Source organism: Equus przewalskii, chromosome 9 (genome assembly GCF_037783145.1).
Source record: "Equus przewalskii isolate Varuska chromosome 9, EquPr2, whole genome shotgun sequence".
NCBI classification, from domain to species: domain Eukaryota; kingdom Metazoa; phylum Chordata; class Mammalia; order Perissodactyla; family Equidae; genus Equus; species Equus przewalskii.
Genome location: NC_091839.1, coordinates 40,388,252 through 40,460,340, shown reverse-complemented (window position 1 = coordinate 40,460,340; position 72,089 = coordinate 40,388,252). Strand labels below are relative to the sequence as shown.

Genomic DNA, 72,089 nt, shown 5'->3' with positions numbered 1-72,089 from the left:
AGTGTGAGAAAAAATATTTGTTGTTTTTAAGCCATCCAGTCTCTGGTATTGTGTTACAGCAGCCCACACAGACTAAGACAGTTTTCTATGAAGATTTTCTGAGGATTTTTAATTAGGCTATTTTAATTAACTCCTGTATCATGGTGGCTCAACACCTATTGAGTGCCAACCTGATAGTGTATATAGCTGATCCCTTTGCATAGATTTCTTCTGAGCTGCTTTGCCTCGTTAACATCTACTCATCCTTCAGTCTCAACTAAGACCTGGAATCTCAACTAAGATCAGGAGTCTCTCTGATCACCCTGAGCTAGGTTGCTCCCCTCCAAGGTGTTCCCATAGTATTTTGTGCTTCCACTTCCATAGCCAAGTGCAGAGACCAAAATCTACCAAACCGGCATTGAGATTACTTCAAAGTGAAGACATTTGAGCTACAGAAGATGCATAAAGAATTCTTACCTGAACTTGCCTTTCTGACTAGAACAGAGCTGTATGAAAGTCAGATGCCACCAATCCCCTCCAGTCAGGGAGGCACTGACCGTGGGCACCAGGACGTTCCAAAAAAGATTTGTCAACAAGCCTCATCAGAACCTTCCATCCTTTGAAGCCATTATACTCCCCCCGACCCCAGACTTTATTAAACTGGTATATAAACTTTCACCCCTAGCTGTTCTGGGAGCTTCTATCTATATAGGGTACTCCTCCATGCTTAATAAATTTTTCTCCTGTAAATCTTTCTATTGTCAGTTAATCTGTAGGTCTCTGATCAGTCTGACTTAAGCTGGTAGAGAAGATTTCCCTCCCAACACATGGCACTGTTTATTACAAATTGATTTTAACATAACTACAAGCCCACTGAAAACAGAGACTGAGTCTGTCTTGTACTCATTGATTCCCCCAGAAGGAGATTCTAAGCCTACGCTTATCCTAGGACTATTTTTTTTTTTTTACTTCATTCACACATAAACAACAATGTAATTGGATATAGAGTCCATGTACTACAGTCTTTTTTTCCCCCCAAAGCTAATTGGTATTTCTCAATTTAACTAGTTATTTGATCCTTGCAGGATATACTAATTAGCCTCCTTATCCATATCCCCATCCCACCTTCCAGATCCACTCCATGTTTCTCTACCCTTCTCTGTCCACTAAGATTGACAGCTGTTTTCTGCTTTTGTTGGCACTCTGGCTCGCTCCTGGCTGAGTTCAGCCAATGGGAGGTACCAGCAGGAGATCAGAGGGCAGGGCAGAGAGAGGTCACAGTTACCTTTGCCCTATTCCCTCCTGCTTCGTGCAGCATCTCTGGTAGTAGCTGTGTCCCTTTGCAATTTTAGAACCCACACAGGGCCACTCCCACAGGATTCCAGCTCGCTGAACTCTGCTGCCTCCACTTTCTCCCTTCTCTCCTTCAGCCCAAGGGGTAAGGACCACTTCTCATTGTTGCTAATCTCTGGGTGCCTCAGTTTTCTTGTTTGTCCCTTGAACCCTCTCTGTAATTAGTGCATTTATTAAAGTCTCTTCACTAAACCATCAGAAGTGGTTCCCATTTCCTTCAGGGGTCACAACTGACAGCAGTAAATAACTTGATGTGCTGTTGCTTTTATTTTGTGTGTGTCTGGGAGGGGAGGTGCTGAAAATGTCTAGGATTTTCATATCCTTAATAACTGAAAACGGCTAAGTATTGTTGAGCATTGTTTTGTTATGGCATTTGCCTGGGAATACTGTTCACACTTTTGATATTTTAAATGTTCAGACTGAGTTTCTTTGGATCGGCCAGTTTTCTTCCATTAACTCTTTGATCTTTGTTTTGGTCCATCTATTCAGTTCTCTCCTTTAGAAATTCTATATTCTTTGGTTGGATCTCTGTGATCTTTTCCCATGTGTTTTAGTTATCTCCCTCATCACTTCAATCTTTTATCCATTGCTTCTGTGTTCTGGGAGAGTTTTGCAAATTCTTTCTACTTTAATTGATTTTCTGTAATATACCCTGTCTATTGGCTGCTTCCATCTCTTTTAAATTTGGCAGTCATGTTTTTCAAATTCAAGCAATCCTTCATAATTGTTTATTCAAATTATACAAATGCAATTCTCTCTTGAATCTTAATGAGAAGACAAGCCAGATATTTTTCAAAACAGTTTACTGAAAAATGGCAGTTCTCTGAGTTGGATTACCCCTCCCTTTTCTTTTGTTTAAAAATATATTTGTAGGCAATATGATATTTCTCTGTTTACCCATCATTCAGAGGGTGCTATATACTTCCCAGTTTTTGCTTACGATTAAGGAAAACTTGAGTTAGGTTCTGTCAGAGTTTGATGTGAGTTTCTGTTCAACTCCTTTCTTTCAGAGGGGCATCAGTGTCTGGATTAAAGGGAAGAAGAGAAAAAGCCTTCAGAAGATATCAGCAGAATCCAGCAGGGAGGGAATCAGAAACAACCTGGAGCCTTAGTTGCTGCCATAAACCATATTTTATTCCTCTTTGCATTTCCAGCCCAATATCTGGTAGGAAAAAAGAAAAAGCTTTGATGGATGGATGGACAAATGAAAGAGTTCAAAGTTCAAGAGTTTTTAAAGCAGTTACTGAAAGAAATTTCCATCTTAAAAAAATCAAACTTTTAAATATTCATCATTTTAACACATTGTCAACTCAACAAAATTGTGGGTTTAAAGAAAAGATTAATTTAATGTTTTTAAGTCCCAAAGTGTCATTTTTATTAAAATGCCATTGTTTTCTAAGTCCTGAATCAATATTCTTTCTCTCTATACTTGGAGAGAACAAATATGCAGATGAGTCGTCAGACTTGCAAATAGGCCATGGGAGGCACAATGGTATCAAGAAAAGAGCAAACCAATTTGTGAGAGTAGACCAATTTCCCACTTTCACCATTCTAACCATATGACTTGGGTGTGTCATTTAAACAAAGCCTCAGTTTGCTTATCTGAAAAATCTGCCTTACCTACCTCAAAGGAAGGGGACAAAGCTCATTTTAACAATAAAGTGCTATGTAAATCTAAAGTAGTGATTATTATCATAATTTCATGTACTTTATTGATTTTAAACAAAATGTTCCTTGAGTTAGAAAGTAAAGAATACAAAAGAGTTCAAGAATGGGAGAAGAAACCCCAAATGATCTCTGGCTGCACTGAAGGTGGAACAAAAGGAAGTGAGTTTAAACAAGAAGCGGAAGTTGAGAAAGTACCAAAGTCCTTGACTTTCAGAATGACTAGAGACCTGCACAGTCTACCTGAGAAGATCGGGAAGCTCTCTTTTCCAAAAGGGCATCAAGAAGAGAATAAATAGATCATTCTGTGTTGACCAAGGGGTGGCAAACTGACACCTGCAGTCCAAATCTGCTCTGTGGATGAGCTTTATTTGACAGAAAAACATGTTATTGCTGTTGCTGTTACTTTTAATTTGACTGCCTTTAGGCACAAAATCTATCTGTCGTGGTAGTCCCCACAGCTTTCTGTTGCCTCATACTCAACCCCATACTCAATCAAGCTACCTGCAGAGCCTTAAAGGCTTTTGAAGCTTTGACGTCTGCTGAAGTCTAAGACCCTGGTTGATGCCCTTTTAGCATCCTTCTAAGCTTTCCCCAAAGCATTCTAACTGGTCTCTATGTTTCAGACTGTCTGCTCTCCACTCTGTCCTCCATGTGATGAATCTGATAGGTCCTTAAGTCCAAACTTCTTAACCCAACGTACCCTTTAAGAAAAATTCCCATAGCCCGTTAAGAAAAGTTCCTAAACTTCTCTTTTCAGCGTCATCTCCTGCCTCGTTCTCATACTCTTCTCTTTAGGTACTCCAAACCTTTCATTTGCTAGATACGTCATCCTTATTCATACTTCTGAGCCTTACATATGGTCTTTTCTATGATGAAATGTCTGTTGAACTTTTATTCTTCAAGGCCAAAGTCAAATCTCATTCCTATGAGACTTTTCTTAATCTTCTCCCATTACTCAACCCTCACTCCAGGAAAAATTAATTATCTTTTCTTCTGTGTTTCCATGGCACTCTATACCCAATTCAAGGATTTCTCTTGCATGTAAGTTTCTGTATCCAGGTCTATCCTCCCTGCCATACTGTCAAATCTTCAAGGCCAGGGACTCCATCTTATTTAATCTTGCATCTACTTCAGTTCCTAAGGTGACAGTTATTTCAAGATTGTAATTGAGGAAAAGTTTAGATAATATGTAATTTTCAGTGGACATCCCCCAGAGTGGATAAATAAATGAAGAAACACAGGAAAAGTGCCTATTTTCCTTTTTTGGGGTATCAATTAATCTCTTTATATGGACCTTTTTGATTGGGTAAGTGATATTCTGTGGGATATGTTACCTACCACAGAGATAGAGAACCAGCCTTTGAAACATGTACCTTTGGCAAAGCAGAGCAGGCTGGGAACATCGTCACGTCATCCAGTCTACGGCTACTTGCACTTTCCTTCCAGACACAAAACTGCAAAAAGTACCAGTTATGGCAGAGGCTGAAGGAAAATTGCCTGACACACTCTAGGGCACTCTTGAACACAAGTGACAAAGCTGATGGACCAAACTCCCAAAATACTTATCAGTGTCATCTTATCAGTGTCAACATGCAGAAAGATATTTTATTTTTCGCATTGCTTTAGAAGAGAAACAGGAGTAACAGATTTGATTTTTAATAGAAAGCCTGAAAAACAAAACCAGTATCAATCATGAAATGCCATAGGAGGGATTTCATCATTCCTAGATTATACTCATCTAGAAAATTGTGCATAACTCTGTGAGATCTGAGACTTCATGACCATTAGAGTAGAGTAGTAGATTAGGGTTAAACAGGTTGTACAAAAAGGTTTCTGACCTTTGAAACTTGATCATAGTTGCATGGTGAAATGAGAACAACATTGGTCACATCTCTGTATAATCTCAAAAGAAGGAAGAGATGATAGAATCTAGTAATTCATTAATTCAATAAATGTTATTGAGAATCTCTCAGGCACTGTTCTAGGTGCTGGGACTAAAAAGGTGAACAAAACGTATAGAACCCTGCAGTCGTGGAACTTGCATTCTGATGGATGGAGCTGACATTTTAGTGATGATTGCAGATTTCTTAATTCTTTTCTTAAATTTTAGAGTTTCGTGGTAATATTATAGGTAATCAACATTTTGGAGAAAGAATTTTCACATTATTTCAAAAGAAAGTCAGTAAATAGTAGTAAATAATCTTAGGAGAATAAGACAGAGACTGAAAAATACTTAAAGTACAACTGAATAATATTTTGAATATGTAATTTAGCAAATAGTTAAGTTCATTCTGAAAATATGGGAGTGTGGGCTATGGTGCACATTGTATTGTCAACCACATATATCTGACTCTTGCACAATCCTTCCATACTTATATTACAAAAAGTACCAGTTACATAGCATAGGTTGAAGGAAAATTACCTTTCTCTCTTTCAATCTCTCTCTTTCTATATATATACATATATATGTATATTTGTATACATGTATATATGTATGTACACATATATATGTATTTCCTTCATATATACATACGTGTGTGGGTGTATATATACATACATACATATGTATATATAAGGATATTAACTTTAAGATTTGAAGACTGAGTCTTAGATATCTGCAAGGTGGGAAAGCAGAACTCAAGATTTTCGAACTAGACCAAGACCCTAGAGGAGGATTAAAATAGATCAGTAGCATCCCCTGGCTTCCAGTAAAAACAAAAACTAAAGCAAATCCTCTCTGAAGGGAAGCATCTTCAATTTAGGTCCTCAAGATTCCCTTAGATTCAGTCCTACAGAATATGAGCTCCCAATTGAAAAGCACTGAACCACAGGGCACAAAGTACTATGAATGAAAGTGAACAAAATAACACGTGAAAGATGATTGGCCATCAAAGACTTCAGATATTAGAATTATTAGGAAACAGATGTAAAATAAATATTAGTATGTTTAAGTAATAGAAGTGGAATAAAAAATGAGCAAAGTACAAAAGACTGTCCAAGAGACCAGGTATACTTGAAGAACTAAATACAACACATAGAAATGAAAGTTACAATGAAAAACACAATTGTGAATGAGCTACACTTCCTATTAGACACAGCTAAAGAGAAAATGACTTAACGTAAATATAAATCTGTGGGGAACACCCAGAATGCAGTACAGAGAAACAAGGAGATGGAAAATATAAATGGGAAGTTAAGAGACCTATGGGATAGAATAAGAAATCTAATTTGCATCTAATTAGAATCCCAGAGAGAGAGAACAGAGATCATAGAAGACAGGCGATATTTGCAGTGATAATGTTGAAGAAACTTTCATATTTGATGAAAGACATGAATCTACAAAAAAAGAAGGCATAATTTAAACAGAATAAAGAAAGAAAGAAAGAAAGAAAGAAAGAAAGAAAGAAAGAAAGAAAGAAAGAAAGAAAGAAAGAAATCCTTACCTAGAAGCATTGCAGTGAAAGTGTAGAATATTATGATGATTAATTTTATGTGTCAACTTGACTGGGCTAAGGGATGACCAAATAACTAGTAAAAATTATTTCTGAGTGTGTCTGCAAGAATGTTTTTGCAAGAGATTAACGTCTGAATTCATGGAATTGAGTAAAGCAGATGGTCCTTCCCAATGTTGGGGGGTATTATCCAATCCACTGAGGCCCTGAATAGATCAAAAAGGTGGAGGAAGGGTAAATCACTCTCTCTGTTTGAGCTGGGACATCCAACTTCTCCTGCGCTCAGACATCAGTCCTCCTGATTCTTGAGCTTTCAAATTTGGACCAGGACTTGTACCATCACCACTTGTAGCCCCAGAGACCTTAGAACTCAGACTGAATTATAACACTGGCTTTTTCTGGTTCTCCAGCTTGCAGATGGCAGACTGTGGGACTTGTTGGCCTGCATAATCATATGAATCAATTCCTATAATCCTATGGTTCTGTTTCTCTGGAGAAGCCTGACTAATACACATATCAAAAAAATTAGAAAGTCTTATGTTAACCTGAGAGAAGAGATAAATCATTTAAAAGAGAATGACATCTAGACAAAACACACTTATCAACAGCAATAATGGAAGTCAGTGACAGTATAATTTACCTTTAAAGTGAATTATGTACTCAACAAAATTATCTTTCAAGAAAATTGTCTTTCAAAAATGAAAGTAAAACAAATATATTTCCAGACAAACAAAAACTGAGAAAGTTATCTCCAGTAGACTTTCAGTAACTTTTAAGCTTCTAAACTATACCTAACACTTATATAGCACTTACTTTGCCAAGTTCCTTGCATTTATTAGCCAATTGATATTCAAAATAATCCTATGTGGTAGGCACTATCCTTATCCACATTTTATAGACAGGTTAAAGCCCAAGGTCACATAGCTAGTGAATACCAGTTCCAGGGCTTGAAATTAGGCTGAATATAAGTCTAAATGAAGATGTATTTCAGGACAAAAGAAAATATTACCAGAAAGATCTGACATGCAAGAGCAAATAATGGACAAAGAAATCAGTAAATATATTAGAAGCCCTTTTTTCTAATCTGCTTGTCCACAGGGACAGCCTTATGCTAAATAGCACAAGGCATTTTGTAGGCAGCTCTTCTACTAAAAAGAGATATACAGAATAGATACCTTTTGGAACAGAAGTAGGGCAAAAGAAATTTTGAAAAGGCAATAAAAATTAAAGCAGAGGGATCATGGAAAGAGACAAAGAAATAACACAAAGTAAGATGTTATAAACAAGTCTAAATATACCAATTAGTGCAATTATTGTAAATGGACAAAACTTACCTATTAAAAGACACAAATTTTCAGACTGAATGTAAAAAACATTATATGCTATTTATAAGAAACAGAAGATCATACAAGGGTAGAAAAAGATATCCCAGCAAAATGCTAACCATATTATATAACCTATACCATATCAGAAAAAAGAAAAGGTATTAAACAATAAGTATTACTAAAAATAAGGTTACTACATAATGTTAATAGAATCAGTTTAACTCATTAAGGAGATATGGCAGTTTGAAACATGAGTGAACTTAGGAAAAAAAGCTGTGATTTTTAAAAGATTTTTTATTTTATTTTATTTTTTATTTTTTGAAGATTAGCCCTGAGCTAACATCTGCTGCCAATCCTCATCTTTTTGCAGAGGAAGATTGCCCCTGAGCTAACATCTGTGCCCATCTTCCCCTGTTTTATATGTGGGACACCTGCCACAGCATGGCTTGACAAGCAGTGCATTGGTCCACACCTGGGATCTGAACCGGGGAACCCTGGGCTGCCAAAGCAGAATGTGCAAACTTAACTGCTTTACCACTGGGCTGGTCCCAAAGCTGTGATTTTTATAAATCAAAAATTGAGAGTAAGCAGGAAGTGACATCAGCAAGATGGCAGACTAGGAAGCCCTGAATTCTCGTTCCCCATGGATACACCAATTCAATAGTAATACACAAACTAATTCCCTTTATGAGAAATCCAGAAACTAACTGAGATGCTCCTGCACCCTGGGCAAGTGTAAAACCAGCCACATTGAAACAGATAGGAAAATTGGAGACATCCTCTCATTATAATCCCCATGCTTGGCACAGCACCATATGATCAGGAGGAAACCTCCAGCTCCTCATTTCTCCTAGAGGAGGGAAAGAGTTGGACCAAGTAGCCATATTCCTACTTATCTAGATGCTACACAAGGGACTGTCTTCTATCTTGCCTGTCCCACAGCCTTGACAGAACCTGGCATATTCTAGATGCCTGGGGGCTGCTAAGAACAAAGGCAGTGTTTTGGACTAGCACAAAGGTTTGAGAAGCCCAAAGAAGCTCTGGCTGTGTTGATTAGTGAAGACCTTTTCCTATATGTGGCCAATCCATGAAGACTGGGAAATGTAGCAGTTTTTTCTAACATGTAAATACCAATACAAAATGTCAAAGAAAATGAAGAAAAAAGAAAACATGATCCAAATAGAGGAACAAGATAACACTCCAGAAACTGACCCTAATGAAATGGAGATATATGAATTACCTGACAGAGAATTAAAAATAACCATCATAAAAACATTCATCAATTTCAGGAATATCATGCATAACAAAGTGCAAATTTCAACAAAGAGAGAAAATTTTTAAAAGAACCAGACAGAAATCTTGGATCTGAAGAATATAACGGAACTGAAAAAATTCAATAGAGGGGTTCAAAAACAGACTAGAACAGGCAAAAGCAAGAATCAGTGAACTTGCAGACAGGTCATTATCAAGTTGAAATTATCAAGTTGGAGGAGCAAAAAGAAAAAAGAATGAAGAAAGCTTTAAGGAACTTATGAGAAAACATCAAGCAGACCTATTTGTGCATTATGGGAGTCCCAGAAGGAGAACTGAGAGGGAAAGAGGCAGAAAGTTTATTCAAAGAAATAATGGCCCAACACTTCCCAAATCTAGGGAAAGGAATGGACATCCAGACACAAGAAGTCTAATAAATTTTGGTATGAATCCAAAGAATCCAAACCAAGACACTTTATAACCACATTGTCAAAAGTCAAAGACAAAAAGGGAATTTTGAAAACAGCAATAAAAAAGCAATGTGTCACATACAAAGGAATTCTCATAAGACCATTGTGAGAAAAGAAAACTATAGGCCAATATCCCGGGTGAATATAGATGCAAAAATCCTGAACAAAATACTAGCAGACCGGACTCAACAACATGTTAAAAGGATCATAAACCAAGACCGAGTGGGATTTATCCCTGGAATGCAAGGATGGTTCAACATTATGAAAATCAATTAATGTGATACACCACATTAACAGATGAAGGATAAAAATCACATGACAATCTCAATAGATGCAGAAAAGGTGCTTGATAAAATTCAACACTTTTTCATGATACAAACTCTCAACAAACTATGAATAAAAGGAAATTACCTCAACACAATAAAGTCCATATATAAAAAGCCCACAGCCAGCAGCATATTCAATGGTGAAAAACTGAAAGCTTTTCCTCTAATATCAGGAACAAAAGATTTCTACTCTCACTGTTCCTATTCAACATAGTAATAGAAGTCCTAGCTCTAGCAATTAGGCAAGAAAAAGAAATAAAAGGCATCCAGATCCAAAGGAAGAAGTAAAATTGTCCCTGTTTGCAGAAAACCTTAAAGATGTCACACAGAGAAAAACTGTTACAACTAATAAATGAATTTAGTCAAGTTGCAGGATACAAAATCAACAAAAATCAAGTGTATTTCTATACACTAATAGTGAATTATCTGAAAAGGAAATTAGGAAAACAATTCCATTTACTATAGCATCAAACAGAATAAAATACTTAGGAATAAACTTTAAGGAGGTGAAAGACTTGTACACTGAAAACTGCAAAATTTTGATGAAAGGCATTAAAGAAAACACAAATAAATGGAAAGACATCCCATGTACACTGATTGGAAGACTTAATATTGTTAAAATGTCCATACTACCAAAAAATGACCTACAGATTCAATGTAATCCTTATCAAAATCCCAATGGCTTTTTTTTGCTGAGGAAGATTTGCCCTGAGCTGACATCTGTTGCCAATCTTCCTCTTTTTTCACTTGAGGAAGATTAGCCCTGAGCTAACATTTGTGTCAATCCTCCACTATTTTGTATGTGGGTTGCAGCCATGGCATGGCTGATGAGTGGTGTAGGTCCACACCCAGGATCCGAACCTGCAAACCCAGACAGTCAAAGTGAAGTGCGCCAAACTTCACCACTACACCATGGGACCAGTCCCCTGCTGGCATTTTTTTTTTTTATAGAAACAGAAAAAACAATTGTAAAATTCCCAGGGAACCACTAAGGACCCTGAATAGCTAAAACAATATTGAGAAAGAGGAACAAAGCTGAAGGCAATATACTTCCTGATTACAAAGCTACAGTAATTAAAACAGCATGATACTGGCATAAAGACAAACACACAGACTGATGGAGGAGAATAGAGAGCCCAGAAATAAATCCACACATATATGGTCATTCACATGCAAAAGAATTAAATTGGACCCTTATCTTATACCATATGCAAAAACCAACTCAAAATGGACAACGTAACACCTGAAACTCTGAAGCTATTAGAGGAAAACATAGGGAAAAGCTTCCTAACATTGGTCTTTGCAATGATTTCATGTATATGACATCAAAAACACATGCACCAAAAGCAAAAATAGATAGGTGGGACTATATCAAACTAAAAAGTTTCTGCATAGCAAAGGAAACAACAGAGTGAAAAGGCAACTTACGGAATGGGAGAAAATATTTGCAAGCCACATATCTCATAATGGGCTAATTTTCAAAATATATAACAAACTCCTATAACTCAATAGCAAAAAACCCCAAAGAACCTGATTTAAAAGTGGGCTAAGGAATTGAATAGACATTTCACCAAAGAAGACATAAATGGCCAACAGGCATATGAAAAGGTGTTCTGTGTCACTAATCATCAGGGAAATGCACATCAAAACCACAATAAGATATCATCTCACACCTGCTGGTGGCTATTACCAAAAAAACCAACCAAACAAAAGACAAGTGTTGAGGAAGACGTGGAAAAATTGGAACATTTATACACCGTGGTGGGAGTGTAAAATGGAGCGGTCACTATGGAAAACTGTATGGGGGACCTCAAAAAATTAAAAATAGAACTATCATATGATCCAGCAACCCCACTTCTGGGAATTTATCCAAAATAAGTGAAATTAGAATCTCACAAAGATGTTTGTACTCCCATATTCATTGCAGCATTTTTTACAATAGCCCTAATGTGGAAACAACTAAATGTCCATCGATAGATGGATGGACAAAGAAAATGCGATATACACATACAATGTCATATTCAGCTTTAAAAAAGAAGAAAATCCTGCCATATGTGGCAACATGGATAAACCTTGAAGACATTATTTAAGTGAAATAAGCTAATCACAAAAGGACATATACTGCATGATTCCACCTATATGAGGTATTTAAAATAGTCATACTCATAGAAGCAAAGAGTAGAACGGTGGTTGCCAGGAGATGGGGGATGGGGAAACGGACAGTTGCTAAGTCAGTTACACAAGACAAATAAGTTCTAGAGATCGGCTGTACAACATTGTGCCTATAATTAACAATACTGTATTGTGAACTGAAAAAATCTGTTAGGAGATAAATCTCATGCAAAGTGTCCTTACCACAATAAAATAAAAATTTTAAAAAATTGAGAGAACTTTAAGGAGAAATTGACATATCCATCACCATAGTGGAAAATTTCAATGCATCTCTCTCAATTATTAACAAGAAAAGCTGACCAAAAATTGCAAAGCTATGGAAAATTTGGACACCAAAATCAACAAGCTTGGTCTATTGGAACTTTGTAGCACACTGTGCCCATCATTTATTACATTTACAAACATTAACTATGTTCTCAGATAGAACAAGTCTCGACGAACTTCAAAGAATTTACATCACATAATCATGTCCTCTGACCACAATGTAATTAAGTTAGACATCCATAACAAAAAAGGTCAATTTGAAAACATCTCCATATGTGTATTTGGTAACTAAACAATATTCTAAAAAGATCATAGTGCAAAAAAGAAATAAAAATGTAGATGTATTTTAAAACACACAGAAATAAAAAATGAAAACACAACATATCGATACCTCTGGGTACACTGGATACGTATTTCAAAGGAAATATATAGCTTTAAAGGCTTATATTAGAAATGAAAGACTGAAAATTAAGAAGTCAACCATTCACTCTAAAGAATTTGGAAACTATAAACTCAAAGAAAGTAGCTAGGAAGACACAATACAGATAAGAATAGAAATTAATGAAATTCTATAGATAGACATAAAAATAAAATAAAGCTACAAGTGCTGGTAAGGAAAAATCTATACAATCTATTACTAAGTAAAAAGGCATGGTGAAGAATCACATAAATAATATGGTCAAGACTGTGTAAGAAGATTATACATCTATATGTATAAAATACTTTTAAAGGTAGACAGGAGGCAATAAATGACCATTGTTTTCGGAGATTGGTACTGGGTATGGGGCAAAGAGGGAGACTTGATTTTTCATTTTATATCCCCCAATTTTTCTATGTCCAGTATTTCTTTCATAATTAAAGAATCCAACAATTATTTATCTATTAATATTCTTTCTAAAAAATGAAGAAAGAGGAGGAGGAAGAAGAAAGAAAAAAAAAAGAGGAAGAACAAAAATATAACAGGTTGTTGTGTTCATAGCATAAGTACACTGTATAATAATAATTTGGTTGACCAGTTGAAAATTCCTGAGTAAATAACTGCACCAAAGCAAATATCAACGATTCAGCACGTTGATCCTCTTTGTGGAATTTCTAAAAGTTCCTAGCCCCTGAATCTCTTTCAAATCAAACCTCTTGCACGAATAATCAAGAAAAAAAGAAACAGGGCATAAATAAACAATACTAGGAAATAACAGGCAGACAGTACAAATATACTAGAGATTAAAAAGATAAAGAACATACGGAAACTTTATGCCAATACATTTGGAAATTTGCGTGATATTGACAAATTCTTGTAAGAATATAACTTAACCAACCCAAATCAAGAACATAGTAGAAAGCCAGCAATGTCTGTAACCAGTAAAGAAATTAAATCAGTGGCTTGAAATTTTCCCACAAAGGAAACACCAAGCCCAGATGATTTTACAGGCAATTTAGGGAACTTTCAAAAAACAAGACTATTTTAATCTTATATAAAATCTTTCTGGGGATAGAGAAAGAGGAAATTCTTCTCAACTCATCCTATAAAGGTAGTAAATCTTGATACTAAAACAAGACAAAGACAGTATATGGAAGGAAAATTATAGGACAATCTTACTTATGAACATAATTGCAAAAATTCTAAAGAACATATTAGCAAATGAACTCAGCAGTGTGTGAAAAAATACATGATGACCATGTTGAGTCAAGAATGCAAGGCTAGGGGCTGGCCCGGTGGCGCAGCAGTTAAGTCTGCACGTTCTGCTTTGGCGGCTGGGGGTTCACCTGTTCCAATCCCAGGTGCGGACCTGCGTACCACTTGTCAAGCCATGCTGTGGTAGGTGTCCCACATACAAAAAGTAGAGGAAAATGGGCACGGATGTTAGCTCAGGGCCAGTCTTCCTCAGCAAAAAAGAGGAGGATTGGCAGCCGATATTAGCTCAGGGCTAATCTTCCGAAAAAAAAAAAAAAAAAAATGCAAGGGTAATTTAACACTAGAAAATATTTAAATGGAATTAAAGAGAAAAACCATACACATTTCTCAATTGATAGAGAAAAAGTATTTGATAAAATCTAACACAATGAAGAGTATCTACCAAAAATATACTGAACATCATTATTAACAGTGAAAAGTTAGAAGCATTCCCATTAAAATCAGGAAAAAGAAAGCATATCCATATTCAACATTTCTAGTCAATGTTGAATTGGAAATTCTAGTTAATATGGTAGCAGGAAAAAGAAATAAAAGCAGAATGACTGGAAATGAAAAAAACAAATCTACCCTTACCTGCTGATGATATGATTATCTACATATGAAATCCAAAAGAAGCTATAGACAAATTGCTAGACTAAATAAGAAAGTTTAGCAAAGTGGCTGGATATGCAATTAATATATAAAACTAATTGCATTTCTATAAATACACAGAAAAAGTAAGTTTTTAAAAAAAGAGATATTTCTAGTGACAATAAAATGTATAAAATACCCAGGAAGAAATCTACCAAAAAATATACACGGCCTTTATGGTGACCCTTATAAAACATTGAAATATATTAAAGAAGATTTAAATGAGTAGAACTATACACCATGTTGATAGAAAGGAAGATTCAATATCATAAAAGTGTTAATTCTCTCTCATATGTGGACTGTATATAATTCCTTCAAGATCTCAACAAGGTATACAGAGAAAATTGACTAGCTGATTCTAAGATTTATATTGAAAAGCAAAGAATGAAGAATAGCCAAGAAATTCCCATAGAAGGATAAAATTAGAACTTCTGTTTATTGAAAGACTGCAAAGAAAGTAAAAAGCCAAGCCACAAAATGGGAGAAGATACTTGCAATATATGTAACTAATAACACATTATTGTCTAGAATAAACTTCTCTCTCTCCCTCATGATCTCTCTTCTACAAATCAATAAGAAAAAACAAGCTACATTCTACATACACAATAAAAATGAGCAAAAGAGATGGACATGAGCTTTACAGAAGTGGGAACAGGAATGTGAGTAACATACGAAAGATGTTCAACTTCAATGGTTATCAAGAAAAGTTACATTGATATCAAAATGAGATACAACTTTATACCCACTAAATTAGAAAAAAGTACAGTCTGACAACACCAATTTTGATGGTGATGTGAAGTGAGCAGAAGTATTCAACACTGAAGATAGGAGAGTAAAGTGTAGAGGAATTTTTGGAAAGTAATTTGGCATTACAAACATGAATCCAATATGCCCCTGCATTATAACCCAGCATTTCCATCCTTAGGTATATTTATCTGTGAGAAACGTTTGTCTCTTATTTGGAGACGTGCTCAAGAAGATATACAGCAACAAGTCCCCCTCCAAAGAAAACAATTAAATTAATTGTGGCATATTCACACAAAGATATATATATATATATATATATATATATATATATATATATATATATATACTATTCAGAAGTGAAAATAGCTATTAAAAAAACAAGCTGTATGAATCTTGTCTACATAATACTGAGTGAAATAAGCGTCGACAGTCCAATATCATTTTTACAAATACAAAAAACAGTATTTTGGTGATAAATATGTGATAAAATTTTTTTAAAAGGAAAAAAGCCAGGCACGATAATACAAATTTCAGGATGTCACTTACTCTGATGGGGAAGACAGTGTAAGGGATGGAAGAGGAGTACAACACACGTTTTAAAAAGTATTAGAAATTTACTGGCTCTTAAGTTGGGTAGTTACGTTCGTAAGTGCTTATTTTATTAATGTCCCATAATTTACTTATATCATATATATTCTTTTTCTGTTACCAAGAAGTGGGGCAGCTGCATGAGGCCTGAACAAGAACTGACTCTGACTGTGGCCCAGGAGAGAGGTGCCCTGAGCATCTGACAGGGCTGCTTCACTCCAACAGGAGGTTCCTGTAATGGAGATGGATATGTTAGGCTCCCTTAGCTTCAGTGCAGCTGCTAGTAAGGTCACCAACCTTCCTTCCTCTGTTCTCATGTCTACCAACTACCTTCTGATAGTAATTTAACTTTCTGTGCACTGAGAGAGACTGTGCTGGTCAGAAGAATCCCAAGTGTGCAGTTCTCATGATTCACTGTTATTTCAGCTTATAGACATCAGTCTCTCGTGAGTTTGGTTACCATAAGACAGCACCTCGTAGGGGATCTAGGTCAATTAAGGACCCAGTGACAAGATAATGCTTCTCATCATGCAGAGCTAAGGGTCAGATTACAGTCCATGGGATCTCCATCAAGGTGCTGCCACTCTGAATATTCAGTCTTCTTCCACATCACGGTTTTTTAACTTTCTCAGATAAAATCCTGAAATTTCCATACAATGTAAATTTGTTCATGACAAAAAAAGTTTTTCTTATACAAGATAAAGGAAAAAATATTTTCTTATGTTCCTGTATAAGATATATAATATCAACAATCACCAGGGGCGGGACCAAGATGGCGGAGTGAGTGGTCTTCTTTGTCTCTCCCCCGTCAAATCCACAACTAATTGGACATTCACCGATTAAAAAAGGACATCCAGATAGCATCCCAAGACACCTAAGAGTCTCATGCCACCATACATCAGAAGGCGGACGGCCTTCCCCCCAGGAGGAGGTGGAAATAGGTGAAAACTCTCCGACCCCCGATCCCCAACCCCCCGGACAGCATAGTTCCTGCAGGAGGCTCTCTTCCAGTGGACTCCCCCACAGCGTCGCCACACACCAAGGGCGGGAGTGTGCACTCACCAGTGGAGCGACGGTGGAAACAGGTGACAACAGCCCTACCCAAGCCCCCCGCAATTACACCTGAGCCCAGGGGGAATCCCCAGGGTCCCACACCCACCGGCAGGGAAGGCCTCCGCTCGCCATTAGCAGGGAGGCCCCGCCCAGAATCCAGAACAAAGGGAAGCTCCCGGCTGGCGGATTCCCTGGCACGGCACCAGACCACAAGCTGCTGCTGGGCTCACGGTCTCTGGTGCACGGGTCAGTGCAGGGGGCGCCCAGACTTCCCGTAGACATGCTTGGGGACACGGTTGGAGCTCTAGCGCCCGGCTCTGCAGCCTGGGGGAGGCTCCGGGGTCCCGCACACCCCAGCAGGGAGGGCCTCTGCTTGCCATTGGCAGGGAGGCCCTGCCCAGCATTTGGAACACCAGGAAGCTCCCTAGAGCAGAATTCCCCACAAGGCAGCAGCTTACAAGCCACCTCCAGGCCCATGGACTCTGGCTGTGTCCCAGATGAGGCAAGAGGCTCCCAGAGATCCCATGAGAGTGGAGTGGGGCAGAGTGGAGCTCTGGTGAAACAGCTACGTAGCCCAGGGGGGATCTCCAGGTTCCTACAGCAGCCTCAGCAAAAGCCTCTGCACAGCACTAGTGGAGAGGTCCTGACTGGCAATCGCAAGGAAGGAAGGCCCTGGGGCAAAAGTAGCACAGCTAGGTGAGTTAACGACAGACTGCAGAAGATACCCATAGCTCTGCTGGGACCTATAGTGGACAAGTGTGATCTTGTCGGCTCTGTTAGGGACAAAGCGGCGATTATAGGTGATCCTGCTCCTGGCTCCTGGGAAAGCCCACAACACCGCTGCAGACCTCAAGGAGGGAGCGCATCTAAGTGGGCTGCAACAGTAGGCACCAGCAGCCTGAGGCCCCCTTGCGACTGCCCCCACAACCGACGAGGGACCCCACAGGACCACTGTGACTACGAGGAGGGGTCCAGGTCCAGTCAGTAACAGCTGACAGGGTTCCTGGTTGGTGCAGTCTAAACAGCTGCCCCCCCCCCACACACACACACACCACACAAGTGGAAGCAGCGACTAAACTCTATCTCTATGCAGAGGCACAAATCCACACCATCAAGCAGTATGGAAAACTATATTAAATCTCCAGAACAGAAGGAAAATGATGAGCACCCAGAAAACAATCCCAAAGACAATGAAATCTATAACCTAAATGCTGATGATTTCAAAACTGCCATTATTAAAAAACTCAACGAGTTAAAAGAGAATTCAGATAGACAACTCAATGAGTTCAGGAGCTATGTCACAAAAGAGCTTGACACTATAAAGAAGAACCAATTAGAAATACTGGAGATGAAGAACACAATGGAGGAGATTAAGAAAAATCTGGACTCTCTGAACAGCAGGGTTGATAATATGGAGGACAGAATCAGCAATTTGGAGGATAGCAATATAGAAATGCTGCAGACAGAGAGGAGAGAGAACTAAGACTAAAAAGAAATGAAGAAACTCTCTGAGAATTATCTGACTCAATTAGGAGATGCAACATAAGGATTATAGGTATACCAGAGGGAGAGGAGAAGGAGAAGGGGGCAGAAGGCCTGTTCAAAGAAATAATAGCCGAGAACTTTCCAAACTTGGGAAGAGAGATGGAACTTCATGTGACAGAAGTCAATAGATCTCCAAACTTTATTAACACAAGAAGACCAACCCCAAGGCATATAGTAGTGAAACTAGCAAAAGTCAACGACAAAGAGAAAATACTAAGGGCAGCCAGGCAGAAGAAAATAACTTACAAAGGAAACCCCATAAGGCTATCAGCAGGTTTCTCAGGAGAGACCTTACAGGCTAGAAGAGATTGGAATGAAATATTCAAAACTCTGAAGGACGAAAACCTGCAGCAAAGAATACTCTACCCAGTGAAAATATCCTTCAAATACGATGGAGAAATAAAAACTTTCCCAGATAAACAAAAGTTAAGGGAGTTCATCACCACAAGACCTCCTCTTCAAGAAATGCTCAGGAAGAACCTCATTCCTGAAAAATCAAAAAAAGGAAAGGGGTTACAAAATCCAGAACAAAGGAGATAAGCAGAAGGACAATAACACAAAGTAACAGCTCTCCATCAGGACAAAATGCAAAAGAACCGGAAAACAAGTGATAAAATGGCAAAAGTAGGCCCCCACATTTCAATAATCACTCTAAACGTGAATGGATTGAACTCTCCAATCAAAAGGCACAGAGTGGCAGGATGGATCAAAGAACAAGATCTAACAATATGCTGCCTCCAGGAAACAGACCTAAGCCCCAAAGACAAACACAGACTCAAAGTGAAGGGATGGAAGACAATACTCCAAGCTAATAATGAACAAAAGAAAGCAGGTGTTGCCATACTTATATCAGACAAAGTAGACTTCAAAGCAAAACAGATAAAGAAAGACAAAGAAGGGCAGTATATAATGATAAAAGGGACGCTCCATCAAGATGACATAACACTTATAAATATATACGCACCTAACACAGGAGCACCAAAATTCGTAAAGAAACTATTAACAAAACTAAAAGAAGTGATCAACAGCAATACAATAAGAGTAGGGGACCTCAACACCCCATTAACACCAATGGACAGATCATCCAGACAGAAAACCAACAAGGAAATTATAGAATTAAATGAAAAATCAGACCAGATGGACCTAATAGATATATATAGGACACTTCATCCAAAAACAGCAGGTTACACATTCTTCTCAAGCACGCATGGAACATTCTCAAGGATAGACCATATCTTGGGAAACAAAGCAAGCATTAATAAGTTCAAGAGGGTTGAAATAATATCAAGCATCTTTTCTGATCATAATGCTATGAAACTAGAAATCAACTACAAGAATAAAGCTGGGAAAGGGCCAAAAATGTGGAGACTAAACAACATGCTACTGAACAAACAATGGATTATTGAAGAAATTAAAGAAGAAATCAAATATTATCTGGAGACAAATGAAAATGAAAACACACTGTACCAAACTATTTGGGATGCAGCAAAGGCAGTCCTAAGAGGGAAATTCATTGCAATACAGGCTCACCTCAATAAGCAAGAAAAATCTTACATAAACAACCTCAAATGACACCTAACGGAATTAGAAAAAGAAGAACAAACAAAGCCCAAAGTCAGTAGAAGGAGGGAAACAATAAAAATTAGAGCGGAAATAAATGATATTGAAACAAAAAAGACAGTAGAAAGGATCAATGAAACAAAGAGTTGGTTCTTCGAAAAAATTAACAAAATTGACAAACCCTTAGCCAGACTCACTAAAAAGAAAGAGAAAGGTCTCAAATAAATAAAATTAGAAATGAGAGAGGAGAAATTACAACAGATACCGAAGAAATAGAACGGATCATAAGAGAATACTATGAAAAACTATATGCCAACAAATTGAACAACCTAGAAGAAATGGATAAATTCCTAGACTCATACAACCTACCCAAACTGAATCAGGAAGAAATAGAGAATCTGAATAGACCATTCACAAGTAAAAAATAGAAACAGTAATCAAAAACCTCCCCAAAAATAAGAGTCCAGGACCAGACGGCTTCTCTGGAGAATTCTACCAAACATTCAAAGAAGATTTAATACCTATCCTTCTCAAACTATTCCAGAAAATAGAGGAAGATGGAGCACTCCCTAATACCTTCTATGAAGCCAACATAACCCTGATCCCCAAACCTGACAAGGACAACACAAAGAAGGAAAACTACAGGCCAATATCACTGATGAACATAGATGCAAAAATCCTCAACAAAATTTCCGCAAACCGAATACAGCAATACATCAAAAAGATTATAAACCATGATCAAGTGGGATTTATACCAGGGACACAGGGATGGTTCAACATCCGCAAGTCAATCAACATGATTCACTACATTATCAAAATGAGAAACAAAAACCACATGATCATCTCAATAGATGCAGAGAAAGCATTCGACAAAATCCAACATCCATTTATGATAAAAACCCTCAATAACATAGGTATAGAAGGAAAGTACCTCAACATAATAAAGGCCATATATGACAAACCCACAGCCAACATCATACTCAACGGACAAAAACTGAAACCCATCCCTCTCAGAACAGGAACAAGACAAGGGTGCCCACTTTCACCACTCTTATTCAACATAGTACTTGAGGTGTTGGCCAGAGCTATTCAGCAGGAAAAAGAAATAAAAGGAATCCAAATAGGCAACGAAGAAGTAAAACTCTCGCTGTTTGCAGACGCCATGATCTTATATATAGAAAACCCAAAGAATCCATAGAAAAACTACTAGAAACAATCAACAACTACAGCAAAGTTGCAGGGTATAAAATCAACATACATAAATCAGTAGCATTTCTATATGCTAACAATGAACTAACAGAAAAAGATCTCAAGAACTCAATCCCATTCACGATTGCAACAAAAAGAATAAAATACCTTGGGATAAATTTAACCAAGGAAGTGAAAGATCTATACAACAAAAACTACAAGACCTTCTTGAAAGAAATTGACGACGACATAAAGAGATGGAAAGACATTCCATGCACATGGATTGGAAGAATAAACATACTTAAAATGTCCATACTACCTAAAGCAATCTACAGATTCAATGCTATCCCAATCAGAATTCCAATGTCATTCTTTACAGAAATGGAACAAAGAATCCTAAAATTCATATGGGCCACAAAAGACCCCGAATTGCTAAAGCAATCCTGAGAAAGAAGAACAAAGCTGGAGGCATCACAATCCCTGACTTCAAAACATATTACAAAGCTACAGTAATCAAAACAGCATGCTACTGGTACAAAAACAGGTGCACAGATCAATGGAACAGAATTGAAAGCCCAGAAATAAAACCACACATCTATGGACAGCCAATCTTTGACAAAGGAGCTGAGGGCCTACAATGGAGGAAAGAAAGTCTCTTCAACAAATGGTGCTGGGAAAACTGGACAGCCACATGTAAAAGAATGAAATCAACCACTCTTTTTCACCATTTACTAAAATAAACTCAAAATGGATCAAAGACCTAAAGATTAGGCCTGAAACAATAAGTCTTCTAGAAGAGAATATCGGCAGTACACTCTTTGACATGAGCTTCAAAAGAATCTTTTCAGACACCATAACCCCTCACATGAGGGAAACAATAGAAAGACTAAACAAATGGGACTTGATCAGACTAAAGAGCTTCTTCAAGGCAAGGGAAAACAGGATTGAAACAAAAAAACAGCCCACTAATTGGGAAAAAATATTCACAAGTTATTTATCCGACAAAGGGTTAATATCCATAATATACAAAGAACTCACACAACTCAACAATAAAAAATCAAACAACCCAATTACAAAATGGGCAGGGGACATGAACAGACATTTCTCCAAAGAAGATATACGGATGGTCAATAGACACATGAAAAGATGCTCATCATCACTAAACATCAGGGAAATGCAAATCAAAACTACACTAAGATCTCACCTTACACCCGTTAGAATGGCAAAAATATCCAAAACCAAGAATGACAAATGTTGGAGAGGCTGTGGAGAAAAGGGAACCCTCATACACTGTTGGTGGGAATGCAAGCTGGTGCAGCCACTATGGAAAACAGTATGGAGATTCCTCAAAAAGTTAAGAATAGAAATACCTTATGACCCAGCCATCCCACTACTGGGTATCTATCCTAAGAACCTGAAATCAGCAATTCCAAAAGTTCCATGCACCCCTATGTTCATCACAGCATTATTCACAATAGCCAAGTCATGGAACCAACCTAAGTGCCCAGCAACTGATGATTGGATAAAGAAGATGTGGTGTATATATATATATATATATATATACACACACACACACACACACACACTGGAATACTACTTAGCCATAAAAAAGGACAAAGTCGTCCCATTCACAACAACATGGATAGACCTTGAGGGTATTATGTTGAGTGAAATAAGCCAGACAGAGAAAGACAAACTCTGTATGACTCCACTCATAGGTGGTAGTTAACATATGGACAAAGAGAACTGATCGGTGGTTGCCAGGGGAAAGGGGGGTGGGTGGAGGGCACTAGGGGTGAAGTGGTGCACCTACAACATGACTAATAATGATGTACAACTGTAATTTCACAAGGATGTTAACTTTCATAACCTTAATAAAAAAGATATATAATATCTTATATTTGGAGAAATGGATAGATACATATTTTAACTCATTTACTTTTATTGAGCATCTATCTAGCAAGCTCTATTCTAGGCTTTAAGGTTGCAAGCTTCCCAATCTCAAATGAGAGCTTATCTTCCAGTGGAGTGTAATAAATAAAAAGGAATTTTCTCTACACTGAAAATGCACTCAGAGAAATTAGAAGAAAAACATGGCTAAATATTTTCAAAAGTATGACAAGTATGAGATAGGCTTTGAGCAGCCATAAAGGAAAAAAGTAGCATAGTAGATTAATAGCATTAATACATATAATCATAAAAATATTTAGGACATATTTTTAGGTGATGTATTCCCTTTAAAGTGAAATCAGATCATATGATTTTTACCCGTAGTTGCAAAATACACATATATAATTATGTATATGGGTAGAATAACCAGTTTGGACAAATACACACCAAATATTAATGACGTGTGTATCATTAATGATGATATCATTTCTGGGTAATGGGATTATAAATTACTTTTAATTTTATTATTCATACTTTTCTATGCCCTCTAAATTTTTACAATAAGCATTCATTACTTTTATAATGAGAAAAATCTGTGGCAGTATTTCCAGAAAAATTAATAATAATAGCAACAACCATGTTCTCTGCTTGCATATGAAGATTTTCCTATGGAGCCTCTTTTCCCCTGGGGGGCCAGTACACACATCCTCCAGATACTCGGCAGGCCTCCGGGCAGTGAGCAAATATTTTCACGTTTTTACTTCTCCTCAGTGTGCTTTATGGTCACTAGATTGACTATTTGCTTTCTCCTAGGAACAGGGAGACGCTCTTCTGCCCACAGACTGCCTGACCCTTTGGAGAGCACGGGGCCGAACGGTCCTGGCTGGGCTGGTTCTCTGGAGCTGCCGTGTAAGACTGCAGTAACGCTCCACCTGTGGGCCCTGGGGCCTGGAGAGGGAAGGAAAGATTCCAGAGCCTGAGCAAGTCAAGAGCAGTCACGAACCGGAAGCCACACGAGCCAGCTTTCCCATCTGAACCAGGGAACGAGAATGTTCCCTAAACAGTGGGTTTCACCCCTGCCAGACGCAAGTTCCCCTTTTTTTTTTTTATTTTTTATTTTTTTTTTTTTTTAAAGATTTTATTTTTTCCTTTTTCTCCCCAAAGCCCTCCGGTACATAGTTGTGTATTCTTCGTTGTGGGTCCTTCTAGTTGTGACATGTGGGATGCTGCCTCAGCGTGGTTTGATGAGCAGTGCCATGTCCGCGCCCAGGATTCGAACTAACGAAACACTGGGCCGCCTGCAGCGGAGCGCGCGAACTTAACCACTCGGCCACGGGGCCAGCCCCCCGCAAGTTCCCCTTTTTATAACAAATATTTTGTAGTATAACCTTACTAAAGTGAAATAAAAGTCATAGATAATATATAATTTACTACACACATGCTTTTTTAAAAAAAATAATTAGCATCACACCCTAAATAAAATATGAAAAGAACCAAAAAGAAAGTAATTTATATAATATACATACATATCATGATATATAAGCTTGAGCATCGTGGTGGCGTAGTCAGATTATACATAGAATCACTGTGAATGCACTGCTTATAAATAGAGACCAATGAAGACATGTTGGTTTAGGACTTAAATGCCACAGTGATGCAATTTTCCAAAATGTTTAACTCTCAATTTTCATGGTGGTTGTATTCCTGGAAAATTCAATGTATATTAAAAACATGACAAAGAAAAAAAAAAACAAGAGAAAATTTTGGATGGATTTACATGTAAAATGTAGTTAGGCTCTGGGCCCAGAATAAGAAAGATTCTTCACCAACACGAATGTCCACCAAAACATTTGTAAATTGTATGGGACACAGGACGATTTTTAACTGTGTGAGACTGCCCTATACATTACAGTGTGTCTATCGCCCGAGCCCCTTAGTCTGCCCTCCCAATCATGGTGACAATAGAATACTTACAAGCTTCCAAAGCCCCTGGGGGCCGTACTCCTCTACCACCTTTGAGCTAGCGCAATGCTGTCTTAGAGATGGGGCCACACTGGGTTTTCACTTCGCTCCAGTAGCGTGTTTATGTGGGTTGATCATGTCTATTTATAGGGCTCAGTATGCAATTAGCATTTTCTTTCAACATTTGAAATACGTGAAACTTTCACTTGAAAATTCCATTTCTAGGGATTTGTCCTTTCAGTCACTCAACCAATTACATATACAATAAAAGGACGTACATCACTCGTACCAGCAAATACCTCTGGGTAAACAGTTGGGAATGGGGGTATGAGGTGGGGACTCGCACTTTTTATTTTCTATCACAGTCCTCTGTTATAACGAGCATGTCTCACTTTCATTAAAACAGTTGTTTCTGAATGTTATTTTTACTCAAAAATAATAATAAAGGCTGAGAATGAAATGATCAACTTCAGTATTGAACCCATGACTTGCTTCAGTAACCCAACCCATTGAGCACATCAGCCCCAACACATTATTGTGATGTCACTAGAAGATGTCGTCTTGACATTGCATTATCTTTGAATCATTTTTTAATCAAATAAAATTAAATATTCACACTTTGTCTCAGTATGCTCTAACTTTCAAGGTTATTCCTAGACCAGTTCGTTTCTCTGAGGTCTTTTAGAGCAGAAATGAATTAGTCAGGAAATGCCCTCTCAGAAGATGCGAGTAATTCTCCAGAGTCAGGCCCTTGGGGCTGCCTGTGAAAGCTGAGGAGTATTATCGCTTCATATCAGGCAAATCGTCAGATCACAAATTTCACATGCCATCTCAAGTTTCTCATTTTTAGTATTTAAGGGACTCTATGAGATATAAATATTCTCGAGAAATCTTTCTTATTTTCTGCTTTCTTCCTGTTTCTTTTTTCCTTCCGTTTATTTTTCCATTTCTATATCTCCCACTCACCCACCTAATGGGACCCTTATTAAAAAAAACATCTATTAAAGGGAGAAAGAACTAGAGAAAGGAGAAAGAAAACCTTCCTCCAGAAGGTGACAGAGGAGAGAACATTTCAGTGTACTGGAGGCGTACATGGCCTTGACGTCAGAGTTCTCCTCATAACAGATCATGATAGAAAACTTCAGAGCTGAAGTTTTTGAAAATGACATTTACTGATGGTTCATTTTCTGCCTATATATTCTTTAATAACTTTGACACTAAAAAATTGTCACATGAGTTCTTTTTCTAGACTGTTGCGCTGAGTTCATACATGAGTATCCTGCAAATTATTAACAGCTTCTAAATTAACTTCTTGCATGGGATTTCTACCCTTACAATTTGTTCTTCTGATGCCTGAGAACTACACACTACCCAGAGATGAAGTTACCCTTATTTTACTCAATACCTACTACAGGGAGAAGATGAGTTATGCAGCCTTAACACTCAGCAACCAGTTTTGGGGAAAACAATATTTTTTAAAGGAATAATAAATCACATGTTTTCCAGATTTTTATGTATAAGGAAACTATGTCCCCAGGAGTTGAGAAAGTAATTTCCAGTGGACAATTTGTAGCATGCCGTAGCAGTAACTATTGGTGGATCAGTCAATATACCAGCTCAGAGAGACATATATTATCACGCCATGAACTGAAATTCCTTTCAATATATACAATCATCCATTACACACATCCGGTATTCTTGCTTAAGAGTCTTCAACTTGGTTATTAGTACACTACCACATCCTCATCTCTGGGCCTTAGATACAAAATCAATGTCTTCAAAGCTCTAAGATTCACAATTTATTTACTGTTTTCTCTTGAAATGAGCAGAATAATTAAAATATTCTATGTAATTTGATACAACTGAGAAATCAGTGGACCATCACAACAGATAAATTATTAATGTTAAAAAATTCTTTCACCAAATTTTTCCTGAAGCTTTTTCCAATATGTTTCTACCTTTATTACCTTATTAGACATTCTCAAAGACTGTTTTAAAAAAGTTAGAGAGAGTGTTATTCCCATTTCACAGAACAGAAAACTGAGCTCTAGAAATGGTAAGGGATAGCCTGGGTCGTCAGCGCCATAGCTTGGGGTTAAAATCTATCTCCCCAGATGTTCTGCTCCCAAATCTCACCTGCATCCTATGTAAATCATTAGTTCTTTAATCAAAAATTAAAAAACAATATGATACTTTCCATTCTTCAATGCTATAATACAGTCTGAGCTGTACCTGTTTCTTTAACATGTTTTGGATACAACAGACAAGACAACGAACACACAGACTGATCATACACCCCAGTGACTTTGGCCAATTCTCATTTTTACTGGCAGCTGCATCTCGAGGAAAAGCTAGCGAACTGCGGGGAGCAGATAATGGGGACTTCTCAAGGTATCAGTCCATCAGACCACTGTGTGAAACAGATAATCGACGGCATCTGTTTAGAATGGGTGAGACAGCAAAGAAGTCACAGCTGAGCCCTAAGACACCCTCAAAATGTGCGTACTTTGTTTAAGAATCAGCCGTCCACCCTCTGGTTTGAGACTTAAAGAGCCGGCAGCAGCCACACTGTGGTCCTCTCTGGATAATTAATACAGATGCAGCCACAGCCCAGCAGTAGCGGTGGGAGAAATACAAACAACTATTGTTTATGGAGAGCTCAAGTTCCAGGCACCAGGCTGGGAGGTTTGTGTTTATTATTTCATTTAATTCTCATAACCCAAGATAGATGGTCATTTCTTTCTCTTTTTTTAAGTTCCTACCTGAAGCTGAAAAAACCATGAAGAACACCAGCCTGACTGTTTCCTCAGAAGGCTAGGCCAAGTGACTATTTAAGAAGTACGTGTCTTTTAGTACTATTTTTCTATTATTTGCCATATTTTGACATTATAATACTGCTGCTTGCCCTATATTTTTAAAAATGAAATATTTAGACATAATGTTTGTAGCCTTTTTAATTATAGAGTTTTGATGACTATCTTGCAGGAGTTTAGTCAAGAAGGAACAAAAGCTTTCTTAACCTGCTTTCTCCCTCCCCTTATTTGCGCTACGTGCTGGTTTATTATCAGTGAGAACGTACTCCTCATATGGTTTGAAATGAAAGGATGATCCATCTCCTCATTACAGAGCCTCTGCTTGGTGATGGAAAACAAAACAAAACATATGAACAAAGGAGAAATGTCTTCCTGTCATTTCTCAGCCTTCGTTGCTGCCGCTCAGCTGGGATGTTAAAGCCTGGGGTTTGATGAAAGAAGGTGAGAAGGTGAAAAAGAAAATGCCCTAATGAGCATGTATTTAGTTTTGTGGAAAGATCACTGAGAAGCGGCTGTGATTTTCTTTGTGCCTAACATAACACAGAGTCCCCCAAGGTCACAGAAGCCCATCGGCCTTCCTGCCTCACCCATTCATTCCCCGCCCTGGCAACCAGCTTCTCCACCTAGAGCAGATTTCATGGAGTTTAATTTCTGAGGGTGGAGTGAAAAACAATGTCACTTCCCATCTCCAGCTTTGTAGCTCTTGAGAAACAGGCAGAAGTGGTGCAGGAGGTTCTCCAGGCGGCTGGCGTCACTGGCAGGGCATCTCCTGAGCAAGCAGTTCAGAGGTCAAGCTTGGGATGACAGGGCCCCGGATGGGTCCACGGGCTTGCTGACACCTACCCTTTAGCCTGGAAATGAAGAAGCAAAATCTCATCCAGTCATACTGAGCCGCTGGAAAAAAAAAAATGCTTTAATGCTTCAAAGGAGAGCCAATAATAGCTGTCGAAACTCTAAAGCCATGCTCCGAATTAGAATGAAATCGTGTAGTCTTCATATCATTCCAAAAATGTCTTTAATCAGTGAGCATTCCAGCCCTGTGGTGTGAGCATCACACCGAAAATACCAAATAAAATATGAGGGCCAAACTTGGATAGAACTTCCATAACTCTAAGAGAGAGTGATGTTTTTGCCGTACCAGTTCCCAAACCAGGACAGCGTTACTCATCATTCCCAGCAGACCACTCCTTTGGGGAGTGAGAGAGAGGCATAACCAAGCACAACAAGTAAAAAAAAGAACCCTCAAAGCAATGCTCCTTTTGGATCAACAGTTATCTTAGGGAGGCAGGACATGCTTCTCTAATGTTCTATGTCCGGTATAACTATTAACACTTTGGCAGGAATAAATTGAGATCTTTCTTTGAAGTTGAAATATGCAGCCTTAACTGTGCTCTCATCCTCTACATTTCACTGAGTGAATAACCTAAATTACACAGAACGGCAGTAAATTGGCTCATCATAGCCCTGTTCTAATTTTGAAAGGATAAAGAACTAAAAAACCAGACAGCCTCACATGTAGCAGTGTGGGGACTAGTGAAGCCTGTTAAGGGGCTTCCAGGGTCTTTCCGCAGAAGGTCATGGGTTCAAATTCAACCGAGGTTTGTGCTGACCAAGGACCATTCACCGTTTTGTTGTCAAATGTATGTGTGCCCTCAACATAACATCCCTAATAGGGATGTTGACAGCGTGCATTTGTCATTCTTGCTGACTCTCTCAGGAGTACAGTGGCTGACCAACCACATGGGGAAATGAAATCATTTCCTCCCATGTAAAGGTGATCCTTGCAAAACGTGAGCTTGGACGGAGGCACTAAAGAGCACCTTGCTCTCACGCTGTCTGCCCCTCTTCCAGCTCTGAGGGAAGACTGTAGCAGCTCTTTGACTGGCAGTCTAATACCCTGATGAGCCCAGGACAGGTTTTAAATTTTAAAGACGTGCAAGCATGCCCACAAGAATAGCATTTTCCAAACAACATAATAACTCTCTCAGTTTCAACAAAACATTCACTTGTGGCAATAAAATGCCAGGTCACAAGTCAAATTTTGACTCCATTACTGAGCATTATCCTTGAGCTCTAAATGGAAAGTCAGTACAATTCACCAGCTGTCAGGCTCCAGCTTTCCCCCCACCCAGAACAACAGAATCACGGGTTCAACAGTTAGAGCCGCTGGAGTCACTGCTTGATTAGATTCTTAATGACTGGCTCTGTCCACAGGTCAGTTCGGCCAGTCACTCAACGAATAATCTTTAAGCCATTTGGATCCTAGGTTTCTGCTTGGAATTTCACAGAATTCAGTGAAGAAATCCACTATCAATCAAAAGAGATTTGGGATGACTTAGAGACATTGAAGATAATTAGATTGCTCCCCTTTATGCAAAAGCAAAAGCGGGTGTGGCTGAGTTTAGATAAGAGATTTCCATGGAGTACCTTCCATAGGCTGTAAATGGTTCCCACTTTTAGATTTGACGTTGACCACCAAGGGGTAGGTTGATGAGTGGGAGAATGCCCTATAAGGGGCACCTCAGGATGTGTCCGAATTGTGTATCTGAGGGATGCTAAACACCTCAGCCCCGCCTAAGATGTGTGGATCACCCAGGGGAGGGTGGCAGCGCTCATGTGAAATCCTGTTGCCTGGAAGTGCGCCAGGAGCCCAGTGCCCCAGCTTTTCCTGTCGCCTCAAAGATGTCCTCCTCACGGGGAGAGGAAGAGCTGCTTAGATCTTTTCTTTTAATTACTGGCAATCATTTGAACCTGTGCTACCAGAAGTGGCAAGACTCGGAAGTTATTTCCTGTCAAGTCACAGGGCCACTTGGGAAATTAGAGTCTGGGAGGTCACACAGGGGGCAAAACTTCGCTAATATTTCCTTCTGCCAAGGGTGCAGGGTGAAGGTAAAATTTAACAACCATGACTTCTAAAAGAAAAAAAAAAGCAACAGATGCTGAAGCCTCCCCTACTCCCCTTTTAAATCTCTCGAGGGAGCCGTCTCCTTTGGGGTGAGCTGAAGATGGCTTCTTCCGCTGTGAGTAAGGCGCGCCCTCGCCATCAGGTTTGAAGCCCAGCGCTAATTCCACGTTTACCTACCTATCAATCAATCATTCCTTCATCTATTGATGGGTCCATCAGATCTTTCTTTATAACCTATTCCGTCTGCCTACCTAGTAGAAATTGATCATTTCTGCTGTGGACTCGATCTCAGCCGTTTTCCTGATGGGGAAATGGGAAATACTTTTTCTAACCTAAAGCACTCTAGGGGGATTTTCAAAGACTGGACTAGCGCTCTGCAAGAAGCCTTTCTACGCTTTGGCCTGATGTTTCCAAAAGGCACTTACTGCCTTCCCTCCCCCAGAGCCTGACCCGCCAACTTTGGGCTTCCTTCCCACCGGTCTTCCTCTTCCTTGAGAGGCTCGCTTTTCCGGATTCTTGCCACGTAGTGCAAATATGGGGCCCAGATCTGTTCCCGTTCCTCTTGGGCTCCGGGCCTGGGGAGAGAGGAGAGTGGAGGTCGGTACCGGAGCGGGGATGGATGAGGACTGGGGCACAATTTGCCGGATCCCCGGCGAGGTGTCATAAAATGAACGCCGAGACGATCATGGAGAGGAGGGAACCGAACCAAGTGCCTTCGGCCGGGCTCTTGGGGCCGGAGTGACGTGGCTCCATCAGGTGGAAACCGCGCACTTCTCCCTCGTCCCAACTCACGAGAGATAAAGATGTCTAAATAACCACGACCGCCGCCGCCACATCCCTGCCCGGGCCCCAGGGGGAGGGGGAGCGCCTTTTCTGCTGAAGCAGCGGCTGGGGCTTGTTTGTAGGTTCGCAATTCACCATGATAAATGTAAAGACCAATTAAGGTTTGATCCGTGCACACGGGAGGCAGACGGCGGCTGATAGTGGAACCAATTAACGAGCATGTCCCCTAATTTCTGCCGCGGCCGCCGGGCGCACCGCGGATCCCCAGGCGCCTGCGGCGGCTGCCCCCGAACCCCGCGAGGCCCCCGCCCGGCCCTGGAGGGGGGCGTCCTCCTCCAGCAAGAAGGTGCGAGGAGCGGGGCCCCCAGGCGGCTGGGGAGGGGGCGCGCTGGGCGGGGAGGCTCAGAGTCAGCCGCCTACGGAACCCAACTGTTTGCAGCCGGGGCCGGGCGGGTGGGGCGCGCCCGAGTGGTCCGCGCCGGGCGGGGGCGGCGGGGGCGGGAGAAGGCGCCCAGCGGGGAGCCAGGCGGAGCCCCGAGGGCGGAGGACAGGTGGCCGCGGGGCCGCCGCCAGGTAGCAAACAGCTCTGGGGCTGCGCGGCGCGGTCCCAAGGCTTCGCCCGCCCCCGGGCCTGCCATGCTGCTGCCCGCCGCGGGGGCGGCCTAGGGTAGGGGCCGTGGGGCCCGAGGCCGCACCCCCGGGCCAGGAGCGCCTCGATCTCTCCCCTTCGGCTCCCCTTCCCCTTCCGGCTGAGTCCGCTGCCCCAGACGTGACCCCCGCGCAAGGTGTTGGCGGTGCGCGCAGCCGGGGCGCGCGTGATTAATGGCACAGAGGTCGGGGCGGCGTAGGCACGAACCCCTTCTTGGCTAGGCCAGGGTGTGAGGGTATCCGGGAGCAGAGCCAGGTCATGGCAGTGGGGGCCCCCAGGACCGCGGCGGCGGTGGCGGAGGAGGAGGAAGAGAAGTAGGTGACGTGGGTCCGAGAGGCTGGTCCCCTCTGGCCCCGGGGCCCGCGCCGCGGCATGTCCCCCGCGCCAGCAAAGTTTGGAGCCACGGGCGCCGCGCTGCGCAGCGCACGGGTCCCTCCCCGCGCAGTTCCCTCGGCGGGGTCTGTGCCGCCGCCGCTGCCAGGGCAGGACAAAGGCTCATTAACACGTGATGGGACCGCGCTTCATAAATGGGACTGGAGCGAGAGGGAGCCAGAGACAGAGCGAGAGCGGAGGGAGAGGCAGGGACCGCGCGCGCTGGGCCAGGCGACAGGCGCCCGAGCTGGCGGTGACGGGTGGCCCCACGCCGGGCCAGGCGGGGCGAGCGGGAGGACCCAGTAAAGAGCCCGGGAAAGGGGCGAGGCTCGCGGGCGGAGGGGGCGCCAGTCTCTGTCGCTGTCGCGGGCTGGCGCTGGAGACAGGGGACGCCGGCGCGCGGGGAGCGCGGACCGACTGACTTATTGACCGACCGACGGAGGCACACCCCGCTCACCCCACCCCGCCTCGCCTGCATCCCAGCGCCGGCGCCACCTCCCCCTCGTTACTCCCCTGGCCACCCCTTCCTTCTCCACTTCTTTTCCGCCTCTGCCTCTCCTTGGCTCCCGCGGCGCCAGTGCCTACTCCTGGCCCGGGCGGGGCGCCTCGGCTCCCTGCAGAGCTCTCCGTAGAGTCAGGGGGGACATTTCGTTCTGGCGGAGAAGCAGCCCCTGCGCTGGGCGAGAGGTGCCGAGGGAGCTTCTCCCCGAGGACCGGGGGATGCGAAGGGTAAGACCTGGCAGAGTTGCGTTTGGAAATACTTTTCCGCCTCCCGCCCCCTCGGGTACTGACCGGTGTGGTCCCCAAGTGTCCTTCGTGGAGTTCTTATTCCGTGTGAGCGAATCGTGCGTCGGTGTTTACTTAGCTGTATAGCCCCAGCCTGTTAACTGTGGGCTGTGCTACTTCTGGAGATTTCTACCATTTACTAGTTATTGAATGTGTGTGCACCTGGCTCTCTGTATGCACTGATTGTGTGTTTGCGGAAAATGTGTAATTGTGCATGTTTGAAAAACAGATGCTTGAGCTGGTGCTTAATGTCTATAAACCATATCAGTAACGAAGTCTTCCCAGAGAAATACATCGATCTCTGCAGCAAACCTAGAAACTGTCGCAAGTAAAATATAAATGTCATATAAAGAAATGTATGTCAAATAAACTTTTGACATAAAAAAGTATAGCTACAGAAACCACTCTTTTTCGAGGAATAATCAATGTGCATTTAACTAGTATCTGGATTTGAATGTTGATGGAACCATTTAACTCAGAACTAGCCATTGGGTGAATAAAGTTGCTGTGTTTTTAAAAGACATCTCTTGCTAAGGCTCACAGCCATAAATGGATCACGGCCTGAATGCAAATATGTTTGCTGTGATAGACGTGAGAAACTGTCATTTGGTCCTTTGAAAGTTTAAAAGCAACATGCATGTTTCTAATTTTAGTTTTAAATTGAACAGATGAGAAGAAAAAATTAGTAACCTATTAATCATTTTGTCCCCCATCTTTTTTATTTTTCTTCACATAAGTGCTATTCTTGCCTTTGTTGTTTTCTTGGTATATTAAGCATCCTTGGGCATTTAATCCAATAAGAGATTAAAACACATTTACTGGTTTTAAAGGTGTTGAAAGATATCTCTGTGGGTCCTATAAGTTCTCCTTATTTTTATTACCAAGTTAACATTTTTTGAACAATGGGAGAAATGCAATTTCTTAGCAGAAACTCGGTGAACATTGGGTATCAGTGGAGTGACCACTGCCATTAATCTATTTTGCAGAATATTGAGAAGCTCAGAGCAACCAACCTTTAAGGTTCCCCTAGGACTTTATCTGATTTAAAGTGTTGCTTTTCTAATCCCACCTTACTGACAGTTTGCAAGGGAAGATACACTGATTGATTTTTTCTCTGTCCCTTTTTTCCTGGTACTCCTTCCCCTCCCCCACTCTCTAACTCAGTTAAGAGCAAGTTTATCAAAATAAAAGGCCCTCTATAGTTTCTTAAGCGAGACAGATTATTTTTTGATTATATCCATACATGAACAGAATCCATGCATCTCCGGAATGTTAAGTGTTGCATACCACAGACAGTTAATTGTGGGTGCAATAGCGGTTGCCACAGTTGGGCGAGAGACTTGATGATGGACATGGTTTTTAAAAACTAATTCATTTTAGGTTCTCAAGAGAACTTACTGTAAACGGACTCTTTTTGTTCCAAAGATGTCTCCCACTCCAGGCGGGGAGCAGTCTTGGCTGAGGTATGTATCAAGTGTCTGATGGGGAGAGGTCTCATTGTGTTCCTAAGTCTCCGTGGGGGTAAAATAATGCCACAGGGGGAAATGCCGAGTTCTGACCTTTCAAAAATAAAATTACTCTGCTTGCATACTAGTTAGGCAGGCAAATTAGATATCCATGCCCCCTGATTTTAATAGATAGCATCAGTATACATGCATTTAAAAAGAATGTGATGCTTCGTCCTCTAACTAAACCATAAGTGATAGTAATTCATTTGGTGTGTAAAGTTTGACATTCTGGTGGAAATCCGATCTCACGTTGGAGTGGTCCTGGGCTTTGTTTGTTATCCACTGTTTTCTGTCTTTTTCTGTTATCCTTTTCCCAGTGGACTGTGTGCCTCGCTGTCTCGCCTGTAAGGTTGTTCTTCTCTAATAAGCCTAGCTGCAGGAGCAGTGTGTTCTTTTTGGCATTTCAAAATGTTAAAATAGTGAAATTGTTAAATGTTACCAAGATGAAACTCCTGGGAATGAAATTCTCCAGAAGAACCACTATGTTTGTGGCATGTTACAGTCTTTTCCAAAAGAAAACTCCTTGAATCGGTTTACCTATTTTCTCAAGGAGGAAGCAGCCCCATTGATTGTGTTGATAAGTCTTTAGTATGCAGTGTCAGCTTATTAATTACTAAGGCAAAGCCTGAAAAACTCTTTCAAAGCAATCGTATGACATTCTTCTTTGCTTTGACTCAGAATTAACATTAACCACCCGGAAATTTAGACAGGCTCCTTGGTTGTCTTGCATATTAGTATTTGGAGTTAGAATGGAATACTTTGCTTTAGAAGAATAAACTGTTATGAAATGGAATTTATAATCGCAGTTTATAGTTCACCACGCTTACCAAATGTTTCTTCCCAGCAAACAGTTGGCCTAATAAGGAAAGGGATTATTTCCCATAATTAGCTCTCCAGGAATGCTGCAAAAAGAGTAATAAATTGAATTTGGAAGTACCTAACGACACTTGATGAGTAAAACAAGATTTGGTTATAGCGTCTTGAATTTGGTTAGTAAGATGGAGCCTGTCCTCTAGGTTGCTGCCTGTTATTCTTGGGGTAATTATGTTAGCTCAGTTGCATGAAGAACACAGATGAGAGCTTTCATTCCTGCAAAAAAGGATGCCGTGTCTCCACCAGTGTAAGTCTGTCTCTTCTATTTTTGTATTCATCACTTTCTAATTGAACTGACAAATTAGTTAGAATGAAAGCAGCCTTTGGGTTTAAATTATTTATAATTCTGCTTTTGACTCTGAAACAACCTGGACTCAACATTGTTTGAAAAACTGTGCTGGGGCCAGGTTTATATGTTGCATTATCTACATTTTGAGGGACCACAGCTCTGCTGATATTTCTTTTCTGGACTGAAGATTGGCAGACAAGTTAAAGAATAGGAGGAAATCAAAACCAATTGATGTACCTTGTATTGGCGAAATTTTAACTTCTTATTTTCCCGCCGTGGATCTCCAGCTCTTTCTGAGTCCTGTTCTCATAATAATATTAACTTGATAATATAACTGCCTGAATGCTGTTTTTGGGGGTTGGGAGATTCAACACTTGGCCACTGAATTGCTATTTAATGTTCCGATAACTGTTTAATTCACTTATCTGTATATTCTTAGATTAGATTGGATTAACTAGAACATAGATCAACTCAGATTTCTTTCAGATACTTTCTGGACTAAAAGAAACAATAAATATATCATCCAAAATATATGTAATATCAAATTATATGCTGCATAATTTTAGATAACCATGTGTAAACACACATTTATACATATGTATGAACAAACTTTTCATAGATGTATTTCATGACCGAAGTAAAAATTAAGACATCTATATATTTGAACATATAATCCAGATTTTAAGTAAATACTCCAAATTTGGGGAAATGTCCGAATTCAGGGCAGCTATGCAGATGGACACTGAAGACTCAAGGTAGAAGGAGTATCCACCTTGAAGCAGAACAAGGCCGTTCTTCTTTTCCAGTATAGTGGAAATTCCTTCCAGTCCCATGTGTTCTAAGAATCTTGCAAAGGTGCCAGAATGGGCATAACCACATTTGAGTGTAGTTTTATCATACGCACTTATTGATAGGTTTAACACAGTTCTCACCAATCTTGCTAATTGTTTATTATTTTGGGAAAGAAAGTTGAAGGAAAGTTGGAAGAAAATATACAAAGTTATTACTATATCACAAAATGCATATTACCTACTTCTATTTGTTATATATAACGCACATGTTAATGCTATCACAAGTAAGTTAAAAGTATAGGAAATTTGTGAGAGGGGAGAGCGGGGGGGTTGTGTTTAGCGGTTTTCCAATGCCTCTCTTGCCACTGCTCAAGTGTTTGATGTTAGATGAACTTCTGTCTCAAACAGGCCTGCATGGATAATAGGTATGCTGATGACATATCAGTAATAATAGGTCAAAGCCATTACATAAAGTAATCAGTGTGATTACCTCTAGTTCTTAACATAAAATATTTACTAAAAGCTTTCCTGGGTCGTATTTCTTCACTGAACAGGGTGCCTCATGGAAAATAAAGTGCATTGCATTATAGTAGTTATCCTAGGACAGTTTCGATTGCAAATATATTCTTGATCTAGTTTTCATGGAAATTTTCCATATATTTGAAGTATTTTCCATATAGATTATAAATGAATAATTTGGGGATGCCTCTAATTTGAAAGTTTCATTTGGCAAGGTTAATTTCATAACCTAGTGAGCGTGGAATTCTCGAGCTTCATAGTTGTGTTTGGATGGGTTTTTGAGGGAAGAATTGTTTACTCACCAAACCTGAGCAAATGGGCCTGGCAGAGTCGTAGCAGTTGTTTTGGAATACTATGAATTCTGTTTTAGCCCCAGCTGGAGAAATGTTCACACCTGCACTTTAGGAAAGCTTTCAGAGTTTTGCTTTGTATGTTTGGTTTGTTTTCTTATGTTTTTGAATATGTGAGTTGAGACTGGTTAGATAGAAATGGATATTTTTTAGCCAACTCTTTTTTTAATCCATTGTGCTATTGCATTAGGCTCTGTACTTTTGAAGAAGATTCCTAAAGTAGATTTTGCATTTTTTGAATGCAACAAGGAATTTAAGTTCCCTTTTCTCCTAACACGGATGGCAAACCATTTTTCCCTAAGAGTATAAGATTTTGTTATCTAAGGTCTTGTTTTTCCACTCTAATTTAGGTTCTTAATTGTTTAGAGTTGGCATTCATTGAAATTTGACATCTGTGACTGGGTTCCTTACCACCGTTATCAACTCTGAAGAGCATTTAAAAATTTTTTTAACTTCAGGAGATAAAGTGCAGTATAGTTTCCTAAATTTGACAGTGTAATATCTATTTTTTTATTCCTACTAGCAAATTCCATGCTATTGCTTTTTAAAGAAAAGCAGAGGCATTTTTCAAAGATGTGCCAGGCAATCTGTTGTGGTAGTTGAATATACTGGCAAATGCTTTCACAAACTGTGTATGTCGGTAGTATATTTAAATATAATTAAAATAAAATATACTGAGGAAATAATGTTTTTCAAAATTTATGTTGAAATGGGAAGATTCCCCTCTTTCATCATTTCTTCATCTGTTCTTGTAGATCATATATTTAGAGAAGAAAATTGGGATCAATATGAGTTCTGTAAATTCAATTAAGTTATAAGGAGTTTTACATTTAAATGGTGCTAAATTCCAGTTTGCTTTTTTAAAAATGAATTTCTACTTTCACATATGGGCATTTGTACTAGGAAATCTTATAACATTGATTTCTGTTGGTCAAGAGGCTAAAAAAGCTGTTTTTAACATAGCAAGGGAACCAATATCAGAAGTGATATGCCTTTGTCACTCTCGTTTGCTTTTTACTCAACTATATTTAAAAATAAGTCAACCTGACTTCTTCTTTATAAGAGAGACTTAATTTAATGCCACTATGATCTGTGTATTTTGGTTTATTCCAGTGTAGCTTGTTAAATGGACCAGATTCTCAACTCATTTTAATGCATTGCTACCAGAATTTGTAAATGTTTTCTCTAGCTTTTGTATAAGTTGTGGTGAGGAAGCAGTATGCATGTAGAGGAAGAGGAAAGCTAAACAAATTAACACATAACCAAAGTAAGCAAAAGAGTGTCCAAAGAATTCCGTATCTTTGCATAGGGGGGAATTTGACTTTGGAAAATGTACAACTACTTTTGAAAATTATATCTAAGTTCTTACAAATTAAAAAAAAGAGGACATCTTGGAATGATTTTAGTCATCGCCTAAGGAAACTAATTATGAGTAATCGATGATCCTTTTTTATTGATGAAATAATTAGAGAGGGAACAGTCTGCCCAGAGTCATAGATTTAAGTGCTTTGGGATACATTTCCATATATATATATAACTTTCAGGTATTTGTGAAAGATACTTGCCAGCTATAAGCAGTGTAAATTGCATAATTACCAGGATAATTCTGTAGGATAATTTGCAATGGATCTGCAGTATGTGGACCTACTGCAAAATTTCCATTTTAGTGTGTCGTTTTCTGGGTTCATCTCCTGTGATACATTACTTTATGGTTTGGGGAAGAGAACAGAATCAGAAACAGAAACATTTCCATCTTAAAAAAAATAAGCTGGAATGTTGACTACTTTTACTTTTTTCCTATTCTTTTATGCTCAGCAATCCTGGGTCCCCTCCCGATGGTGTTGAAAGAAATGGCTAGCAGGCCTATAAAACTTGGCATGGACTTTGTAAATAGAATTAGGAGAAAATGGTGTGGAGCTCTTAGCTTATGTCTGCACACTGGGTATGTACATATATCTTGAAGCTACTTTTTTTTGCCGGACAAAATATATAACAATAAGTTTCTTGAAAAAATGCCGAGGAGCCCTGAATTCTATGCTGAAAAACCTTGAGAAGTTCCCCACTCCTGCTTATGTTCAAGCTAGACTACATCTTCTATTCCAATCAAATAGGAATACCTTGGTTTTAAATCTTCTGTGGGCAACGACTTTATCACGAGCAGGCCCCCTTGGCAATTCATTTCGTTGATCTAAAAACCTATTCTCATAGAATATTCTTTCTTGCTATCTAACCTTAACTCTTCTTAAAGCTTAATTCTATTTTCCTCCCTCATTTAGTCTTTTTCATAGGTCTCCATAATTTTGAACAGTGTTTCTTTAGCTTTAGAGTGTATCAGAATCTCCTGGAGGCCTTGTTAAAACACAGATGCGCCCCAACCCTAGAGTTTCTGATTCTGTAGGTCTGAGGTGGAACCTGAGAATTTGCATTTCTCGTAAGTTCCCAGGTGATGCTGAAGCTGCTGGTTGGGAGACCACCCTTTGAGAACCAATGATGTATAAAATAACTCTGCATGCACTTACATACCACTATGTGATTTCTCAGAGTCTTCTTTAAGATGCACACTGGAATTTCCAGCCCATTCTCACCTATCTTATTTCCTAATTCTTTATCTTCACGTCACTTTTTCTGAGTATTTTCAGTTCCTCAGCTGTGTTCAAAAATCACATAATTGCATGACACACACCCTTGGAAGGGTTTGACCTTGAATGAGTACAATAGAACTACCTCATGGTTTCAGTGGCATAAACATTCTATACTTGCATCCAATTTGCATGCTTACTTCTTAATCATAACTACATCTCCAAAGCATATTTAGCCTCTTTACTGAAACTTAGCTCTTCCAGTTCTGTTTGTATGTATTTATTTGCATCTTGAAGGCATATTTTTCTATTTATGTCTTACATTATTAGTACACACTGAAAATTTTTTAACATTTCAAGTAAGAGATACATAAGTACCTGGTTTTCAAAATTGTGTTTGAAGGGAACCTTGAAGTTACACAATAATAAAAACTTATTTTAAATTATTCCAGTGAGAAAATGATAGGAAGGAAATTGAATTATTTAGAAAGCTACTGTATCCTTGATTTGTATGAGTATTTGAACAAAAATTCACTTCTCTTGTGGAATATTCCATTTTAGCCCTGTAATAATAGAAAATAATTTTCTATTCTTTTTTATCACAAAGTTATGACCATGTTGGTGATTTCACATTTGAAAATTGGAAAGCCAAATGTATCATAAAATAGAAATGAGTTGAGTTTGTTATTAGAATTGATTTTGGGCTCCTGAGACATTCTCATCTTACTTTTAGCATCTCTTGGCATAAACATATCATTTGTTTTTAGTAGAACTACTTTCCTTTACTCATTCTTAATTACTTTCTTGAGGCAGAATTCCAAATATTCACAATTAATTTTTATCAATATATTAAGTTTTCTCAATGCCCTTTTGCCCCAGAAAAGCAATTAGAAATTTCGTTTTTGTAAGCAGTGGTGATAATCCATTTTAACCCTCCGTAACATATTTTCTTATTTATGTTTTAATTAATTCAGTTGTAAAATGCATAAAATGTTGTAGCAGGAGAAGTTGCTCAACCAAGGCAAGAACTGTGTCCACTGAATAGAGTAACTAATTGATTCCTGAGGGCTTATAAAAAAAAAAGGCCACTCCATCTAGTGGTTGAATTTTCACATAACTTCTTTTACAAGTGTGTATTGAAAACACACTTGCATATGGAGAAACCCATTTGGGAAAGATCAATGCATAATAATATGCATGTGAGGGAAGAAAAGTCCATTATGATCATAATTTCATATATTGTCTTTGAAAGTCTATAAACAGCATATAATTAGGATTCATTCGGGGTTGTGCATGTTGCAAAGATCTCTTTATATGTCATTGTTATATGGGTAAACGTTGAACTTCATAATACACACCCAGGCTAAACAAGGATGGGGATGAAAGGTAAATACCTGATGTTTGCCCATAACCTCCATTTGTCATCAGAGTCACTTCTGTTTGCTACTGAGTAAAGATCCTGGGGTAAATAATTGTTGATGTCTTTCATGTAACGTTTACATTTGGGCAGTTTTTCTCAGATGGATGTTTGTATGAGACCAAGACTCAGGTTTAATTCCCTAACGATCAACTGACTTTATGCCAAGGAAAGCTATCCCCAGTTAAAAGCCATTCTGCTAAGATAGATCTGCGATGTTGCCGATGCACACGAACATTGATTTAGTAAACAGGTATTGAGTCCCTACCCTGTGCCAGGCACAGTACCAGGCAGAGGACATGGAAGGCCAGATAAGATGGGGCCCTACTCCCAAGGTGTTTGTGATCTGAGGGGTTTAGACACAAGAAAGGCTGCTACAGAATGACTCAGCAGTACCATCATCTCTCATGGGAGAAAACCTGAAAGCATGTGTAGGAAGGGGGTTTACACAACCCGGTACTGATATATCATATGTCTGTTACATGTTTGCGTACCCTGTTCCGGTCTGTCACCAGTGGGAGGGGAAGAACAGATAGGGGGACTTTACTTGATGGGGTGGGGTAAAATAGAGAATCATTTCCCTTGTATCCTTGACCCATATCCGTTACACAGGTGTGACACATGGATAATGTCTATATTGTCTGTAGTGCTAGGCACAGAGTACACACCCAATAAAAATGTGTTACATGAAGTATGGAAGGGCCTATCACTTTATATCCACCAGCCTCATTGCTGTAGTAACACGGCTTTGTGTCCTTCGGGCACTGCGAGTCTGTCACAAGTACTTTCTTGTTGGAGCCTTGCTAAGGTTTACAGAATTTCTTCTGCCTTGATTCTAGCAAGATCTTAGGAACTGGCCACAGAGAGTCTTGTTCCCTCTGGGTCTAAGAAAACCACACTGCTCATGTGGGAAATTGAGTGATTTCAAGTGAGTTTGAATTTCTCCATATGGGGAATGAATGTTTCAAGCTTTTGTTTACTAATAACCATCATGTCTCATTCAGACTGAAAGAGGGTGCCCTCTCCATTCCTTGCTGGTATTGTGGAAACTCATTACTGTCCGCAATCCTCACTATTGACTAATGAAGAAAAAAAATCCACCTAATTTTAAAAAATAGAGGGAAAGACAGGTTAGATTTTATTTATTATGAGCCAATAGTCACGGCAAATAAGGTGCTAATCCAGGGTTGGGATTTATAGTTTATAGTTAATTGTCATACTTTGTCCCTGAAGACCATGGGGCAAGGATGATTTGCAAGTGCTATGGGCAACCTTTCTGCTGCCAACAGATCATTCTTTCAAATTTTAGCTGTTCACTGTGTAAAATTATCATGTACTATTTATTACCTTCTTTTCCCAAAATCAATTCTTCCCCCTCCCTTAGAGATGGAAAGGCGAGTGTCTTATTAAATGGCTCCCAGACCTCAAAGTTAAGAGCAAGACTTCAGTTATGTTGACCTGGGTTGATGTTCTGGCTCTGTGTCCTCTAGGTGGAGACCTTGAGTGAAGGGTTTACCTCTCTACACTCAGTTTTCTCCTGTAGAATAGGGATTGTAATGGCACCTAATTCATGGAAATATTAAACAAAAATAATATATATGCTTAGCATGATGCCCGGCACATAAACTTTCAAATGTTTCTTATTGAAAATATTTGGGAATTGGAATTTTCTCTATTATGTATTTAATAACCGAAATCACCCCATTGCTCTGAGATTTGAACCTGGAGAAACAAGACTTGGTTTCTGGTTGGACTTAATTTGTATGCTCATGGATTCAAAGAGAAAATCCCCTTCATTGCAGAATGAATGAAGAAACTGAAAAGTAAGCGGCACCATTGGGCAACATGTGGCACACTTTAACTGCTGCTGTCGTTGGTAGTGAACTATAAAGATAATCTGTCTACTGGGTTCTACGTATGTTATGGACCAGAATAATATATTGCTTTTGGCTTTTAATGACCAAACCTCATATGCAAGATAAAGACAATTTTATGGAGTATTTTAGATATGGGCCAGGCTTCTGTTGAATTGAAAAGTTGGCAGCTCTGTTTCAAGGCAAAGCTGCTTCAGTTATGCTCCATTACTTTCTTTACAGATTATGTAGAAAAAGTATCTCTCTAAAAAAATAAAGGGAAAAAGAAAAGTTACTTCTTAGTAGGAAACAACAGAGCAAAATTAAATGATAAATGGAATTAGTTATAAAAGCAAATCATTTCATTTGTAGCCTTAATTTGCCTCTGTGATATGCTTTTCTTTGGCATCACTGCCTGATGGTGAGTGCTAATCTGATAGCATTTAAAGGCATCATTTCTTGAGCCCTGAAATTCTTTAAGTTTTAACAAGCCTTAAAATGTTAAATAACTAGGCATACTTCAGGTTAAATATGAACAGAAATATAGCCTTATAGATGTCTTAATATTTGTTTAGTTAATATTAGTTGATATATTTTTATGAAAAATCCAACACTCACTGATATTGCTAGTAAGAATAGTCCAGAGAAAATAGTACATTTAATAAGTTCTATTCTACGTTACAAAATATATGGAAAGCTAAAGCTTTGAGAACCAACTGAGCATTACCAGCGTAATGGAATTTTCGTTTATGTATGGGAAGAGGAGCCGACATTAATACAAGGAAAAAGAATTATGTATTTTTGCCTGAATTATCAGGATAATTAAGTCAATCCTTTATTTCTCTTTGCTATAGAAGATGATACAAAAGGTTACCAGACTAATAATTCCAAAACTCTAACAGTTAGGTAAGAGTTAGAAAAGACTCAATTGCCCATTCAACTGTAGCAGAAATATTATTCATCAAGTTATGATGTTGGCCCATGAGACCTGCCATGTATATTGAGGACATGACTTAGACTAATGCTATTATAAGAGTCAACTAAAATTTTCCCTACTAACTTTAGAGAAGTATTTAGAGAAGCAAGTTATTTTTCTTGATCAGATTAGTAGAAACCAGACTCGTTCCCAGAAATAAATGGAAAATAACGAACAAATATATCCACTGGCACCCTCATTCTCTTGAACCCTTCACAGGGCTCTTTTACAAGGCTAGCCAAGCAGAACAACACAGAACCAAGGGAGAGAGTACAGAAGACAACAAGGGTAAGCAATGGCCTGGAATTCTTGCATTTGATATCCTGGACTCATCAATAGAAACTGTGAGCTCGGTATTGTCTCCTTAAAGCATTTATAAGCTTAGAATATTAGAGAAGGAGCCAACGGGCTGATACAGTCTGTAACTATATCGGGAGCATCAGTCCTTTTGATGCTTTTAAAGGGTTTTCTGCCTTCCTGGACGTGACATCCTGCAGGAAGCAAATATTGCCTACTCTCTGTTCCCCCAGAGATGCTGCACAGGCCAAGACTGCAAGCCTTTTGACTCCAGATACAACAGTGATAAATCTCTAAATTATTAAAATGTCTCTCTAAAACAAAGAAGGTCTTCAGTAGGGCAATGAAGACTAAAATAACCTGCTATTAAATTATACTGATACAGAAAAGATTCTATTTGAAGTCTTGTTTTAAGGACTTACTCCATGCTCACCCTAATGAGAACATGGATGTTTTATATCCTTAATGGTTATAGAAACAAAGATACAGGCTCTGGGTAGACTTTTTAAAAAACTCCATGCTGTTGCCATTTCCATAAAATTTCTCTGATGATATCACAGCCTGCCAGGCGATGTGTAAGTTTGGGGGTGGTGGATGGAGAGGCAAGTGTGCAAATGGAGAGGCGGACAAAAAAACAGGTGATGGTATTCTAAAATCTTGAAGTTTTTAAAAAATAATAGATCCAACACATTAAAATAGTTTTATTGTTATAAAGCTTATAAAGTTATTGTGATTTATAGGTTAATTTTGTGAGAATATGTTGGTTACATTTTTAAAAGCAGAATTCTAGAAAAATCTCCTTAAATGTCGTCCAATCATTCTTTTACTATAACTATAACAAAAACTTCTTCTTTAATAGGTGCATGTGTGCATGTTGCTAAAAGTTTCCAATTATGATTTTCCCAGTAGCAAACAAAATTAATGGCAGCTTCACCCCTCAAAGCCTAAACTATATTACTAATGAATCCTCAAAGAAAACTCTCAGTGCAAAAAACAATCAGGTGGAAATTACTGTAATAATCCAAATGTAGAAATAAAGGAAAGGCTCGCTGAAATGTGGAGAACAGTTTTCCTGCCATGATCCCATTAACTGTGAAAGTAGCCTGTGCACAGTGGTATTTTGACATGACTAAGATCCTTGAGCCACACAAAATCCATGTGTATTTTTAACTGTATTCTTTCATTAAAGTTGGCTTCTGTTGGGGGGCCGGCCCTGTGACCGAGTGGTTAAGTTCGCACGCTCCGCTGCTGGCGGCCCAGTGTTTCGTTGGTTCGAGTCCTGGGTGCGGACATGGCACTGCTCATCAAGCCACGCTGAGGCAGCGTCCCACATGCCACAACTAGAAGGACCCACAACGAAGAACATACAACTACATACCAGGGGGGCTTTGGGGAGAAAAAGGAAAAAATAAAATCTTTAAAAAAAAAAAAAAAAAGTTGGCTTCTGTTGGACAGAAATTACTCTATATCTCATAACCACACCATACCCTGGTTCAGATTTAACGACCTAGTTTGTTTTAATGAAAGTGCTTGGTCACATTAAAATGGGAAATTGTGATCACATATGTGATGATCTTAATAAAGAGTCAATCACAGGCACACATGTTTTGCTTTCCTGGAATAAGGCCTGTGATCCTTTGACTTCACTGAAGAAGCTTTGTAGCTCTTCCAGATACTAAAATTTTAATCCTTTTTTTTTTTTTTTTTGCTTTTTCTCCCCAAATCCCCCCAGTACCTAGTTGTATATTTTAGTTGTGGGTCCTTCTAGTTGTGGCATGTGGGACGCCGCCTCGCCATGGCCTGGTGAGCAGTGCCATGTCTGCGCCCAGGATCCGAACCGGCGAAACCCTGGGCCGCCCAAGCGGAGCACACAAAACTAACACTCAGCCATGAGGCTGGCCCCTAAGATTTTAATCCTTAAGGCCATGTCCATGGGAAGATTTACCTAGATGGGCTGGGATAGGACACAGTGATCTGGTAGGAGGTAGTCAATTACTGTTGACAAAATACCTTAATTTGTGTTTGTAGGAAGCCAGAAGACTTGAATATAACACAAGATGCAAAATGGCTTTATCCTAGTTACTGTTAATCCTTAAAACAGTGCTGAAAGTCCAAAAGCAGAAGCTCTGAAGTCTGAGAGACGTGCGTTCAGCTCCAAACTCCTTATTTTCTGGACAGTTTATTTAACGTTTACTGACCTCCATTTCCTTGTCTGTGAAATGGGAATTATAAAGAAGCAGCTGACAGAGTTGTGATGGCAATTTAGTGATAGAATATACATAGAGTCTCTCAAATGCCTGGAATATAATAGACGTTCAATGAAGTTTCTTCCTCCGTCCCCTACGTGTGTATCTTCTATTTGCTTCGTGCTTTAAGTGCTGAGACAAAAAGAAAAATTGAATAAACAGCTTATGATCTGATTAAGGCAGTGAATTATCTTGAAATATAATTAATAATATATGGCAAAGAGCCATAGTACTAAGTAACAATAATAATAATATTGAAGACAGATTTTGTGCTAGGCACTATGTCGAGTGCTTTAAATGCTTTTGTTTTTTCCATTTAATTTTGAAAACAATTCTGATTTTGGCCTCCTCCTCCTCCACCTCCTGCTTCTCCTCCCCTTTTTATGGATAAAATACTGGGGTTTAGAAAGTTTAGCTACTTGCCAATGTACAGGTCTGACACTAATCTTGGTCTGCTAACTCCTGGTTGAGTGTTCTCTCCATTACTGGTGCTCTGACTGGCTGGAACGAGTGGAGGTAGTGTAATAGCATCTCTGTCTTTGGTGAGAGGGATCTTGTATCACGAAGGTTAAAAGCAGCTCCAGACCCGTGCTGTCCAATATGGCAGCCACCACCACATGTGGCTGTTAAGCACTTGAAATGTGGCTGGTTCCAAATGTTGAAATGATAATATTTTAGATACATTGGGTTACAGAAAATATATTATTAAAATTAATTCTCTCTTTCACCTTTTTCTTTTTACCTAGATACAGAAACTTGGAAATTGCATATGTGGCTGGCATTGCATTTTTATTGGATAGCAGTGCTCTAGAAGGAGAATATATAGGTTCATTCTGGTTCCACCACCTGCTAGCTGGGCGAATGGCAAATTACTTACCCTCTCTGTGCCTTTCATCTGTACAATGGAGATAATAACAGCACTCACCTCATAGGGCTATTCTGAACATAAACAGTTTGATACACCTAAGAGGCTCAGGTTGCCACCTACACATAATAACCTCCCAGTAAGTGCTTAAAAAGGGAAAATCAGCAAGACTTAGTGGTCCACCTGGTTACAGAGGCCAAGAAGGAGGAAGCATCCAGGGTAAGTCTGAGGTCTGAGCTCAGGGGACTGGAAAGATTATTCACAATACCATAAGAAATGGGAAAGACGACATGACGGAAGGTAGTTTACTGCAGCATGATTTGTAATAGCCGAGATGATGAGTAACCTAAAGCTGCATCCGTAGGAGGCTGGTCACATTCATCAACAGATCCTTAAGGCAGCTGCTAAACGGAGGGAGGATTCGTGGACTAATGTGGAACTGTGTTCACGTATACTTTTAAGTGAAAGAGCAAGGTGCAGAACAGTATGTACAGTCCATTAGCGTTCATTAAAAAGAAAGTGAAGACAGAATGAACACATAGATGCTTGATTATGCATGGAATATCTCTGGGAAGAGGAACAAGGAGCTTCTTGCCTCAGGAGGAACACTGGTTGGCTGGGACAGCGGCATGAGAAAGATTGACTCTTGGCTGCATATCCTTCTACACTTTTTGAATTTTGAATCGTATGAATGTGATATATGCATGTAAATAATCAGAATTTCAAATAAATTGGTTTTTTAATTGGGAAGTGTGAAGAGAGAGTTAGTTACTTGAGAGAAGATGACTTAGGGATGGAGGCCTTGGACCAGCTCCCGAGAGCTGCTTGGACATGTTGAGCTCAAGCTTTGGTTTTCAGGCCAAATATCGTTGAATTAATTACCTTTCTCTCCTCTAATTTTAAGAAAAGGCAGATATTATTAACTCACTGTTTTAATGCATCAGTTAATAAAATTCAACTGCCACCTGTTAGGTTCACGTGAACACTTCTGAGGGAGCCTAGCTTTCTCTCTCTCGTCTGCTATCTTGTTGTCAGGCTGGTGAATCCTGTAAGAAAAAAAGACGCCATTCCTGTGCTTGGAAACCACATTCTAGTTACGGAAGTAAATACATAAATTCAGGATTAAATGATATGATGAAGCCTATAATAGAGAGATAAACTGAGGGAATTAGTTCTGCCTGGGGGGAAGGGCTGGTCAAAGAGAACTCAGAAAAGGAGGTTACTTTGGCACTAGGCCTTGCAAGAGAAATCTAACAGAGAGCTTGGAAATGAGTATGTCAGACAGAGGGAGGGGTAAGAGCACAGGAGGAAGGTGTGCAAGTGTGATTCAAGGAGCAGCAAGTCCTCTCCCGGCCAGTAAGCTGTGTGTTTAAGTTTGGGTGGGAGTTGAGAGGCCAAAGTTAGATTTGAGGCTGTGCCAGGACCATTAACAGTTCTCCCAAACTGGCTATCTTCTGTGCCCCTCTGATCATGGGAAAACTTTCCAATGTAAATGGGGTTGTTTAGCAAATGTAAGTTTGCAAAGAGCGAAGTTGACTCAGGAGACAGCCCAATGGTGGGGTGCATAGGACATTTTCTGGAAGAGAAGACGATGTGGGAAAGGAGATGATAGACAGTTAGCTAAACAGGGACCTAAGGACACTTGAGAGTTAACAGTTGGAGCCAGGGTGAGGTTGGGGACTCAGGAGAGATTTTAGGTGAAAGAACCAGGAAGCACTAGGCAACCAGGTTGGCTGCTGGACTTCGGACTGTTATTCCTGCATCCTTTACTTCTATCCTCAACAACTCCCTATGTCCCTGGACGCTGCCTGACTTCGTTCAAATTAACAGACTCCCTGTGCTGTGTCTCTGTGTGGTCTGTACACTAGTACTCCTGCCTGTGGTCAGGTGGTTCCAGCTCCCGTGTGCCTGGTTCTAGGACAGTGCAGTGAGGGTGAGCAGAACCCGTTCAAAGCCTGGACTAAGGAAGAAGGTGTAATTACCTGAGTGATGACAGAAGTTACCCATGGAGGATTTGGGGTCCTCGGCTTGGTGGTGCCTCCATATTGTCCTTACAGGCTACACTGATCATGTGAGAGGGCTACAGGGAGGGGCTGGAGGAGCTAAGGGAGCCCTCCTGAAAGACCCGTCACACCTGTCTGATTACCACCTGCAAAACATTGCCCGTGTTCTTGTTTGCTTCTCTGCAGCCAAAGTTGCCCAAGTCATCTGGCTCATTCCATGAGTATTTAGCGTAGGTAATCGTTACATAGGCAGCTTTCATGGTGAGAGGAGGGCAAAAGGGGTAAAGGAGCACTTATGTATGGTGACAGATGGAAACCAGACTGGGTGGTGAACACGATGCAGTCTAGACAGAAGCAGAAATATAATGATGTACACCTGAAATTTACACAGTGCTATAAACCAATGTGACTTCAATAAAATAAGGGAAAAAAGGTCAATAACCTCACCTATACAGAGCATTTTTCTAGCGCAAATGGGTTGGGCAGCTATTTAAGCTGGATATTTTGATTCAAGTTTCATGCTTATTTATTTCCCATTATAATTAGGAGCACCCCTCCCTCACCTTGGATAGGAAAGGACCTTTTTTTCTATTTTGAAATACATATATTCAATCAACCAACTTTTTTAGGGCCCCCTTCCATTTGTCAGGCATTATGCTAAATGCTATGAATAAATACTAAGATAGATAAAGTCCTTCCCTCAGAGAGCTTACACTCCAGTGGGTGGGAGGAAGGGGCAGAACAGATCCAAACACAGAGAAATTAGAAAATTTAGTAAGCGCCACAATAGAACTCTATTTGGATATTCTGGGAACTCCAAAGAGGGCCCTTCATCTGCACATGGGAGCAGGGGAGTTACAGGAGGTAGTGTTGACCATGCAGAGGGAGAGGAAGGGGTCTGGGTGGAAGAGCGTTAGGAATAGTGGGAGCAAAAGCACTGAGTGGAAGAGCAGTGGATTTGGGGTTTTGGTGGTTCGTGGAGCTGCATCTGGTCCAGCCCAAGTGGTAAGGCCAGGGGCGGTGAGAGGAGGATTGGAGAGAGAGCCCAGGGTCCACCACCCTGGGAAGCCGTTACCAGACGTCTTCCTGCAGGGGTAGAGGTGGAAGTGGAGAGCTTTCTGCTCAGGGAGATCAGCAGGTAGAGAACTCTGGGACAAGCGAGCGAGGGTCAGATCCGAAAGGGGCTCAGCTGGGCAAAAGAGAAGAGCTGCACGTGGTGAGGCTGCAGAGCATGGGCCTGAAGGGGAAACCCCCTGCACAAATTCGAACTTGGTCTTTGGGGTAAAGAAGTTGAAATGGGGGAGTCACACACTCAGGTCTTTCATGGAGGCCACTGCCGCCACTGTTTGGCAAGTGATCAAAGGGGCTGGGTCCAGAGAAAGGCAGGAAAACTGTGAGGCGGTGCTCTAGTTCTGGTGAGCAGTGATGGTGGCCTGGACTTAGGGGTGGCAGAGTGTGGAAGGGTGGGCCACATTTAACACATTGTGCCTGTTCCAAATTACTAACAAACAGAACAAAAACGCATCGTGACACTTAAGGTATTACTTTTAAATTGTTTTCTTTGCCTCCGTGTCCTGTCTCCACCCACACTAATCCTACATACTCTTGGCATAAGCATCTTTCCCTTGGGGAAGCCTCCTTCAACCCCCTAGACTGGCTGCTCCCACAGCATCCTGTATGTCCTCAGTCATAGCTGTCATCATGCTTTCTCATAATTACAGCGTCAGCTGCCTGTCTCCTCTGCTACGCTGTACTTCATGTGATCAGGGACTCTTTCTATTTTTTATTTGCTCACACATCTGCCTTTATTGTGAGCAGCAGGTAGGACACTTCCACCAATAGTGAAAAATTAATTTACAGAAGCAGGGATCCAGTGCGGCCCCTGCTTGGAACCCTTGGGAGCTCATATGTCGATGCTGACCCAGAGCAGCAAGAAGAGGACTCCAAAGCCGGTGAAGAGCAAGGCCACCAAAGAGGTGAAGAGCTCCTTGTAGATATCTGAGTGTCCGTGGTGGAGGTGACCCTATAAACGAAGAACCAGGCAGTGAAGAACTTGCTAGCGGCCAGCAGCACCACAGTCAGACGGGGGAAGACAGCTTGTTCGCTGGGCTGGCGTGTCTGCTCATGGCCTTGGGCACCATTTTGCCAGGCTCAGGGTAATCCACTGCTCTGCCACCAGAAGAAGGACTCTTTCTGGATGCTCTTGTGTTCCCAGTGCCTAGTGCAGCGCCTGGCACATAATGGGTGCCCCATAATTTGCTGAATGGATGAGTAAATGAATTATTAATTCAGACAGGTAGAATCTCTGCATTTTCACAGGAGGACTCAGAACTTTATAGCTTGTTCCAGGATAATGACTATCTTCTCTTCCCCCGAGTATAGTGTGATATGTTTAGGAACAGCAAAAAGATAATTGGTAAATAAAATATTGGTTTTATGATTATTTTAATTATTATAGATATCATTCAGCACTTCTATTTTTTATGAGTGAAAGAGCATAATAGTCACATTTTGAACAAACACTTATAAACAGTCAAATCAATTCTCTGCCTGTTTTCTTCGAAACAAAACCAAATTGCTTAGCTTGGAATTGAAGAGCCCTTAACATCTGGCCCCCTCCTCTCCGTCGTCCTTATTTCCGTCCACGTGTAAAGCCTCGGATGCTCAGGCCTGTCTCCTGTTTTCAGCGTGTTGTGTCGCTGCACAGCCGGCGGGGGGCGCTGTCAGGCAGCGCTGTCCGTCATCACTCCTTCCCAGGGTTAAAGAGCCTGGTCTGCTCTGGAGCCTCAGTGCAAGGTGGCCCTTCATGACATTTTTCTTCGTTGGTGTAGACAATTTAGAAGTGCCTCTGAGCCTCGGCTCAGTCCAAACGTCTCCCCTGGGTGAGGAGACTTGCCTGATGGAGTCGGAAGTAGACCCCGGATCTTCCGCCGACGTCGGGCGCTTCTTCTGGTTCCCGGCAGTCTCTTCCTCCGCCTTTCCACTTAACGCAGCTCATGCCCGATTCTGCGCTGTCTTGTCCTTTGGTTGTCTTGTACGTTGTCTTACTTGTGTGACAAGGTGATCAAAGTCTTCAAGAGCAGAGATTGTGTGACACGTTGTTGCTCTCCCCTGTTCCTACCAGCGTTAGGACACTGTGTGTATGTGATAGTCACACAGTGACTTAAATCTGCGCAGAAAGCTTAAAAGAAGGAACATATGTTTCTAGTGTATCCAAATACATCACCAGCTTTGGGTGGCTTTTCTCTAACTAAGTGCCTGACTCATTTTGTTGATTGAATCTGATTTTACCTATGTTCAGAGTGGAGAATGAAATAACACGATGGTACATGTTTGGGATGTTTACAGGAGAGTTTTTTTTTTATGTATATACTCTCCTGGTTTTCTCACCATTCAGCTTGTTTGTTTTCCCTCCCATTAGGATTCCCTGTTGCGGGTCTCTTCCTCAGTCGTTTGGAGTTTGGCCTAATCGAAGACGGAGGTTATGAAGTCGATCCTAGATGGCCTTGCAGACACCACCTTCCGCACCATCACCACAGACCTGCTCTATGTGGGCTCAAATGACATTCAGTACGAAGATATCAAAGGCGACATGGCGTCCAAATTAGGGTACTTCCCACAGAAGTTTCCTTTAACTTCCTTTAGAGGAAGTCCCTTCCAAGAGAAGATGACTGCGGGAGACAGCCCCCAGTTGGTGCCAGCAGACCAGGTGAACATCACCGAATTTTACAACAAGTCCCTTTCGTCCTACAAGGAGAATGAGGAGAACATTCAGTGTGGGGAGAACTTCATGGACATGGAGTGCTTCATGATTCTGAACCCCAGCCAGCAGCTGGCCATCGCCGTGCTGTCTCTCACACTGGGCACCTTCACAGTCCTGGAGAACCTGTTGGTGCTCTGCGTCATCCTCCACTCCCGCAGCCTCCGCTGCAGGCCTTCCTACCACTTCATCGGCAGCCTGGCGGTGGCCGACCTCCTGGGGAGTGTCATTTTTGTCTACAGCTTCGTGGATTTCCACGTGTTCCACCGCAAAGATAGCCCCAATGTGTTTCTGTTCAAACTGGGCGGGGTCACAGCCTCCTTTACTGCCTCAGTAGGCAGCCTGTTCCTCACAGCCATCGACAGGTACATATCTATTCACAGACCCCTGGCCTATAAGAGGATCGTCACCAGGCCTAAGGCCGTCGTGGCATTTTGCCTGATGTGGACCATCGCAATTGTGATTGCTGTGCTGCCTCTCCTGGGCTGGAACTGCAAGAAACTGCAATCCATTTGCTCAGACATTTTCCCACTCATTGATGAAACCTACCTGATGTTCTGGATTGGGGTCACCAGCGTGCTGCTGCTGTTTATCGTGTATGCGTACATGTACATTCTCTGGAAGGCTCACAGCCACGCAGTCCGCATGATTCAGCGTGGCACCCAGAAGAGCATCATCATCCACACATCAGAGGATGGCAAGGTCCAGGTGACGCGGCCCGACCAAGCCCGCATGGACATTAGGCTGGCCAAGACCCTGGTCCTGATCCTTGTGGTTTTAATTATCTGCTGGGGCCCTCTGCTTGCGATCATGGTGTATGATGTCTTTGGGAAGATGAACAAGCTCATTAAGACGGTGTTTGCATTCTGCAGCATGCTCTGCCTGCTGAATTCCACCGTGAACCCCATCATCTATGCCCTGAGGAGCAAGGACCTGAGACATGCTTTCCGGAGTATGTTCCCCTCATGTGAAGGCACTGCGCAGCCGCTCGATAACAGCATGGGGGACTCTGACTGCCTCCACAAACACGCCAACAACACAGCCAGCATGCACAGGGCTGCGGAGAGCTGCATCAAGAGCACGGTCAAGATTGCCAAGGTGACCATGTCTGTGTCCACAGACACGTCTGCTGAGGCTCTGTGAGCCTGACGCCTCCCTGGCAGCACAAGAAAAGAAATTCACTTTTTTTTTTTTAAGCTCAAAATCTAGAAGAGTCTGTCGTCTCATCGGTTATATTTTTTTAAGTTTACCATGCTTGGTGAAAAGGTGATTATCACCATGATCAGTTGTCAGTTCTTTAACGTTTCAATAGTGTAGGTACTCAAACTCGGTTCTCCAGGGGTTTACTGTGAAGAAAGCCTATTGCTTAAGTGACTGGAACGTTCTTCAAAGTCTCAATGAAATAGGAGAGAAACCTTTGGCTATACAATTTGAAGTCTAAGTACCCATAGAAAAATGCCATCAAATGTGTATTGCCTTTGTAACCACAACTTTCATTATAATGTGAAATGTGTTTGTCCGTAAGTATCAGAGATGTCCATTTTTACAACAGTTATAGTACGAAAGTAGAACAATTTTGTAAAATGTGTTGTGTCCTGTAAGATGTGTATCAGTGTTTACTATGTGTTATTTATATTTGTCTAGTTCAGCAAAACTGAAGGGTAGACTTTTATGAGAATAATGGAACACAAGCAGTGGATATATGCCAATGAGACCACTTTTTAAAAAATTATTGCCCATGATATAACTTTAGAAACCTTAATATTTTTTCAACTATCTCTATTTAAATTTGACACTGAAATAATCATAAAGGTTTATTTTTCTGTTAATACAACAAGAAGAATTTGAAGACTCTCCAAAGTATTGAGAATTCATTGACACAAAAATTTGTTAGCGCTGCATTTTCATACAAGGACATTTATTATCTTCTGGATGATAGCTGTTCTGTTGAGTGATGGATTACAATCCGATCTGAAGAGAGAAGGCATATTGACTTTTTTGGCTGATATCTCTGACTTTCTTTAGTATTTAGCTATTACTGGATCTCTTAAGACAGCATGTGTCAATCTTAATGTATATTATTATCACTGTGCAATTGCTGTTTACTTGAAGAGTATTGCATTCTTGTATTCCAGGTTCAAGTAGATTTCATGCCTGGGTGGCCAAGCAACAGTCTTCATTTTTTCTTAATTGAGAAGTGTTGTCTGGATCAGTAAAATTATACTGTGTGTGAGTGTGAATATAAATGTGTGTATGTGTGTGTTTCTATCCTGTAACTGTTACAGTAATGTCATAAAGTGAGAAAACTGTGACCAAGTATGAACTGTACCACTCGCTGCACTCGAGCAATTGAATTCAGTTTCTAAAATTGACTTCTTCCAGAAATTCTGTTGATAAAAATATTGACCGTAAACATTCAGAACCTTCCCTCTTAAGAGATTGGGTCATGTATTCCTAAACCGACTTTGAGGCATTCCCTGAGACCAGTGTTTAGCAAGGAATAATCAATGACAAACATTCAAGTGAAAGTCTGTATTTACAGTGTTAATGTCGGGAAATGAGAGCGTTTGTTTTCTGAGCACCAGTATGGATCAAGTCCGCGGCGATTTGAGTCATTATAGGGGAAGTGGTTCTAAAAGACCCCCAATGGTAACATCTTTTGATCACGTGTGTAGGCAGTGTGATCCCAGTTTAAGCAGCAGTGTACACCACTTGCTGAAGTAGGACCAACAGGTCTGGCCTTGTGGCTAAGGAGGGCCACCCGGCCGTGGGCGAGACAGAAAAGGGCAGTGAGGAGCCAACACACTCGTGAGTGAGGCCTGGATGACACAGGGCTGCTTCTGTGTTTTGCCCACATGTCACCGGTGACAGTCCAGCACCTGCTTTGTCTGGGGAGGTTCAGGTCAGGAATAGACCTCTCCTCTCCTGGTTTGCAAGATGTGCTAACGTGCAAAGATGAGCCCGGCTTGCTTTCTTCCTACACCCCAGTCTCATACTCCTCAGTGGTGCCACAGGGGCTCAGAATTAGGGACTTTCCCAGGAAACTCAACGCTGACAAATTTTACTTACAAACAACCTACTCCTTATCCAGATAAAGCATGGCACTTGCAGGACCTGCGGGCCTAGGACCGTGAAGTGAAGTGGAGCGCGGGCGTTTCTCTGGTGATTTCTAGCTATCTACATACCTGAGAAGCCTAATGGGCAGAGTCTTTTCTTGCAGCATATGGTCTAAGGCTGAGTGTGGCCTGTGGACCAAGCTGGAATACTTTTAATTGTCTGTCTCTGCAGCTGGAATCTGCCTGCTGGTTCCCTTACTGTACCTCTCTGTGATATGCAGATGGGGACTCAGGGTGCTAGAGGATTCATAAGATCTCTTTAGAAAGAGAAAAGATTATGGGAAAACTCAACAGCGTCTAGCTTCCATTTAAGAATTGTCCCTCTTTTGTCCTGCATCATTCTGAGTACTAGTCCACGTCTCAAAACTCGTCTGGCAGTACCAGCTCTCTTCTTACAGCTGTGAAAAGCTGGTGAGGATGAAATTCCTGTTATTGGTAGAAAAATTCCAGGGTTCGTTTTTGAAACTGTATTTGTGTGTATGCAATGTAGATTTTATAGTGTATTGTGCTTTCAAGATCTAAATCAAATATAATAAATTAAGGGACAATGGGGCTGACAGCACTAACTTGGTGCTTATTGATATTTTAAGAAATATCTGTGAAGTATCATCATTGATGTATTATACCACTTCATTTTAAAACACTTAAATTACTTTGATTCACTTTGACGCTTTTAATATCATTTCCTAACCCAAGTGACTCAAATGTTCTCCCCAATGAATATACTCATTAGAATCATTAGTATCATTCATTAATTAGTCCACTTACTAGACCCATTAATTTAAATATATTTAGATTTCAGTAAGTTTTATAAGGTCCAACTTCAGAGTTATCTACTTTCCTCTGAGGGTAACCTGTTTGTCCTGACCATGCTTTTCGCCATCACATATGTCTTCAGAAAGGGCCAAATTCCCAACCTGCTCAATTTCTTCAGAGTATTGATGAATCTTTCATCCTAGACCAAGTTTCGTTTAGACAAAGAGGGCTGTCTCCAAGAACCTCTAATTTTCCATCGTATGTGAAATATATGTCAGAGAAGCATGGACCTGGGAGAAGCTGCAGACTTATGCCTACATTTGAGATCATTCCCAGTCCTCCCCATCACTTCGAGTCTGGTTTATCTGGCATTAGGTGTCAAGGAATTCTGTCCACCTTAAACCCATGCTGCGGAAATAGGCCCAACCATGAGATGAGATGAGAATTAGGCCCTGGATGACTAGCATTCTAGTTACTGTCTTGTTGATTAATTTCTGCCATTCCATGTCTGTGAAAGAGACCACCAATATCATGCGCAAAATTAGATTTCTCACAATCTAACTGTATATTTGTATGATATCTTAAAATCTCCTAAATGCTGGGCAATGGCTATTAACAATTGTTTTGCACTGGCCTTCTGATGAAATGTTAACAATGCCTATTGTAACATAGACAAAACATTTTATCTACTGATTTGGGCTGAATGTATGTAAATAGGTTTTAAAAAAGTCAGATATTTAAGCGGTGGCCTACAAATCAGTAATTATCAGATAGGAGAGTTTCTTCACATTGCTGTGGCATCCTGAAAGTTATCTTCACATAAACTTGGTGTACCAGGCCTGCTGGGGATCAGAGTCCCCATGAAAGGAAAACTTTTCTTGTGATAATATGAATCAAGATACCAGATTATCTGGATTCTTGTTTCCGACGTTTCAAGTGGAAAACATAGCTCTTTATTGTCTGTAAATCTAACATTATTACTTTTCCTCTTAGCAAAATATTGTATTGTTAGATGTTTGTTGAGCTGGTAACATCCTTGCAACCGCTGCACTATCTTTGTTAGTAATCTGTATAATACTTTGTACACAAGTACTAGTAAGGTTGTTATTCACTGTAGCTTCAGTCATTGAATTACTATAGCAAAGTAGGACTTCTGTGATATTTACGATGTATTAAGCCCACACTATATTTTATTTCAATGATGTAATTAAATTGTTATTTATTCAAAAAGCAAACATCCCATCATGTCTATTGTCCTAAGTTACCTGGAATCAAATAAAAATTCTAGATTATCAAGAAGAACATAAGATGCCTTTGGATTCTGCCTTATTTCACAGTCTGCTGTTAAAACACTAGGGACTTAAGTTCTAAAAGATTGTTGAAGAAGTGATTTGTTCCCCAAAAGCACTTGTGACTTTAGTTGAGAAATGGGGCAAATTGGATTAATATATTCATTTTCAACAAAGGAAAAACATGTGAAAAGCCATCATTTACATAATAAAGGAAAAAAGCCTATCATACCTTTTTAAAACATTATTTCACCAAAGAACTTAGTGATTTTGCAGTAAATGAAAATAAATGTACAATTCACAATATGTAAATTAAATTGGAACTTAGCAGATTTAATAAAACATATAAAAACTAAAGAATTTATAAACATCATATATTCTGAACCAGGTGAAAGAGACAATTACTTTTCAACATAACTTGTAAAAACTCACGTGATTTTTATTTGAACCATAAGGAAAACAGTTTATCAAATTTATAATGAAGTAAAGAAAAACATTATAATTACTTTTACCATTATTACTGTCTGAAATAAAGTATGTTTGCAGTCAATTTTGAAAGAAGGCTTTAAATTTTTTAAATGATGAATTGGCAAATGTTTGAAAATAGATTTTTCTTAATAGTCAAAATTAATCATTCTGCCTCTTTTAGGAAACACTGTGGTTAACTCCATAAGCTGAATGCTTCTACTAAAAAACAAATGACATGTGTTCTTAGCTCTTAAATTTTATACTGGGACTTGATGGGAATAAGATACTTACTTCAGTATCTTCATATAGCATCTTGAAACTCAAAACTCATCCCCAATCAATAAGATGTGTTGCCATCTATATTGAAATATACATTTAGAATGATGTAGAAATAGAAAACAAATTGAAGTATTTAAGAAGTTCCACAGTGTCTCTTATAGATGGTTTTGACTGGAAAAGTTCCACCCTTACCTCCAGAATGTTCTATGATAATAGTTTCTCCTGGATTAAAGATGATACAGGTTACGTTCTTGGCTCCATACTGGAATACAGAAAGTGAACAATACACGTCACCGTTGTTCCTCAACTCCCTTTCCCCGGAGTGCTGGGAAGGGAAATCTGGAGTCTACGTATCTGGTTAGCTTAGGAGGTGATGAAATGTGTGGAAGGGCTGTCTCTGAACATCTCAGAAGGACAGGTCACTGGGCTACCATGTTGCAACTTCAAAAGTTTCTGGGTAAAGGTAAGTAACAAACATTTAGGCTTATAGGATACGTAGTTCCCTGTGACACATCTGAAGGAAAAGAGAATGACAGGAAGAAATTGACAAATGGGACGAGTAACTAAAATAATACAGATGCAGACTTGGATGAAGAGAAAAAGGAGATCGCAGGACTCCCCAGTGTTAATTGCAGGACCTTGTTCATTTGAACATTTGAACATGGGTGCTCACATATTTGTAGAGCAAATGAATAATTACTCTCTCAACACTAGGAAATAGATGACAAATGCAGCGCTTCAGTTGTTTATTCTAACAATAATGATAATAGAATTCCTAACATCTTTGGTCAGCCTGATCCATTCGAAAATGTTCAAATGTTCCTTATCCAGTACACGATCTTTTTGGCTAACCTCAGAATCACGACAAATGTCAAAGATACCCAGCTTTGATTGACAGAGACAGCTATTGTGCTGGAAAGAATACTGGAGAAGAAATTATTAGACCCAGGATGTAGATGGGGATCAGTCACTTTCTAGTTGTTTGGCCTTAGACAAACTACAACCTCTGATTTGGTTTTCTCATCTGTGAAAATACGAACTCTGAAAATATCAGTAGCATCAGAAGCTGTAAAGTGTTTTGAAGAGCTTTGAAAATTGTGAAGGACTATACCAACATAAAGTATTAGAATTAATCCATCTTAAAATAATTCATTTTATCTTAGTTATTCAGTTAACGTCTCCACCAATCCTTTAGCTAGTAATCAGGAACAAAGAAGCTCTGTTTTATTGTGCCTACTGAGTGGCAGGCATTATAACAGCACTTTATAAATATACAACTTATATTATGTTACATATAATATATATATAATTTAATCCTTGAGCGATCCTATGATGTATATATTATTAACTTCACACTATAAGTGAGATGAAAGCTCAATAAGGCAAAGACCACATAGCTAAGTTTAGAACCCAAGCCTTCTTGATTCCAAAGCCCGTATTATTTTTATTAAACCACAATGCTTCCAGTCATTCATTCTCTATTCATTTAAAGTCATATATTCCACAAATATCTATTTAAAACTTTCCATGTGTTAGGAAATACAAAGATGAAGAGCATCACCTTTACCTACCAAACGTCTAGTAAAAATAATGCCTAAGGTTGTGGTGTTTTGCAGCACATTTCCACATACGTAGGCCCAAGAGTCTTGCCCAAGTTCAACATGGATAGTCAGTAGTGAGTTGAATCTCTGGAGTTCAAACCCAGATCCTTTGGCTCTAAACTCCGGATCTTTTCATCACACCATGTTGCAAAGGAACATGGGGTGTGAGGATGTGCACGGCTCTAACCAGATACATGCATTTTCTTTCCTTCTTTCTCCAGACAGCAGCGACTCAAAACCTTTATCAAATCCGTCTGGATGTCAAAATAAATTAAATTTGTGTTCTTTATTACTTGCCTAGTATGAATCATCACTCACCTTGGGTAGCGAAAACAATAGCTGAGGAGAAGTTTGATTTATTTTATCCCCAGAGCTGGGTGCTACAAGTATATTCCTGATCCCCCTTATAGTAGCTCTTTTCATAGCTATTTGGCCACTTCCTTACGGCAAGTTTTCATTTTAATTCTTTTTATTTCAAAAAAAACCCTTGCCTTTTATTTTTAACTTGGACATAGAACAATCCATCTAGGAATAATACTCTACTCGTCAATGAATTGTAACTTGTTAAAACTGTAAACTGCAATTTAGCCAATATTCACTGTGAACCTGCCTTGTTCTTGGCATTGATAATAATAGTTAGCACTTATTTCATTTATTATGAGATGCATCATCTCATTTAAACCTCTCAACCAGCCTCTGAAGGCTTTATCCCCATTTGACGGATAGTAACCTGCCCAAGGTCACGCAAGTAGTAAGTGGTAGCATTCAGATTTGCTCTTAGCCACTACATTACTGAGTTGATAGCCATGATCCAATTTCCATTTAGCAAATTACTGTGCATTTATTCTGTTCACTCCAAGCAATATTTGTTGAGTATCTATGATGATAAGTCATCAAAATACTTAAGAGCTGATGAAAGAAGGTGGACACTTCATGAGATCATCTCAGTGCAATGCAATCGATGCTAGAGTAGAGGAGGCTGTGGAAACCAGAAGGGACACAAGGAACTGACTTAGAAAGAAGAGGTGATACCTCAGCTGAGTCCTGAAGACCAAGTAGGAGCTAGCCAGGAAAAGAGGAAAGGAAAAAAATGGAGATAAAGGATGTTACAGAGAGAGAAATAATGGAAGGATGAAAGAGACAGGCGAGAGATTTGAAAGAGCATGATACGTCCAGAGAATGAACTTAGTCTCCTGTGGCTGGGATACGGTACCCATGGGAGAGTAATGAGGATGAGGGCCAGGAGCCAGATGACCAAGGGCATAGATGCTAAGGGGGATTCATTGTTCCTGGGGCGCCTGCACTGTGATTTAGAGAGGCCTGAGCAGATTCATAATATTAGTCAAAAAAGGTCAAAGTTTAGGTAGCCTTTTCCCTAGTTCTGCTAATTCAAAGAGATTTTTCCAAAGCATGGTATACATATGTATGCAAAAGTATCGCTTCCTGCTTGGCCCAGTAGAGCATCCAGGGGTGGGAGTAGGAGCCCCATCATCCCATTTCCTCATTAGCTGGCCACTTATTTTCCCTCCTGATGACATTACTGTCATTGCTAGAAAGAGCATTATTCGCTAGGAACTGAGGGACATCAATTAGTAACCCAAACAGAGCAGTCATCAGTCACAAAGTGTTCCTGGTCATTATTCACCTGGGCTGGGGCAAACTCTCTGATCTCAGGATGGCAGGGATGGTATTGAATGCCAGCCCTTGGGGCCTCCAATCCTCTGCCCTCCTGCCCTTTGTAAATAAGATTATTGCTGCCGCTACTGCCTGATTTGCCCAAAGAGATACAGAAATCCTTCAGTGAATAAATAGATAAGGACTAAGGGAGAGATTCCCTTGAAAGTGTCCAAACTCACCCAACCATACACCTGACCCAAATGTGATTACTTCATTCATATTGAATAACACAGACTGCTTTTCAATTAGGAAAAAACTGAAAACATCTTGGAGTTATGATGTGGGAAGGGAGTAAAGCTTTAAAATACTCTGGCATTAATCCTTTTCCAAATTAATTGCATATTTCACAGTTTTTGTAAAGATTTCACCATATATATATATACACTCACAAAATAAACATGAATAAATTTTGTGTCTTTTTAAGGGAGGGGGAGTTTGCCATACATTTTTTGATAGATTTTATTATTTGCACTTATAAACCTAACAATAATTTTTCTGGTTTGTGTCCCATTCAAATCTCTGATTATGCTAGGAAGGAACAGAGACCCTTTGGCCATTCAATTCAGCCTCTGATTGCTTGTCTTGTTAAACCCCAATCTTTCTAACCTGGGGGGCTGTGAGCAATTTGTCTTACTTGGTTATCCAATGTAAATATTTTCAAGTTTTAATCTCACCCCACTGATTGAGGAATTAGAGTTGTAAAATCTTAGAAAATGCACTCCACTTTCTAACAAAGGGAAAAATCCTATATATTTCAGCATTATTCACTGAAATTAGATAAATCCAAATATCCTTGGAATGATCCAAAATAGGTCACACTTACTGCCAAATGCCACTATCTCCAGGGGAGAGCCTCCAGGGAAGGAAGAGCAAGATGGGACATGTGGCTATCACAGTGAATATGGGTCAACAAAGATCTTGGCACAAGTCGCCCCTTTTCAAGGCTCCTCTGCAATGATGGGGGCATGTTTGCTTCCCCTAGAGCCCTAATTCCAAGCCTGCTTAGTTGCGTTCTGGAGCTCTCACAGCCATTATGACGTCCAAGTGGAAGGGGAAAAGCAGAGTTCATATGTAAGAGGAGGACTATTGGATTGTGTTTTCTTTAGCAACAATTCTGATAAGTCCCAAAGCATGAAAGCTCTTTGTTCTAATCACATTATGTCCAAGCAGAGGGAAATAGGAAAAGAAATATTGATTCTGAGAAGCTGATTATGAAAGTAAATTCTTTAACAAGGTGGCCTCAGGAGATGCCTGCAGTAGAGCAGGAAGCTTCTGGAAGATTCGTGTGCATTTTAACAGAACACCCTTGGTAGTTTGAAGCTAGAAGCAAACTATACTATAGTTAAAATGCCGTGCCCACCAATAGAATCTGCTTCCATGACTCTCCTTTTCTAAGAGGCACATAGCTAGCCTTCTTGAGGTTGAAGGACAACCAGAAGCGCTTCCAGGTCTGGTTGTAAGGATGATTAGGTGCGTAACCAAAATATGACTTCTCATCTTAAATGCAAAGATGAGAATGAACACCAAAACCAGGGAATGGTCATGACCCAAGGGACTTGACAACGAGGCTTAACGCCATTATTCTCACAGCTATCATGTCCGACAGTAAATAGTACAAACCAGCCTAAAAAGCAAGCTCTTTCCTTTGTGTCCAAGGCTAGAATATTCAGAGTGTACCAAATGGATATCAGGCAGTGGGCCAAGAGAAACTAAAACGGCAGGCAAAATCGGCCTTACTATACTTTAAACACTTCAAAAATTTTTGACATTTTTCATGCACTGTATGCTTGTGCTGGAATTCTGAAGCCATTTGCACAAATGACAGCAAAGACAGAGCAATCATCTGGAAAATGTGAGCAAAAACCTTAGCTTTTGTCTAGGTATAGAAGAGCAAAGATGAGGTATAAACAGCAGAAAAGAGTATGACATTTATAAATGAAAATGAGCTTATTCCAACTCTTTGGGTCTAAATGAAAATTCTGTAGGCAAGTGATTAAAGTATTTGCAAAGGTGCTAGATTTAGAAAGTTGAAATAAAAACAAATGGGTCTTCCTTCCTCAAATATATGTAAACACAATAACTAACAGATTTAACATTACATGAAGCAGCAGCTTCTAAACCTGCCTGTATGAGCGGGTCCATTTGCTTCTCTCCTGTGTTCAGAGATGAGTGTGCAAGTGTAGGAAGCTAATCAGGTGTGGCCCATTAAAAATCTGTGTCCAATTTACGGTATGCATTTCTCAGCTTTGAAAGTGGAAACAGCCAGACAGTTTCTAATGTTCTGTGACGGAATGAGTCCGATCATCTACCAGGTAGTCAATGAAAGGCATCTTGGCAGATTTAGCTATGCAGGTGCTTTAAGACAACGCGACATATTCAAATTCGTAAAAAAGACAAATGGAGAGGGAATCATTTCCTCGTAAAAATACTTTGCACCTGCATAAGAGCTCATAGCAGGGTGTACCTTGAGTTGTCAATTCCTCTGGTGGGTTTAAACTGTAACTAAATGCTCATAAACCCAATTTTTTAGAAGTTTTTCAGAAATAGCTCTATTGTTCAAAGTGAGATGTTCCTATGGTTTAAAATTTTTTCACCCATCCTACCCACTAATCCCACACGAGCATTTCTTGTATACTTCTGTATTTTGTAAGCCAGAATTGTTTGCCATGGATAGCTATGATGAACTGAACATGTCCAGTTCTTCAGGGCATAGGACCCCTCTGCAGATCTGAAATTGTGTTAGGAATAACCTCAGCTATTCACAATAACAGTGAATGGAGTCAAGTGAGTAATGAAATCCATAAATAATCCCCAGATGTCCACATCCTTGATAGCCAACTATAAGGCATTCTGTAAAGATTTTTCCACTGATGCTAACAGCTGAGAGAGGAGGCTGATTAAAGTCTGATGCCTTCTCTCGCTGACCTCTGTCTGCTGACAGAAATAACAGGCAGGCAAATGGTCAGAGAGCAGGTAGCACAAGGCCTGGGAGCTGAGACACCAGCAGACTGCGTAATTAGCTCCTAAATAACAAAGAGAAGACCATGAACAAGACAGAAGCAAGCTGGAGGGGATTTTTCTTCCGCTTAGCGATGATTTTGCCCATGTCCACTGGGTGCCGAGACTAAGCCCCTCGGCCTAGCATGGTGCCTTGTTCCCTCTCCCAAGGGTCCCCAGAATGGCCAGCAGCAGCAGCCTGCCTCCTCACACAGTGGCTCCCTGAAGCTGCAGAGACTTGATGAAGCTGCTGTGCTGTAGTGGAAAGGATGCCAGGCCTGGGTTCAAGGCCTGACTTCGTGGCTGAGTTTAATCTTGGGTGTACTTCTTCCCTGCCCCATATATGAGGCCCCCAAAAATCCTTCCCCTGACTGCTCTGCAGAGCCAAGGAGCTAGAATTATGATTGAATGGGATCATTTCCGTGGCCACACCTGAAGTCTGTAAAGTTCTGTATTAACTGAGGTTTTATTCAGGGGCGTTTAGAAACTGAGACAGCGGTTCGAGTAACGTCAGATGGATGGTGTCTTCCCACGAGCCTCCACCAGGGTCAATCCTTTTATTCTATTTCCCCTCCCTGCCTCCCTCCAGGACACTGACAGCCTGAAGCGGAGTGTAGGGTTTGCAGCCAAAACTGAGAAGAAAAGTGGCAAACCTCTGCCATATAGCTGAATTGCCGGGAAAATTCTTTTTAAAATATTATTCTGTCCTCTATGATCAAATTCAGTGCCAACTAGCTCTCCCAGAGCCTCCTGGGTGACCTAGTAGCAGTCAATCTCTGTGTGTAGAATTCATACATAAAGTCAACTCTTTGTGATAAATATTGTTTTTTCCAAAGATCATGTATACACGCAAAAAATTGAAGGCACTAAAAATAACTTAAAAAAGAGAAAAGGTGATTCCCAGTGGATTTAGAGGTATACTTGAAACTTCACATAGCTGATACCACTATTTCAGTCCTGATTTGAGATCTAGCTTTGGAAATCAATTTTGGGAATATAGATTTAAAAACTTGTGCATTTGACTTTCAAAAACAGGATTGTACCATGATTCCCAGCTCTCAAGCATCGACTTATGGTGTTTTGGTACAATTGCTTATTGTTTTTTGCCAGACTAAAGCACTGGGCAGAGACCAAGTTGTTTTACTTTGTATCTTAATGATATCTTAATATCATTATCTTAATGATCAATGATACTTAATATCAGTATCTTAATGATAGTTGACATGAATCAAGCAGAAGTTGGTTATTTTATGATTTATATGTTATTCATTCAACAAAACTTGTGCGAATCTATTGCCTATGCTGCAGAAACAACTTGAAGCCCCTTGGCGGTGACACGGTGCTGTGGTAATTTACAGTACATAAGTGATCCTCGGCAGCCGTGCATCTGTAATTCCCTGATTTTGAAGATCCATTAGGTTCTTGCCAACATTCACTTCTCCCTCCAGAAATGACTATTTTTACCGAGTCCCACGAGATCTAAAGCTACTGGTGAAGGTGTTTGGATAGAGAATTATAGACGGCACGATACTTCCTAAGAAACGGTATTGACTCTGCATTTCACACTGCACAGGACAAGTTTTCAAGGCAGGGGAAGGTGGAGGATGCTGACCCCACGGAGGAGGGGAATGAGCGGTTGCTAGGGAAAGAGAAGCTGTGATTTCTCCAATTAGAAATGAATTCAGATTAATAAGAGCCTTCATTAGACTTCAATCCTCGTGATGTATTAACTTATCAGTATTTGTATCTTAGTGCAAAGGTTTTAAAATAATAGCTTCAATTATACGTCTGTTTTTAATAAGCACTTCTACTTCACTCACTGTGTGCTGGACACTATTCTACACGTTTCCTAAGTCAGTATTAGCTGATCTCATGATAAGAGTATCCATCGGCAATACTTAGGGCCGTTCTTCCTCAACCTTTTTCAAATGTCACAGCATGCATAGAAAATAATAGTTATATGTTACACTAGAGTAAACTGCCGAAGCTGCTCATGGCTGGAAACCACTGCCCTCAGACCCTAGGCAGCCACCCTGAGGACTGAGGACGGAAATAATTTGACACACCTGTAACGTATTTCTGGCAATTAGCTGGGAATGTCTGACTTAAGGAAGCTGAGATTTAATTTGGCAATTATATAGGATAGGACATTTCAGAGCATGAAGTATTTGGAGAAGGTTGGAAGGCTTTGAAAAACCAGAGGGTAGCAAGAAGTCCTGGATTCTTTTAATCTACCTGAATAGGAAACGAGGGGATTTTTCTTCATTAATTGTTAGGGTGTCACTAGTCAGATTTAAAAGCCATATGGTTCTGGTACTTAGGGAGGAGAGCCCATAAGCTATGATACTATGTAAAGCCTATGTTTTAAATGATAAATGTCTGCTATGTAGATTCTGATCTATTGTCAGCCTCCCCTTTAAATCAGACATCGGCCCTTCTGGTAATTCTCCTGGGCACGTCTTGATCTCATTTGTGAGAAGCCAGTAGGTTGCTTTCACCATCTCAGTCTAATGCTTTTTAAGCTTCCAGAGTTCCATCAATGAAATAAGTGCTAATGCTGCACTGGGAATTTCAGTTTCTAAACAAACGTTGTAGTAAGTCATTATTTCTGAATAAAAATGGTTGAAAGATGATTTTGAAGGGCTGCAATGTGAGAAGTTCTGTATTCTTTTAAAGCTAGTAATAATGCTGTCGTTCATATATGTGACATTGTCTTCTACTTGAAAAGTGTTTTCCAGTAATTTATTAGTTTCACTCAATTACACTTGTTTGCCCTTTGATCTCCATGGTTCTTATTGTAGGCACGTACTTCTATTTCCCTGTAATAACTGGTGTTATGTCAGACTCTTTCATTTCTGTTTTAATTGATGTAATTCTTTGACCCAAGAAGCCAGAAGTCATTTACAAACAAATTGCTTTTTAAAAACCTCTCAGACAGTAGCCATTACTTGCCATTTACAGACGTAGATACTGCTATTTACAAATGTAGATACCAGAGTCACCTGAGAATTCCTTTGCTTTAAGGTCATGTACAAATACATAGCAGATCTGGGAATGAAAGTGCTCTAGCCACTGTAATATCCTCCTTAAATGATCCAGAGATTGTCAAGTAGGGAAATGAGTGGAGACTAGTGGGGAGAGAAATAGTCCAACGGAATTCTTCCAAATTAAACCAATGTATTGAAAATTCCCTCAGTCTCCCTGCATGCATATCTGAATCGCAGAATAACTGAGGTTAAGTGCAAAGTTTAGAATATAGAGGCTCCTCTGCCCGCGGCATGTAGGACTGCAAAGGCCGGTACGCCGTTTGGTCCATAAATCCAGAGGCTTGGAGGCAGTTAAGTTTGTGGAAGTATAGCTGACGAAGAGTAGAAGTTCTGGAATCAAAGCGCCTGGGTTCAAAATCCAGCTCGACTACTTTGTGACCTTGGGCAAGTTACTTAACATTTCTCTACCTCCAGTTTTCTCCACTTGTACCTTTTCTGAGGGTTCATAAGAAGCTATACATAAAGAGGGGGCCAGCCCGGTGGCGCAGTGGTTAAGTTCTCATGTTCCACTTTGGCAGCCTGGGGTTCACCAGTTCGGACCCCTGCTGCGGACATGGCACTGCTCATCAAGCCATGCTGTGGCAGGCGTCCCACATATAAAGGAGAGGAAGGTGGTCATGGATGTTAGCTCAGGGCCAGTCTTCCTCAGCAAAACAGAGGAGGATTGGTGGCAGATGTTAGCTCAGGGCTAACTTTCCTCAAAAAAAAAAAAAAGAAACTATACATAAAGGGCAATGAGTCAACCATTTGAAGCTTAAAAACTAATCATTCTCATCTTTCCTTATTATCTTCAACATCTGTTCCCTAAATAATCAGTTTACTATACTGAAAAATCTTGTGAGATATGTGCCTTCCACCTTGCTGACTCCCACCTGTGTCATGGGGTATTTCTTGGCTCCATGGCAACCAACCCCTACTCTTGTTGCCCCACAAACAGTCTAATCTTGGATAAATACCAAGGGGCATGTTGGACCTGTGGAATCTTCCACTACTCCTGGCAAAGTGTCATCAGGAGCACTTTTTTCACAATTTGGTTCTAAAACAAACTCCTGGCATGCTACTGAACTTATATTAGAATATTAGAGATCCCGTATTGGTTCCAACATTCTGGCCACACACACAAAATGTTTTCCATCTGTCAATCGCTTTCCTGTTGCTCACCTAAAGAAAAGGTCAATATCTCCACCTGGGGATTTCCTCTACGACCACAGTCAGGTGCTGCCAAACAGGCAGCCCCACCCCTACCCCTCGGCCTTAAAATGACCCAGAGCCCAATCTACCCCTCCGCCTCCACCCACCCATCAAAATGCCTGCAGCTCCCAGTGCAGAACACTGAGAGGCCTTCTTATGTTTGATATCGAGCATTTTCTTCCACTGGAGAGTTGTAGAAGCGTAAAAGAGCACCACAACTTTATTGAAGGAATACGTCTTCCTTACTTCTCCTCCACCCTTCCCCCAGGCCGATTCTGAGTCACCAAATGTTGCTTTCAGTGACATCCCTTCCTCTCCCTCCCATTAAGGGGGAGGGATGTATTCTTGGCGTCCAAAGGCATTCCTCCTTGTCCTTTATAGATAATGATTGTGTCTAGTTATTTACACTTTTCATGCCATTCCAGAGGCACAGCATGGGTTGACCTGGTTACCTAACGACCATAGATAACAAGATGTCTAAACTTCCTCCAAATGCTAAACACTCACCTTGCAAACAAACTTTAGGGATGAACGTTACCTCTGGCCGAGGGTCAGCCTCAAAGATGCTACATTTATCTGAAACTGCTGCTTAGACTGCCAGTGGGGTCAGCAGCTTGACTTTCCTTTCAGGTGGGCGGTCCAAGAGATGAACCAAGAACTCACTACTGGTCTGTCTCTCAATAAGCTGTGACATAGCACTGTCTGTTTGTTCTGGCCTGACCTGGACCCATGCGCTAGGGGCTAATCATGTGGCACACCTTGCGATGAATTTTCATTAAATATTTTCTCAACATGTATTTAGATAAAGGTCGAGTATTACTCAGAAGGAGCATCAAAAAGGAAGGCCACAGGTTGTCCCAATTTGTATGCCCAATGACAAAATTAAAAGCCCTGCAATGAACTCAATCCATTTTCTTTAGAACGTACATTATGATGGGCCGCTTGGGTACTTTAAGTAGGATATGTGTGGCTGGACAGTGGGCCTGATCCACAGAATGTATTCTTGGCAAAGTCAGCCAGTACGTATGGCTAGCCCTCACTCCTGGTCGAGGGTGGGGACTCTCTTCTTGCTCCTTTGGCTGATCCTGGAGCCCGCTGCTGGAGATAACAGGCCCACATTCTATCTCTCTGAGGCTAGTGAAGACGGGAAACCAAACAGACTATAATTAGCTATTGATTTCTTTCTTAAGATTTTACCCAGATTCAATTTTAAAACAATGTCTTTTAAATCTAAATTAGTCGTCAGAAAAACCCACGAAAAGCTGAAGGCACAAGGAGAGCACCTGGAGCCAAGTAATTTTCAATGGCTACATTCCAGGTGCCGCTAGGGTGTTTTCAACTATGATGAAGAGCTCCCTCTGTTAAACTGAAAGAAATAAAAGCCCAGCGCAGTGATTCTCAAACTTTAGCTTGCATCACAATCAGCTGGAGGATTTGTTAAAACACAGATTACTGGGCCCCAAACACAGGGTTTTCAATTCAGTCGGTCTGGGGTAGAAGCTGGAAATTGGCATTTACAAGTTCCCAGGTGACGCTGATTAAGACAACGCATTTTCTCTGCTTCCTTTTAATATTTGTCTTCCCCTTTAGAATGTAAGTTTCTTGAGGAAAGGAGTCTGGTGTTTTTCGGTGCAATAACCCTTGCTCCTTATTTTATCAACAAATGTCTCAAATACTTGTTGACTGAAGGAATACTGTGATATTTATTACTTTGCTGTTTGCTTCCATCCCTCTCAAAATCCTCTCTGTCTTAAGAGTAGCAGCTATAATAACAAGGGCTAGTATTCATTAAGTGCTTAAAACATACTAGAAACTGTGCCAAGTGTTGACAGGCATAATGTCATTTAGTTATCATAACAATCTTCTGAAGATTTTGTATTATTCTTCCCTATTTTACAATAGAAACTGAGATCTCGAG

The 72,089-nt window shown here is 40.2% G+C and overlaps 1 protein-coding gene and 1 pseudogene across 5 annotated transcripts; one reads left to right on the top strand and one right to left on the bottom strand.

Moving 5' to 3' along the window:
- The first annotated feature begins 31,731 nt into the window (after positions 1-31,731).
- On the top strand, positions 31,732-58,929 carry CNR1 (cannabinoid receptor 1). 5 transcript variants are annotated; one of them, XM_008517911.2, is made up of 3 exons: positions 32,818-33,367; positions 34,805-34,887; positions 53,412-58,929. In XM_008517911.2, the coding sequence occupies exon 3, from the start codon at positions 53,475-53,477 to the stop codon at positions 54,891-54,893; it is 1,419 nt and encodes a 472-aa protein (XP_008516133.1). In that variant the 5' UTR covers positions 32,818-33,367; positions 34,805-34,887; positions 53,412-53,474; the 3' UTR covers positions 54,894-58,929. The 5 variants fall into 5 exon arrangements, with proteins under 5 accessions (XP_070489694.1, XP_008516132.1, XP_008516133.1 ...); XM_070633593.1 differs by lacking the exons at positions 32,818-33,367; positions 34,805-34,887 and adding an exon at positions 31,732-31,963; XM_008517910.2 differs by lacking the exon at positions 34,805-34,887 and having other exon boundaries at positions 32,142-33,367.
- Positions 51,894-52,131, bottom strand: LOC103549526 (dolichyl-diphosphooligosaccharide--protein glycosyltransferase subunit TMEM258 pseudogene; annotated as a pseudogene).
- Positions 58,930-72,089: the final 13,160 nt, after the last annotated feature.

Coding starts and splice junctions, on each gene's coding strand:
- CNR1 (XM_070633593.1), top strand. CDS start 53,475: ATGAAGTCGATCCTAGATGGCCTTGCAGACACCACCTTCCGCACCATC.